The sequence below is a fragment of the Salvelinus alpinus genome, chromosome 2 (genome assembly GCF_045679555.1).
Source record: "Salvelinus alpinus chromosome 2, SLU_Salpinus.1, whole genome shotgun sequence".
Classification (NCBI taxonomy): Eukaryota; Metazoa; Chordata; class Actinopteri; order Salmoniformes; family Salmonidae; genus Salvelinus; species Salvelinus alpinus.
The window spans coordinates 43,397,757-43,469,640 of record NC_092087.1 but is presented as its reverse complement, the minus strand read 5'-3'; the positions used below and the strand labels follow the sequence as shown (position 1 = coordinate 43,469,640).

At 40.8% G+C, this 71,884-nt stretch overlaps 3 protein-coding genes, 1 long non-coding RNA gene and 1 pseudogene across 7 annotated transcripts; 2 read left to right on the top strand and 3 right to left on the bottom strand.

Moving 5' to 3' along the window:
• Positions 1-8,781: 8,781 nt before the first annotated feature.
• LOC139540841 (haloacid dehalogenase-like hydrolase domain-containing protein 3) lies at positions 8,782-9,490 on the bottom strand (annotated as a pseudogene).
• A 14,573-nt stretch (positions 9,491-24,063) lies between these two features.
• Positions 24,064-27,792, top strand: LOC139562395 (uncharacterized). The gene is made up of 3 exons (XR_011672347.1): positions 24,064-24,222; positions 26,271-26,439; positions 26,663-27,792. It is a non-coding gene; the product is annotated as an uncharacterized lncRNA (long non-coding RNA).
• A 10,671-nt stretch (positions 27,793-38,463) lies between these two features.
• LOC139562376 (ectonucleoside triphosphate diphosphohydrolase 8-like) lies at positions 38,464-48,874 on the top strand. Its single transcript, XM_071380069.1, has 10 exons — positions 38,464-38,603; positions 39,400-39,556; positions 41,599-41,716; positions 42,225-42,375; positions 43,309-43,468; positions 45,682-45,912; positions 46,471-46,737; positions 47,360-47,470; positions 47,720-47,851; positions 48,211-48,874. Exons 2-10 carry the CDS (start codon positions 39,428-39,430, stop codon positions 48,418-48,420), a joined length of 1,509 nt encoding a protein of 502 aa, XP_071236170.1. The 5' UTR covers positions 38,464-38,603; positions 39,400-39,427; the 3' UTR covers positions 48,421-48,874.
• LOC139562356 (uncharacterized) lies at positions 48,613-57,784 on the bottom strand. Of its 4 annotated transcripts, XM_071380060.1 has the most exons (10): positions 57,630-57,769; positions 55,071-56,901; positions 53,295-54,911; positions 50,571-50,721; positions 50,248-50,382; positions 50,029-50,110; positions 49,745-49,859; positions 49,510-49,614; positions 49,239-49,315; positions 48,613-49,083 (listed from the first exon to the last, which is right to left on the bottom strand). In XM_071380060.1, exons 2-10 carry the CDS (start codon positions 56,847-56,849, stop codon positions 48,990-48,992), a joined length of 4,155 nt encoding a protein of 1,384 aa, XP_071236161.1. In that variant the 5' UTR covers positions 56,850-56,901; positions 57,630-57,769; the 3' UTR covers positions 48,613-48,989. The 4 variants fall into 4 exon arrangements, with proteins under 4 accessions (XP_071236161.1, XP_071236151.1, XP_071236134.1 ...); XM_071380050.1 differs by having other exon boundaries at positions 53,295-56,857; positions 57,630-57,784; XM_071380033.1 differs by having other exon boundaries at positions 53,295-56,901.
• Positions 57,785-58,437: 653 nt separating this feature from the next.
• Positions 58,438-66,392, bottom strand: LOC139562385 (serine/arginine-rich splicing factor 3-like). Its single transcript, XM_071380081.1, has 7 exons — positions 66,299-66,392; positions 65,796-65,850; positions 65,339-65,549; positions 65,060-65,206; positions 63,330-63,368; positions 62,094-62,180; positions 58,438-58,917 (listed from the first exon to the last, which is right to left on the bottom strand). Exons 2-7 carry the CDS (start codon positions 65,800-65,802, stop codon positions 58,890-58,892), a joined length of 519 nt encoding a protein of 172 aa, XP_071236182.1. The 5' UTR covers positions 65,803-65,850; positions 66,299-66,392; the 3' UTR covers positions 58,438-58,889.
• Between the last annotated feature and the right edge of the window lie 5,492 nt (positions 66,393-71,884).

Sequence of the window (71,884 nt, the reverse complement as noted above, 5' to 3'; positions counted from 1 at the left end):
GTGGTGTGTGTGTGTGTGTGTGTGTGTGTGTGTGTGTGTGTGTGTGTGTGTGTGTGTGTGTGTGTGTGTGTGTGTGTGTGTGTGTGTGTGTGTGTGTGTGTGTGTGTGTGTGTGTGTGTGTGTGTGTCGGAAGTTTACATACACTTAGGTTGGAGTCATTAAAACTTGTTTTTCAACCACTCCACAAATTTCTTGTTAGCGAACTATAGTTTTGGCAAGGTATACTATAGTTTTGGCAAGGTGTGTGTCTATGTATGTATGTATATATATATATATATATATATATATATATATATATATACCTCACCTGCGACCCATAAGACAATTCAATTAATATGTTGACAGTCTATTAAATGAATTATCTGACTCCATAAAGATTATTTAGCAATATGCAAGAGACTATAGTTGAGTTACAGTAGTAGAAAGGTCAAGAAAGAACTAAGCAAATATTTAATTAACATTTTTAAATGAATGGATTCACATAAAAGGCATACGCTTAAGCTACATTAAAAAGCATTATAAAGCATTAGTCTAGGCATGATCGGAGAGTGAGAGAGAGAAAGAGAATACAATTAGACCCAACCAAATCATGAGAAAATAAAAAGATAATTACTTAACACATTGGAAAGAATTAACAAAAAGAACTAAGCAAACTAGAATGCTATTTGGCCCTAAACAGAGAGTAAACAACGACAGAATACCTGACCACTGTGACTGACCCAAACTTAAGGAAAGCTTTGACTATGTACAGACTCGGTGAGCATAGCCTTGCTATTGAGAAAGTCCGTCTTAGGCAGACCTGGCTCTCAAGAGAGGAGAGGACCACAAAATGAGGTGGAAACTAACCTCCTGCCAAATGTATGACCATATTAGAGACGCATATTTCCCTCAGATTACACAGATCCACAAAGAATTTGAAAACAAACCCAATTTTGATAAAATCCCATATCTACTGTGTGAAATACCAGTGTGCCATCACAGAAATATTTGTGACCTGTTGCCACAAGTAAAGGGCAACCAGTAAAGAACAAACACCATTGTAAATACAACTCATGTTTATTTATTTTCCCTTTTGTACTTTAACTATTTGCACATCGTTACAACACTGTATATAGACATAATGACATTTGAAATGTATTTTGGAACTTCTGTGAGTGTAATGTTTGCTGTTAATTTGTATTGTTTATTTCACTTTTGTTTATTATCTACTTCACTTGTAATGGCAATGTTAACATATGTTTCCCATGCCAATAAAGCCCTTGAAAGGGAGGGATAGGGCGAGAGGGAGGTCATAGCCTGAAATGCCATGCCCCAAGAGTCCCTGAGTGTAGGTATCCATACCCCAAGAGTGTAGGTATCTTACCAGCGCAGGTCAGGAACAAAAATAGAAAGAGACAATGAATCTAAGACCCTTTTAAACATCTGAGTTGTTTGGATTCAAAATCGACCAATAGCATTACTGTAAAGTTAACCTCCAATCAGACCTACAGTACAGGACGAAAAGACAACAACACTTACTCCTTTACAGAATGGGGGATGGTGAGATCAACACAGAGAAGGCTGAATTCCTGAGAAGACAATAAAACCTCTTGCATAGAGTGTTGATAAGTCACTTCGGGTGCTAGGCCGCCCTACAAAATCATCCCTTGAACAGATCTGATTCTGCATCAGATAAGTGTTCAAAACCGGCCGGCCAGCACTGTAGTCACTAGACAATCTTCAGACCAGCAGTTCATGGTTCTAGCAGCATCACTTCAGGGGTGTCCATTTGGCGGGTACCATTGGCTTCTGCTTTAGACATGCAAAAGTCCTTAGGTAACACCTTTCTGCAAGCAAGCTAGAGAAGGAATGCTCTGTTCTTCCCGTGAGATCAAAACACAGAACTGAAGGTACATCGCAAAATCACAGATTAATTCACATTTCACTGAACATAAAATAGTCTGTTTATCTGATTGGATTGATCAATAGCAACTTCAGATGTAGTTTAATCAAAACAGTCAGATTAATATAAAATACATCAAAGCTCACTGCATCATATAAGACAGAATATTTTTAATTAAAAACCTTTGAGAAATTTCTCCCTTTGAGAGAAAATGGAATAGCCTTGAAAATGAGAAAATAAACAAAAGAACCAGACTTTTGAAATAATCAAGAACAATTCCTGAAGTTAAATCATGACTTTAGGGCAACTGGTTTCACAAGCAAATTGAAAATGAAATGTATTAGCATCTCAGTATGCAGCACCCAACATTAGCATACCAGTGGTGAAGGTTCTACGGCCATTTTGTTAGAAACAAGGCAATGACTTGACTCATAGCACACGCACATCTATACATACAGATGGACTTAGCCATATGCACTACGCAAATATTATGTGAGTACAGGCGCCATTTCCTTTTGTCTAGCAGTCTGGATACATAAAAAAAGCACATTCTCAAAAGTAACCTACATCGCCATCACAAATGGATGTAGAAATGATTGAGTTGCAAGGGAAGAAATAAGTAACAAATCATCGTCACATAATCAACATCCTACATTTTAGGAGAACGCTCCTAATCTACCTTATGCTGCAAGTAGACTCGAGACGGTCGGCCCCTCTCTAAATCCCAACATCTCTGCATAGTAAAGAATGCTGAATTCCTGAGAAGAAAAATGATTTTGCATATAGCGTTGATGAGTCACTTCGGGGACTGGGCCGCCCTACAATAGCACACCAAAGACTGCAATAAACTGATAAAATAAAGACGGCCCTTCTACAAGCCTATTTCACACCATAGCCTGCGGAATTTGCATGACAACTTTTCTTTCATTTTGATTTCGGCACAAATGGAAATGTGGCATTGACTCGACCATTGATTGATGTTTCAGCATTGTCTCAATGAAGAGTTTGGCGTGTGACATGCATGTGCAGTTACAAGCCTGCTAGAGTTAACGGCAGGCGGACTAGCAATATTCACTGTTGTAATATAGATAATGCCTAAGCTGGAATGTGAAGCTAACTACAAGCTGGCTAGCATTAGAAAACCCTGAGTAGAACTAGCTTGCATTGTAGTATACCCCTCGGGACAGTCTGATTTCAATTGTCATACTTTGGACCCCCTCCTCTCTCATTTTTTGGCTTGCTCCCCTGTCCTCTCCTTTCTGATCCTAACCCAACATTCCCATTATCTGCCTCGGAGCAGATGGCTACGCTAGAAGTAAGAGTATTTGGGTATTAGGGTTAAGTGATCAAGCTCCTACTTCTCCACCTGGCTTTCCAGTCTCCTGGGCCCATGCTCTCTCTCTCTCCCCCTCGGACATCTTGGTTGATTGTGCTCAAACACATAATCATCATTAAATAAAACACCCAATGACATCTGCACTCAACATAAACATAGATGGTGTTTAATGGGATATTCTTTGTAATTAACAAAAAAAAAAGGATGTACTGTTCTCGCAGTAACGGCTTAGCTCTTCCATTGACGCAGTGCACGCTGAGTGTACAAAACATTAATGACACCTGCTCTTTCCATGACACAGACTGACCAGGTCAATCCAGGTGAAAGCTATGATCCCTTATTGATGTCACTTGTTAAATCCACTTCAATCAGTGAAGGGGAGGAGACTGGTTAAAGTCCACCACCCAAAGGACATCCAGCTAACTTGACACAACTGTGGGAAGCATCGGTGTCCATTTAGAGTCCATGCCCCAACGAATTGAGCCTGTTCTGAGGGCAAAAAGGGGGGTGCAACTCAATATTAGGAAAGCGTTCTTAGTGTTTTGTAAGCTCAGTGTATAGGGAAGAATCTCACACAATCTAATCTGGGAGAAGGGATTCCAGTCCACAGACTAACTACTTTCCCAGTAAGCGTTGACCAACGATGGTACTGTAGTTCACAGCAGATTCATTATAATGCATGTGCTCCAGTGGGCTGTGTAATGATCCACTCCCTCTTACAATGTCATAACGTCAAACTCCTCCCTCCTCTCGTCAGGCAGTTTGGCACACTTACATGCCAATTAACACACCCTGCAGGCACACATTTTGTGGTTGGATTTCAAGTCTGCATTGGAATGATAAGGAGCATGTCCATGGCATTGAATTAGAGGGTTTAGGGGGTCTGCCTGTTTTGTAAGTTCTGATCCATCCCATGTGTGACACATGGGCTGTAGCCAGGCCTGTAAGCATGATATGAGATGTCTTTCTTATTGTAAACACAAAAGTAATGGTGACTGTTGTTATTTTCCATAATGCAGTTGGGTTATATGATTGATGATGCATGTGATATGAGCTGAAGTGTGCCAGTTTGAGCTTCAGAGCACTAACAAAGGAGATCGACTATGATGAAATATTGTCAGTGGTAGATGAAAGCAGGACTGGCTGCAGAACAGACATTTGTATTTATTGAACATAATCCATTTATTAGAGGCTGTCACAACTTGACAGAAAGTGTATTCGGAAAATGTTAGATATATTATTCAGAATGTATTTGGACAGTGAAGCTAAACATTTTAATTGGTCTCTATACTCCAGCATTTTGGGTTTAAGATCAAATGTTCCATTTGAGGCGACACTACAGAATGTCATCTTTTATTTGATTAAAAAAAAATACATGTCTGTTTTACAGTTTAGAAGTCATGACTTCTTCAAACGTGAAATACTTAAGTATTTGGACAAATTCCCTTATAGCGTATTGAAGTAGTAAAACGTTTAGTATTTGGTCCCATGTTCCTAGCACACATTGACTACATAAAGCTTGTGACTTTACAAACATTTTGGATGCATTCACAGCTTGTTTTGGTTGTGTTTCAGATTCTGTTTTGCCCAATAGGAAGTGAATGGTGAACAACGTAGTGTGGCCTTTTGGAGTCACTTTTATTGTAAGTAAGAATAGAATGTTTTTGAACACGTCTAAATTCATGTGGAAGATACCATTTATTATGCATAATCATGAATTAATTGTGAATGATAAGTGAGAAAGAGGGAAAAATATCATAACAACCCCCCCCCCCCCCACTCTCCCCTGTTACTGTCAAGATGTGTATGAAGGCGAAGTCAGGTGCAGGAGAGCAGAGTAATATTAAATAAAACACACTTTATTATAGTTCCGAACCGTGAGCACAACAAAACAAACACGCAAAAAAAAAACGGAACAATAAAGTAAAGTGCTAAACAAACATCACTTGACATGAAGACAATTACACACAAAACATGATGGGAAACAGAGGGTTAAATACAAGTAGATTGATTGGGGAAATGAAAACCAGGTGTGTATGAAAACAAGACAAGACAAATGGATATATGAAAAATGGAGCGGCGATGGCTAGAAAGCCGGTGACGTCGATTGCCGAACGCTGCCCGAGCAAGGAGAGGAGCCGACTTCGGCGGAAGTCGTGACAGTTACTGGTATTGGTGAGAGGTTAGCATGTTTTGTTGTAACCTCTGTAACTTTATTCATGATGCATTGTTTTTCTTAATCATGGCATTATCAGCATCGTATCTACTCACTTAGAAAGAAAATTACTCCAGTCATCATTCACCAAAAAACAATAATTGCAAAGTTAAATAAACCATACCCCTGTATTCACAAGGACTTCTATTAACAAGGTGTATGGTTTGTTTAACTTTGCAATCATTGTTGTTTGACTTTTTTTATTTAACCAGGCAAGAACAAATTCTTATTTACAATAAAGGCCTACCCCAGCGACACTTGGCCAATTGTGCGCAGCCTTATGGAACACCCAATCATGGCCGGATGTGATACAACCTGGATTTGAACCAAGGAATGTAGTGATGCCTCGTGCACTGAGATGCAGTGCCTTAGACCGCTGTGCCACTTAGGAGCTCTAGACATTTAGTGCCTTCAGAAATTATTCACACCTGTTGACTTTTTCCACATTTTGTTGCGTTACAGCCTGGCCAACACACAATAACCCATAATGTTAAAGTGAAATTATGTTTTTCTAATGTTCTACAAATTAATTAAAAATGAAAAGCTGAAATGTCTTGAGTCATTAAGTATTCAACCAATTTGTTATGGCAAACCTAAATAAGTTCAGGAGTAAAACTTTGCTTAACAAGTCACATACGTTGAATGGACTCACTCTGTGTGCAATAATAGTGAATACAAAGGTTTATGTTTGGGGCAAATCCAATAGAACACATTACTGAGTACCACTCTTCATATTTTCAACCATACTGGTGGCTGCATCATGTTATGGGTATGCTTACTCCAGGTTAAGTTGATGGTAAGCTAAACCTCCTAAAAATTTCTGTACTGAATAAAATATGACCACCTTTTAAAAACCATGTCTATCTTTCTTTCCCAAACACAATTCAACACAATCACAACAGCTTTTTTGCATTTTAATCATATTAACCATCTTTTAGCACAGGCTTAACACATAACAAACACATTGTAAGTGTTAACATAGGCCAGGCCCTGTTCTTACCTCATATCACAGCGATAATGCCTTGCATTACACCTGGGAAGAAAACACTTACATTTGCTCAACTTGCCATTGGCTCAACTTACCCCAAGGCGAACATTTTGACTATATTTAGCCCATAAAGCTACAATGATGCACTTTCATGCTAGGTTTAGGACCTTATATTGAAGCTTATAGAGACCCCAATTGATGTATAGAACAATCTTAACAGTATCTACTTTGGTTTAGATTCAAGCATCATGAAACCTCTAATGCAATACATTTATATGACTTGGTGAAAATCCATTTTTGGACCTAACTTGCTTACCACACTTTCCATGTGGTTTCTTCCTTCACAGACTCCAAGAAATTAAGATTTTTTGGTCAAATTATAAACATTTTGTATGGTTTCCTAGAAACAAGGATGGCTCAATTTACCCCTTTGGCTCAGCTTACCCCACTGTACCCTACTGCCACCTCATGTAAAACATTTAATCTCAAATCCAAAATGCTGGAGTTTAGAGCCACATCTAAAAGTGGTCATATGTTAATAGTTTTTGGGCTGGTTTCACTAACATCGATAGTAAGCAAGGTTATTATAGAAAACAAAAACTGAAACAAAAATTAAAACTACAATTTTAAAATCTATTTAGTAAACTGAAATAAAAACAAAAAACATTTGGAAAACTAAAACTATACTGAAACTATTACCTTTTGCTGCAAAACGAACTCATAGATAGATTATGATTAGTTTGAGTTTTTTCTCCTAAACTTCTGGGGATTTAAGATTTTTTTTCTAATGCTGCCAGTAGATGGCGATGTTTCAAAGAGGCCTAGTTTGTGGATCACTATCACTAGCTATCACTAGCTAATAGGGAAGAAATCTGAGGGCGAGCACAGAGCGTGGCTGGGCCAAGCTAGAGCAGCATGTGAAGTTGCTGGAGCCATTCACAATTGACACTGACCACCTTCAAACTGACAGTCGCTGTCTGATGTGGTGCCGTGCCTTCTCAACCTTGAGGCACACTAGACAAAACAGTTGACACAGGTACTCCTGAAGTCACTGTGTGAGCACTTCTCACATGCAGCTTGCCTGAGGGACCCAAGTGTGTCTCTGGTACCTCGCTCAACAGAGATGGAGCCACTGATGAGGGAAGCAGAGTCTTTTGTACTTCAGCAAATCAGAGAGTACAGACGTGGAGCAGCAGGACCACAGGAAGATGCCAGGATGATGAATGCAGCAAGCATCTCGACCACAGTGTTTCAGAAATATAGCTTCCTCACATTGAAGATTGTGTCTGAGGTCACTGTCCAGTCGGAGGGTCAACCTGGCAGAGAGCATTAAGTGCTCCGTGTGAGGTGAGGAAATACCTAGAATAGGTCATGGGTGGCATGTTTACAGAGTCACCTCCAGTTCTGGCAGGCAAGGATGGCTGTTGATCAAATCAAATCAAACTTTATTTGTCACATGCGCCAAATACAACAAGTGTAGACCTTACCGTGAAACGCTTACTTACAAGCCATTAACCATTTGATTTGATCCAAAGATGTGCTGTGTGGCCTTAGATCTGGTTTCTGCCCCTGCATCCCAAGTGTTCTTGGAGAGAATATTCTCCGTCTGTGGACCACTTTCATCAGGCTTGAGAAACCGAAAGACCATCTTTCTTTAACGCCGTCTTCTTTAAGATAAACCAGAACACACACACACACACAAGCTGGCTGGCTGGGAACTGATATATGTTTTTGTTGTTGCAGCTGTTTTTATTAAACCTATTTGAAGGGGTTAGTCAGTGATACATAAGCATAACATGTCAGATGTGCCATGACTTCATTTGTAGTTTTTTCCTCTTTCTTTCTGTCAGATAAAGGTAAAGGTACTTGATTCTTCTTACGTCTACTACTGAAGTTAAAAAAACATTGGATTGGTGTAAACATGGGCAAGAGTTTCCTTCCACCCTATTTCTTGCACCAGTCTAGGTGCTGATTCTTTTAAATCCAAGTCACAATAGGATTGATTTATAATTTAAATCTAACCAAACCTATGTCCTGGCTCATCACCGTATATATTACAACTTCCCCAGTGGCAGGAAGTGACATCCCAAACAAACAAACTATATGCCTACAACACACAAATGGCTTCTAGCCTCCCACACATAGGTTACTTTCTGTGCCTAACACTAAACCTGAAACGAAATAATAAAAAAATGAAATAGAAACGTTTTTATCAAACTGAAACGAAATAAAAACTAGTAAATCAACTCTGAAAACGAACTGGGATTGAAACAAAATTACCTTTAAAAGTCAAGTGCAGGATGATGTTGGTGCGGTTTGTTTGAATCCCGGCCTGAGTTTACTTGGGTAATAAATAACATTTAGTCAATGTCTTTCTGGAGACGTGCAGGTAGCTCCTACGGGGTCTTTAATCGATGCTGTGGGGTGCATCAGGGTATTTATCCCTGTCCTGTCTGCCCAGCAAGTACCCATGGAGGCCTAGCGACTGAGAGGTCAGGTAGTCATAGACATAGTAGTCCCCAATGTGAGCTACGCTGGCGACTGGCACACCACTTTTCTCTAGTGCCTGGTGGAAGATGGCTGGGTCAGGTTTGGCTATCCCGGCCTCCTCTGAGGTGAACAGGAAGCTGAAGTGAAACAGCAGGCCACAGCCTCGTAGAATCCCCTCCAGACGATTGTCGAATTTGGACACCAAACCCTGCTTCAGACCCAGGGAGGAGATACTCTCCAGGGTCTTCCCTGAGTCTGGAAATGCCTGAGGACAAAACCATGCCAAACAGGTGTTCAATAGTAAGATATTGAGAATGGTTTAGAATAGAACATGTCTAATGCATATAGGTATACTTGATCATTTTGCGCAAATGATGTCACAGAATGTTTTTGGAGATGTTACATGAATTATGCAACATACTGTAAAGCTGATAAACTATTTCTGAATGAAAGTACAGTTATTATAATCCTTTCACCTCCCAGTTATCAGGGGCTGCAGAAGCTGTGATACAGGTTGGGTGCCAGTGTGTCCAGTAGGGGTACTCAACACGGGGAAAAGGTGTCCTGGACCACCCTCATCGATAAACGATGCCAAATTAAGCACAAAAATGGCCTGCTAATCAAATGTCCACCCTCTACCTACATGTACATATTACCTCAATTACCTCGTCTAACCTGTGCCCCCGCACATTGACTTGTAACTGTACACCCTGTATATAGCCTCGCTACTGATATTTTGTTGCTCTTTAATTATGTTATTTTTCAATGTTTTATTTATTTTTTACTTCAGTTTATTTTAGTAAATACTTTAACAATAATTTTTCTCTAAACTGCATTGTTGGTGAAGGCCTTGTAAGTAAGCATTTCACTGTAAGGTCTACACCTGTTGTATTCGGCACATGTGACAAATTAAAATGCATTTGATTTGTAATGTGCTGTGAAAATCAAGTGTTTTCATTCCCAGTTCTTCACTCTGAATGACCCACACAGAGATAAACTACTGATTAGGAAGTTAGCTGTCAATGATAACAGTAAATAGTCACGCATAGGGGAAGCGGGTTTATTACACATGCGTTTTAAGTTATAATATACTGAACAAAAATATAAACGTAACATGATGTATTTCAAGGCCTACCCTCAAACTCAGTGCCTCTCATCATGGGAAAATGAAAATAAATCAGCCAAGACCTCAGAAAGAAACTGTAGACCTCCACAAGTCTGGTTCATCCCTGTGAGCAATTTCCAAATGCCTGAAGGTACCACGTTCATCTGTACAAACAGTAGTACGCAACTATAAACACCATGGGACCACGCAGCCGTCATACCTCTCAGGAAGGAGACGCGTTTTGTCTCCTAGAGATGAACGTACTTTGGTGAGAAAAGTGCAAATCAATCCCAAAACAACAGCAAAGGACCTTGTGAAGATGCTGGAGGAAACAGGTACAAAAGTATCTATATCCACAGTAAAACGAGTCCTATATCGATGTAACCTGAAAGGCCGCTCAGCAAAGAAGAAGCCCCTACAGTTTGCAACTGCACATGGGGACAAAGATCTGTCACATTCGTCATAATAACTGGACCAAGATGCAGCGTGGTATGTTTCCATCCTTTTATTTGGAAGAGAAACTTAAAGAACAAAAACAATAAAACGAATAAACGAAACGTGAAGCTCAGGGTAGTGCTCGCAGGCAACTATACCTAGACAAGATCCCACAAAGCACAATGGGGAAATGGCTACCTAAATATGATCCCCAATCAGAGACAACGATAAACAGCTTCCTCTGATTGAGAACCATACTAGGCCAACATAGAAATATAATTCACCTAGATAACCCACCCTTAATCACACCCCGACCTAACCAACATAGAGAATAAAAGCTCTCTATGATCAGGGCGTGACAAGATCATACTTTTTGGAGAAATGTCCTCTGGTCTGATGAAAAAAAATAGAACTGTTTGGCCATAATGACCATCGTTATATTTGGAGGAAAAAGGGGGAGGCTTGCAAGCCGAAGAACACCATCCCAACTGTGAAGCACGGGGGTAGCAGCGTCATGTTGTGGGGGAGCTTTGCTGCAGGAGGGACTGGTGCGCTTCACAAAATAGATGGCATCATGTGGGAGGAAAATTATGTGGATATATTGAAGCAGCAAGTTACAGCTTGGTCGCAAATGGGTCTTCCAAATGGACAATGACCCAAAGCATACTTCCAAAGTTGTGGCAAAATGGCTTAAGGACAACAAAGTCAAGGTATTGGAGTGGCCATCACGAAGCCCTGACCTCAGTCCTATAGAAAATGCGTGGGCAGAACTGAAAAAGCGTGTGTGAGCAAGGAGGCCTACTAACCTGACTCAGTTACACCAGCTCTGTCAGGAGGAATGGGCCAAAATTCACCCAACTTATTGTGGGAAGCTTGTGGAAGGCAACCCAAAACGTTTGACCCAATTCAAACAATTTAAAGGCAATGCTATCAAATACTAATTGAGTGTATGTAAACTTCTGACCCACTGGGAATGTGATGAAAGAAATAAAAGCTGAAATAAATCATTCCCTCTACTATTATTCTGACATTTCACATTCTTAAAATAAAGTGGTGATCCTAACTGACCTAAGACAGGGAATTTTTACGAGGATTAAATGTCAGGAATTGTGAAAAACTGAGTTTAAATGTATTTGGCTAAGGTGTAGGAAAACTTCCGACTTCAACTGTACTCCTCAGCACGCCCCACCCCGCCTCAGACGATCCCACAGGTAAAGAAGCCGGATGTGGAGGTCCTGGGCTGGCGTGGTTACACGTGGTATGCGGTTGTGAGGCTGGTTGGACATACTGCCAAATTCTCTAAAATGACATTGGAGGCAGTTTATGGTAGAGAAATGAACATTCAATTCTCTGGCAATAACTCTGGTGGACATTCCTGCAGTCAGCGTGCCAATTACACACTCCCTCAAAACTTGAGACATCTGTGGCATTGTGTTGTGTGACAAAACTGCACATTTTAAAGTGGCCTTATATATTCCCCCAGCACAAGGTGCACCTGTGTAATGATCATACTGTTTGATCAACTTCTTGATATGCCACACCTGTCAGGTGATTATCTTGGCAAATGAGAAATGCTCACCAACAGGGATGTTAACAAATTTGTGCACACAGGGAGATCCCGGATAGCACGGGCCTTACTGACGGCGGTCATGTGCAGCAACTAAAATATGCGCACGGAATCTCTTGCTAAGGAAGGGTTCCATTTGAGAATGCATTACTATAATGAATGTATTGTTTTTGTGTGTTAATCCTTTGCATAAATGTTTTATAATCCGGAGTTTGGTTGCAAAATTACACAGATTGCTAAAACATGATTTCTGAAATGTGGCTAATCAAATTTGTCTTGTGCTGCCATCTAGTGTTGACTTGGAAGTAGTGTAGATCATTCTGGTATTTCTTGGTTGGTAAAGTGTATTTTGATGTCATATATCATCACAGTTGGAATATTATTTAATTTATAAAATGAATAAACACATTGATACACAAACATAAAGAAGTCACACATTTTACATTGTCAGAAAAAAAAGCAGAGACATTGCACATGAAAAATAGCTCAGTCTTTCCACATCTGCATTGATTGACTAAAACCAATCTATTTTGCAGCTCGTGTAGCTTTCTTTCAAGGATATCTAATCCCAAGGACATCAAGAGCCAAATGCTTTTGAGGTCAATACCAAGTGTAACCGGTGGGATTCACCAGTGCCTGCTGCTTCTTCCTAAATTTCCTGTCTTTGCCTGGCTGTTCCTGTATCCTCCCCTGGCTGTATGCTCTTGGATTTTCTAGCCTTCCTGGACTGTTGGATGGCCTGTATGACACCAGGGGCAGTCCAGTGTCGGCGGGTCAAAGCGTGCTGTACGGTGAAGGGTCCGTCTCGCGTGCATACTGCCGTGCTGCAGAGCTCCAAGCCCACCTCATGCAAGATTCTGCACAGGTATCGCTGGGTTTCATTCAAACACTGCACCTCTGATTAATGTAATGTGAAAAATGGAATTAGCAAACTATTACAGAATATCTAATACATATCGAATGCAACATTAAGGTGTCTGTTGCAGTTTATCAGTTAAAAAGAGACATGTGCCAAGTCCTATTGCATGTATGAGTGTTGCCCTGTGTCTCTGTAGCCATGTGTGTGAGCAAGTGTCTATCCAGGAGGGTATTGTACAGTACAGGTGAAATATTTACCCAAGGTAAAGTGGGGTGGTTGGAAGTGTAATAAACACAGGCCTATCATAATAGGGGGAGATTTCCCGTCGGGACGGAGTTTCCCCTTCGCAGCCAGCTCATAGGCCTCCTGGGTGTTCATGTCCACCTTAGAGTACCTGCCAGAACAAACACAGTTATCCTACACTGCTCTGCACACTAGGTATAGCAAAATTACAAATAAGACGAGCTGGCAATTCAACAATGAGTGGTTTGGAAGGAATCAGTGGCTAACTGCAAGCATTGCAAAGCAATCACTAGTCTGCTATTCAGTGGAGTGGTTGTGTGGTCCCAAGTCTGAGTTTAAGGGTCTCTTTTCCAAGCTTAAAATGATAAACATTCAACATTGGCCATGTCAATCCAGCATGACTTCTGCCACACTCAAAATAACTCGAAACTCGGAACTGGGAAATCTGTCTTCAGTGAGTTCAAGACAACTGGGATCTCGGGGAGAAAAAACGAGCTCTGACTGGGAAAATACGTTTTGAACGGTCATCCAACTCGGAATTGTAAGTCGGGAACTCTGGCCTCTTTCTAGAGCTCCGACCTGACAACACTTCGCATCAGTCGACGTCAACATATTCAACTAATGCGGACGCGTAGACGTGATTTACATATTCCAGAACGATACTGCAGAGTTTCTAAACCCAGAGGTGCAACATCGAAATCTAAAGTCGCAACCTAGATTCGAGCCAATGTCTTAAGTAGTTGAACATGTTATTACTACAACCTCGTATAAGTGACAAAGACACACGATTTAATTTTCGTCAAAAACAACTTTGACGAAAATGAGTGCCTCAAGATTTGATTTCATGCACACGCGCAGTTCGGCGTGAGCTAACTTAAGAACCTATGACGCGTTGTCAGTGGTGTAAAGTACTTCAGTAAAAATACTTGAAAGTGCTACTTAAAAGTAGTTTTTGGGGGGAATCTGTACTTTACTTTACTATTTATATTTTGACTACTTTTACTTTTACTCCACTACATTCCCAAAGAAAATAATGTAATTTCGAAATTTTCCGTGACACCCAAAAGTACTTGTTACATTTTGAACGTTTAGCAGGACAGGAAAATGGTCTATTTCAAGCACTTAAAGGCAAAATCCCTCATCATCCATACTGCATCTGATCTGGCGGACTGACTAAACACAAAAAGTTGTAATTATTTTTTATGTATACAGTAACTAAGATACAGTTTTAAAGGGCATACAGGTCTGCTCGGCCTATACACGGTTATTGTTCTATTTAGTTATTAATACTTATTTCCAAGTGAAAAAGGTCTTAGGAACATGTATATGTAAAACATTTTTTATTCCGTTTTTTTATGATCAGTTTTCATATGCACTTAAAATAGTAGGTACCTAAAATAGTAGGTACCCTTTTATTGAAATTATTATTTTGTATTTTATTTCTCAGAATAGTTCCTGATTACACTAAAGAGGGTTTTCAGTCTCTCTTACTACAGAGAACCCTTGGTTTGGTCTTGAACATAATTTTCAGTTGAGTTGAATTCCAAAAGCCGGATAACATCTAGCTCAGAGTTTATGGAATAAGCTATTTTCACTTTAAATTGACTTAAATGGTGCAGATCTCGGTTCCTTATCGCTTATGTTCACCGCTCCTATGTTTTTTCACTCATCCTACTACAGTTTATACTTTATATCATCTTTGTTGTCTTGTCTTTGTCTATAGTTTCACTTTATGCTAGGAGGTTACGAAACAATGTGAAGCACAAGGCCTTGTTTTTATTTGCTAAACAATTTTGAACAGATTCTTGCTTTTTTCAAGAGTCTCACTCAATTTTGGCTGATGCCAACTTCTGGAGGTCACAGTGGGGCAACGATATTTGGCTTTCCCATGGATCTGAATGCTCCGCTGGTGTCACTACAATGAAAAATACCTTTGGTGGTAATATTCTACACTCGGAATGTGACCCCTTTGGTAACTTTATTTGTCTTGTGATCAGTTACAATGACATTACGCTCACTACTGTAAACTTCTACGGGTACAACACCAAACATGAGAATGATGAGTTGCTTGAATCTGTAGAGAAACATATACTTCATTGGTTATCTAAATTTCCAAATTCGTTATTATTGATATGAGGGGACTTTAACATTACTATAGATAATTCAACTGATAGATGGCCCCCAGGTAGGCCAACCAAAAAGAATTTGGGTTTAATACTTTTTATGGAAAAGTTTGATCTTACTGATATATGGAGAGAGAGGTTTCCGGCCAACAGATCATTCACTCGGAGTAACAAAACAGGTTCCAGACAATCCAGAATAGATTTTTGGCTTATATCCAAATGTATTGATAGTGAGTGTGTTACTACAAATATTTGTACTACTCCCCTCACAGACCAAAGGGCCATTTACATTGATATCAAAATATGTACCCCTGAAACTAACTTTGGTAGAGCATCCTACTGGAAGCTAAATAGCTCATTATTAAATAATGATATAGTTAAGTTTGAGGTTAAAGATCTGCTTTCACACTTTTGGGAAAGGGCTTGTGAAGAAAAATCTTATTGCAAGAACTGGGAGCTCTTTAAATTTGAGGTGTCTAAATACCTTAGAAAATATGGTAGTAATCTTGTTAAGACCAGAAGAGCTGAGGAGGAAAAGGTGATCATTAAGATAACTTCCCTTTCTCAGAGGTCCCCAGCCGGCCTCTCGGGGGAGGAGAAGATGGAACGATTGAGTTACAAAATAAACTGGATAATATAAATAGATTAAAAGCAGATGGAGCCTTTATTAGATCCAGGAATACATGGATTGAGGAGGGAGAACAGAATTCATCCTATTTCTTTAGACTTGAGAAATTTCACTCTACAAATAACACTATCCATAAGTTAAACATTGATGGTGTTATTACAGATGACCAAAAATGAATCGCTAAATACTGTAGCAATTTTTACAGAAAATTCTATAGCTCTACGTACTGTCAGGAATCCACAGATATGTTTCTTGACTCACTGAATAATGTTCACTCTATCAGTGATATAGAATCTAAACAGTGTGATGAACCAATCAAAGTCGAAGAGATTATAGAGTCTATCAAACATCTAAAGAACAATAAATCACCAGGTGTTGATGGAATTACATCAGAATGTTACAAATTATTTTCTGAACAAGTAGCTCCCATCCTATTTGAAGTCTTTTTAGAGAGTATTAAAAACAATGTTCCCCCTCCTACAATGAATCAAGGTTTAATAACACTGATACCTAAGCCTAAAAAATAAGTGCTGCTCATCGATAACTGGCGTCCAATTTGTCTTCTTAATAATGACTATAAGATATTAGCCTTTAATTAAAAATAATTAAAGAAGTCCTGGATGCAATAATTGATGAAACACAGTCTGGCTTCATGAGGAACAGACATATTTCTAACAATATCAGACTAGTATTAGACATACTTGACTACTTGACACACCTAATAACCGAGGATAGCTTCATATTATTTTTAGATTTTTATAAAGCATTTGACACAGTAGAGCATCAGTTCCTCTTCCACTCCCCTGAGAGACTTGGCTTTGTTTTTTTTTTCTGTAATGCTATTAAGACTCTATACAAATGGTAACAGCTCTATCAAATTGAAATATGGCACCTCACCTAGATTTGAGTTAAAGAGAGGAATTAGGCAAGGTTGTCCTATCTCTCCGTACCTGTTTTTATTGATCACCCAACTTCTTACAAATTCTTTAAATAATAGTTCTGCACAAGGTATTTCCATAGCTGGTAAAGAAATGATTGTAAGCCAGCAGGTTGACGATAATACAGTCGTGGCCAAAAGTTATGAGAATGACACAAATATTAATTTCCACAAAGTTTGCGGCTTCAGTGTCTTTAGATATTTTTGTCAGATGTTACTATGGAATATTGAAGTATAATTACAAGCATTTCATAAGTGTCAAAGGCTTTTATTGTCAATTACATGAAGTTGATGCAAAGAGTCAATATTTGCAGTGTTGACCCTTCTTTTTCCAGATCTCTGCAATCCGCCCTGGCATGCTGTCAATTAACTTCTGGGCCACATCCTGACTGATGGCAGCCAATTCTTGCATAATCAATGCTTGGAGTTTGTCAGAATTTGTGTGTTTTTGTTTGTCCACCTGCCTCTTGAGGATTGACCACAAGTTCTCAATGGGATTAAGGTCTGGGGAGTTTCCTGGCCATGGACCCAAAATATCGATGTTTTGTTCCCTGGGCCACTTAGTTATCACTTTTGCCTTATGCTCCATCATGCTGGAAAAGGCATTGTTCGTCACCAAACTGTTCCTGGATGGTTGGGAGAACTTGCTCTCGGAGGATGTGTTGGTACCATTCTTTATTCATGGCTGTGTTCTTAGGCAAAATTGTGAGTGAGCCCACTCCCTTGGCTGAGAAGCAACCCCACACATGAATGGTCTCAGGATGCTTTACTGTTGGCATGACACAGGACTGATGGAAGCGCTCACCTTGTCTTCTCCGAACAAGATTTTTTCCGGATGTTTAAAACAATCGGAAAGGGGATTCATCAGAGAAAATGACTTTATCCCAGTCCTCAGCAGTCCAATCCCTGTACCTTTTGCAGAATATCAGTCTGTCCCGGATGTTTTTCCACTTCTCTAGTGGCTAATTTGCTGCACTTCTTGACACCAGGCCATCCGCCAAAAGTTTTCGCCTCACTGTGCGTGCAGATGCACTCACACCTGCCTGCTGCCATTCCTGATTAAGCTCTGTACTGGTGGTGCCCCGATCCCGCAGCTGAATCAACTTTAGGAGACGGTCCTGGCGCTTGCTGGACTTTCTTGGGCCCCTTGAAGCCTTCTTCACAACAATTGAACCGCTCTCCTTGAAGTTCTTGATGATCCGATAAATGGTTGATTTAGGTGCAATCTTACTGGCAGCAATATCCTTGCCTGTGAAGCCCTTTTTGTGCAAAGCAATGATGACGGCACGTGTTTCCTTGCAGGTAACCATGATTGCAGAGGAAGAACAATGATTCCAAGCACCACCCTCCTTTTGAAGCTTCCAGTCTGTTATTCGAACTCAATCAGCATGACAGAGTGATCTCCAGCCTTGTCCTCGTCAACACTCACACCTGTGTTAACGAGAGAATCACTGACATGATGTCAGCTGGTCATTTTGTGGCAGGGCTGAAATGCAGTGGTAAAGTTTTTGGGGGATTCAGTTAATTTGTATGGCAAAGAGGGAATTTGCAGTTAATTGCAATTCATCTGATCACTTTTCATAACATTCTGGAGTATATGCAAATTGCCATCATACAAACGGAGGCAGCAGACTGTGAAAATTTATATTTGTGTCATTCTAAAAACTTTTGGCCACGACTGTACTTTTTCTGAAAGATGCTAACCAAATTCCCATGTCGATCAATGTGATACAATCCTTTTCCAAAGCGTCTGGTCTATATCTTAACGTTAATAAATGTGAACTCATGGCTGTCAAAGATTGTGTGACACCTTCATATTATGGTATTCCAGTAAAAGAAGAACCATTAGAAAGGATCAGAAGTCTAGAGGCTTACTCAATTTTAACCCTCTTATTAAAAAAACGCAGAAGAAGCTAAATCAATGGCTACAGAGGGACTTATCTTTAAAAGGAAGAGTCCTAATAACCAAGGCTGAAGGTATCTCTAGACTAACATATGGCGCTCTATCTTTATATCTTGACAGTAAAATAATCAAGGAGATAGACCAGATGCTTTTCAACTTTCTGTGGAGAAACCGTACCCATTACATTAGGAAAACTGTTGTAATGGTGGGCTGAATTTTCTGGATTTTACTACCTTAAATAATACTTTTAAGATCAATTGGATAAAATAATTCCTAAGAAGACCCACTTCTATGTTGAATTTTATTCCTCATGTCTTCTCTACTTTTGGTGGCCTTAACTTCATGTTGGTTTGCAATTATAATATTGACAAAGTTCCAGTGAAACGTTCTGCTTTTCCTTGGCAGGTTTTCTTGTCATGGTCCTTAATTTATAAGCATAATTCTTCTCCACACAGATATTATATATGGAATAATTGGGATAAATTGTATAAAAATACTTCTTTGTTTTTAGAATATTGGTTCCGAAATGATATCCTATTGGTGAGCCAACTGGTAAATTCTTATCACTTTACAAGGTCCCTGTAACACCTACAGATTTTGCAATTGTTTTAGATGCCATTCCCTCAGGTGTTGCTTTATTAATCAGGAACGTATCAAGACCTGGCCATCAGAGCCTACTTTCCGTTGACCCTGTTGAATCATTAGTAGGAAATATTTGTTTCTATTTTGGTCCATTTAACAACAGAGCGATACGAACCTTGTTTCAGCAGGATGTTGTATCTATACCCCATGTCATGCCTTAATGGAATGGATTTATTGATAATATCTGTTGGGAAAAAGTTTGGATGTTGCCACACACATACCTACTTGATAACAAAATTATGGAAGTTTCCTTTAAAATGATTCATAAATATTATCCTGCCAACCACTATATGAAGAAGTTTAAGGAAAACATCAACTCAAATTGCTCCTTTTGTAATGACCACCCAGAAACAGTTTTGCATCTTTTTTGGCATTGTATTATTGTAAGAAAACTGTGGCAAGACATCAGTAGATTTATAATTGAATACATTTATGAAGATCTTACACTATTGTGGAGAGATGTACTGCTTGGATTCTTTACCTACGATAGAAATAAGCTGAAACATTTTTATGTAATTAATTTCATTATTCTTTTTGCCAAATTTCATATTCACAAATGTAAATTTACAAACAAAAAACACATTTTCTTACCTTACAAAAAGAAATTGAACTGTATTTTATTAAGACAATTAAATACTCTACTAACAAAAAAGCTGTTAGAATTATAAGTGTATGTATGTCCCTTAAGGTCCTTGTGTAATATGATATTGTACACCCTAGCCCAATTGTCCATTGTATATTAATCATATATACTTGTGTTCCCACATGTACTTCCTGTATTGATTTGTTGTTAATAATAAAAAATAAAAAGATAGGGTTGTTTTCTTGATCTCGCCAAAAAATATATATATAATATCAAAGGCGCAACATCGCGAGACATCCGGGAACGCTTGCTTAGCAGACAAAGCAGACCATTCTTCCTTAGTTGTTAATTTTCTCGAAATCTAAAGGCACAACCTAGATTCGAGCACAAGTCTTAAGTAGTTGAACATGTTATTACTGCAACCTCGGTAAAGTGACATACTGAAACGACTTTATATTGGAGTGCCTTTGATTTGACGGCATGCACATACGCAGTTTGGCACGTGACGACCGGTAGACCCGAAAATATGTTTATGCGCATGAGCTAAGCTTAGCTAACGTCTCCACGAAATCGCATACAAGCGTGATCGGGGATTTATATTGGAGAAGCAGTTTCTGCCTATCTTCATATTGTAATGTCTTTGACTACTGTCTTTGCTGCCACCTAAATTGTGGGCCAATCCTGAAAATACAGATTTTTGTATATGAAAATGAAAGGTTTTTATGATTACTGTAAAATGTTATTGTACTTTCAATCAATTCTTGCACATTTTCTCAGAAAATGTATATTTTAACAATGTCTGCTCAGGCAAATTTGCGAACTGCTAAACTTGGAACCAATCACAACTTCCGTACATATCCCTCGTGATGAAGGCAGCCAATGGCCTGCTTCGAATATTAAATACGTCCTCTGCTGTCAGTGAGGGGGTTCGATTAATGCCGCCCGGGCGCCAGTGTAGGCGTATTTAGCATCGGCTGAGTTGACTGCATTCGATTTGGAACCGGGCTGCCTCCCGGGCGTGAGCCAGTTGCCCGGTTCAAAGCCCACGGCAAAGTCGGCTCAAAACAAAAGTGACGTAGTTAGCACGTGTAGTAATTAGTAGGATTATTGACATGTTTATGTACTAGTCAGGAACTAGGATACTTGGAAATGTCCGACTTTCTGATTAGTTTAATGCAGCATAACTACACCAGTGGAGGCTGCTGAGGGGAGGACAGAACAGAGCAAATGGAATGACATCAAATCATGTTTTTAATGTATTTGATGCCATTCCACTGATTCTGCTCCAGCCATGACCATGACCCGGGAATCCCCAATTAAGGTGCCACCATCGTCCTGTGAACTACAGTGAACAAAAATATAAATGCAACATGTAAAGTGTTGGTTCCATGTTTCATAGTTGAAATAAAAAATCCCAGAAATGTTCCATACTCACAAAAATCTTATTTCTTTTAAATGTTGGGCACAAATATTTTTTACATCCCTGTTAGTGAGCATTTCTCCTTTGCCAAGATAATCCATCAACCTGCCAGGTGTGGCATATCAAGATGCTGACTAAACAGCATGATCATTACACAGGTGCACCTTATGCTGGGGACAATAACATGTGCAGTTTTCTCACACAACACAATGCCACAGATGTCTCAGATTTTGAGGGAGTGTGAAATTGGCATGCTGACTGCAGGAATGTCCACCAGAGCTGTTGCCAATTTGGCAGTACATCCAACTGGCCTCAAATCAAATCAAAGTTTATTTGTCACGTGCGCCAAATACAACCTTACAGTGAAATGCTTACTTACAGGCTCTGGATGGCCTGGTGTAGAGGTCCTGGATGGCAGGCAGCTTTGCCCCAGTGATGTACTGGGCCGTACGCCCTACCCTCTGAAGTGCCTTGCGGTCGGAGGCCGAGCAATTGCCGTACCAGGCAGTGATGCAACCAGTCAGAATGCACTCGATGTTGCAGCTGTAGAACCTTTTGAGGACAACAACTCTATCCTCCTGATTCCTGCTTACAAGCAAAAATTAAAGCAGGAAGCACCAGTGACTCGGTCTATAAAAAAGTGGTCAGATGAAGCAGATGCTAAACTACAGGACTGTCTTGCTATCACAGACTGGAACATGTTCTGGGATTCTTCCGATGACATTGAGGAATACACCACATCAGTCACTGGCTTTATCAATAAGTGCATCGAGGACGTCGTCCCCACAGTGACTGTACGTACATACCCCATCCAGAAGCCATGGATTACAGGCAACATTCGCACTGAGCTAAAGGGTAGAGCTGCCGCTTTCAAGGTGCGGGACTCTAACCCGGAAGCTTACAAGAAATCCTGCTATGCCCTGCGACGAACCATCAAACAGGCAAAGCGTAAATACAGGGCAAAGATCGAATCATACTACACCGGCTCCGACGCTCATCGGATGTGGCAGGGCTTGCAAACTATTACAGACTACAAAGGGAAGCACAGCCGTGAGCTGCCCAGTGACACGAGCCTACCAGACGAGCTAAATCACTTCTATGCTCGCTTCGAGGCAAGCAACACTGAGGCATGCATGAGAGCATCAGCTGTTCCGGACGACTGTGTGATCACGCTCTCTGTAGCCGACGTGAATAAGACCTTTAAACAGGTAAACACACAAGGCTGCGGGGCCAGACCGATTACCAGGACGTGTGCTCTGGGCATGTGCTGACCAACTTCAACATGTCCCTAATTGAGTCTATAATACCAACATGTTTCAAACAGACCACCATAGTCCCTGTCCCCAAGAACACAAAGGCAACCTGCCTAAATGACTACAGACCCGTAGCACTCACGTTCGTAGCCATGAAGTGCTTTGAAAGGCTGGTAATGGCTCACACCACACCATTATCCCAGAAACCCTAGACCCACTCCAATTTGCATACCGCCCAAACAGATCCACAGATGATGCAATCTCTATTGCACTCCACACTGCCCTTTCCCACCTGGACAAAAGGAACACCTATGTGAGAATGCTATTCATTGACTACAGCTCAGCGTTCAACACCATAGTACCCTCAAAGCTCATCACTAAACTAAGGAACCTGGGCCTAAACACCTCCCTCTGCAACTGGATCCTGGACTTCCTGACGGGCCGCCCCCAGGTGGTGAGGGTAGGTAGCAACACATCTGCCACACTGATCCTCAACACTGGAGCTCCCCAGGGGTGCGTGCTCAGTCCCCTCCTGTACTCCCTGTTCACCCACGACTGCATGGCCAGGCACGACTCCAACACCATCATTAAGTTTGCAGACGACACAACAGTGGTAGGCCTGATCATCGACAACGACGAGACAGCCTATAGGGAGGAGGTCAGAGACCTGGCCGGGTGGTGCCAGAATAACCACCTATCCCTCAACGTAACCAAGACTAAGGAGATGATTGTGGACTACAGGAAAAGGAGGACTGAGCACGCCCCCATTCTCATCGACGGGGCTGTAGTGGAGCAAGTGTCTGAGCTTCAAGTTCCTTGGGTTCACAACCGCAGACCATGTGTATGGCATTGTGTGGGCGAGCGGGTTTGCTGATATCAACGTTGTGAACAGAGTGCCCCATGGTGGCGGTGGGGTTATGCTATGGGCAGGCATAAGCTACGGACAACGAACATAATTGCATTTTATCGACGGCAATTTGAATACAGTGACGAGATCCTAAGACCCATTGTGTTTTAAGGCATTTGTGACAAACAGATGCATATCTATATTCCCAGTCATGTGAAATCCATAGGTTAGGGTCTAATTAATTATTTCAATTGACTGATTTCCTCATATGAACTGTAACTCAGTAAAATCTTTGAAATTGTTGCGTTTATATTTTTGTTCACTATACAACCAGTTAGCAAGTCGAAAATGCCAGAGTTTCCTATAGTTCCGACAGGAACTTGAAAGCAGCATCTCTGTTTTCTCATGCAAAAGGAATTGCTATTGATAAAAAACGCTTTATCTGCCTTCCCAATGAAAACCAGTTAGAACATTCAAACATTTATTTATGGAAAAAGGATGTGTTTTTCTGGACGATGCACCATACTGCTTTGTTGACAAAATGACCGAGCAGCGCAGATTACTGGTCGATTTGAGAAGGGCGCTCCTCCCTCTCCGATTCGCCCTATCGTAACAGGCCAATGCCCGATGCCCAGCGGTTTAGCATAATCTTATTCGCTCAGTGTAACTAAGTTAGTTCCAAAAACTAAAATAAGATAAATATCTCGTTTCGAGTGCACTTGAAATATGTAGCATGCAATATGAATGGTCTTGATCGTATGAAGAGGTAACTCCGTTGACCATTTATCTAATGTATTGAGAGATAGCCAATGTTACAGTTGACTAGCCTAGCCAGCTAGTGTTTATTAGGTTTCAGTGAATTCAATTTCGAGTCATGTTTTGGCACGATTGGCTCATTTCAAGTAACTAGCTGCAGGTTTAAAGAAACATTTAATCATATAATTTTCATAGAAACCCAAATAAAAGCATGCAGATAGTAAGATGTGTGTGTCATAGTTTATGCTACAATGGAGGTTTAAAGGTCCTGAACAGTGAAAATCATGTTTTTCATCAAATTGGATGACATTTGGATGGAACCAGTTCAAAGTAGGGTGACCCAAGTCTGAAAAATGACTGTAGCTGGTACATTGATAAAGCTTGATCATAAAGTTACTGGTCCCCTCCTCCCAGTGTCAAACACTTGGATTCAGGAAGCTGGCATTACCAAGGATTTACTTCCGGTATTATGCAACATCACATAAAGCCAGACATTTTATACACCAATGGTAGCATCTTATCATCTTAACTAAGTTAAATATGTACCACCTTAAAACTGTCATCACATGTGCGCCTATGCCTTGCTTTGGCTTTGTTTACATCTGCTCAAGCAGAATGTATGACCAAACATACTGGTAAACTTACATCCAGTGGTGTAGTGGAGGGTATACGCAGGTATACATTGTATACCCACTTTTTTTTGTGGGCATTGTGTATACTCACTTTTTAATTCCCAGGATGCGTATCAAAGTAGTATAGTGGAGGTACCAAGTATTAATTAATAAGGCTGATGGAACAGATCAGAATGTTTAGCTTAAAATGTTGATAAACTATTATTTCTTCACATTTTAAGCACCTCAATGTGCACACGGCGGTAGGTCTACGCACAAATGTTCCAAAATGCAATTTCCAGGAAAACAATGTTCTAAAATGGGCACCAAACATGCAAGCGGTTTCATGGACAGAGATGGAAATATCAGTTAGAAATGTTGAAGTCATGGGAGATCTAAAGATCCAACAACTGTCACGGGTTGCCAATATGACTCGGATAATGTCTTTGGATGCTATACAATGAAATAAAGTTGATTTGAAAACCAATAGAACATATGAGGAAGTCTATAAAATATAAACGGTTCTATGGTGGGATTTTGGCTATAGGTTACTTTGAAACAAGGTAAGACATGCCTCATAATATGAAGTAAAACGTCCAGGTTTCATGTAATTCAGGAACATGAAAAAATATAGTGATGCTAATGATAGGCCTAACCATTTTCTGGTAGATGGAAAAACTTTTCCCCAAACCTTCTAAATTAAATAACTAGCTACAAGTAGCCTAAGCCTACCTGGCAGAATGATACTGTATTATGATTATTTGCATCAATTCAGTGGCTATTTGTTTTGAAAACTCCATCTCATGTGCACTACAGAAACACCACTACCAAACAACAGTGCTAGGTGCCTGACCAGTTGAATTTAAGGCCAACTAGACAAAAAGTTTTACTTAGTTTTCCCAGACCTCAAAAGTTGTATCCTGATGTGGTTATTAAGGTAATGTTTGTAGACTTAAAACATCACATTTATTTATTTTTTAATTTTTTAAAAGCGTGACTTTGAGAGTGAAAACCTGGAAAAAATTTAAAATCTGAACCTGTGAATTTATTACAAGATTTACGTTGACATTTTAGTCATTTAGCAGACACTGTTATGGGCTCCTGAGTGGTGCAGCGGTCTAACGCACTGAATCTCAGTGCTAGAGGCGTCACTACAGACCCTGGTTTGATTCCAGGCTGTATCGCAACCGGCCGTGATTGGGAGTCCCATAGGGCGGCGCACAATTGGTCGAGCGTTGTTAGGGTTTGGCTGTGGTAGGCTGTCATTGTAAATAAGAATTTGTTGTTAACTGACTTGCCTAGTTAAATAAATACAAATATCCAGTGACTTGCAGGTAATACATTCATCTTAACATAGCCAGGTGGGACAACCACATCATAGTAAGTACATTTTTCCTCAATAAAGTAGCAAAGTAAAAACTTACTGTTTTTATTTTACTCTTTGAAGAGGTAGGATTTCACAAGTTTTCTGAAGATGGGCAGGGACTCTGCTGTCCTAGCTTCAGGGGGAAGCTGGTTCCACCATTGTGGTGCCAGGACAGAGAAGAGCTTGGACTGAGCTGAGCGGGAGGGCCAAGAGACCAGAGGTGGCAGAACGGTTTGAGCAGAGTCTGAAGGTAGGGAGGGGCAGTTCCTCTTGCTGCTCCTTGGGGGGGAAACATTAGACAACTTGCACAGTACAGCTTCGGTTGGCCTGACTGTGAAAGACACCAGAAAACACATTGTAGAATGAGATCCCTACATCATCGAATTGATAGCGTCATAATCAGAACAGTAAATAAAAGGAAATTAAATTCACTACCCATTTAACAAACATTTCCCTTTTCAAAAACATTACAGGCTACGTAGACAGGCTCCTTGATCACCTCTTCAACGAGGTCACCCTTGATCCAACGTCGTATGTGGGGAAGCTGTGCGAGCTGACCATCCCAGGACCCCTGTCTGCCCAGTGTGAGAGGACCCCTGTCTGCCCAGTGTGAGAGGCCTGAGTTGTCCATCCCAGGACCCCTGTCTGCTCAGTGTGAGAGGCCTGAGTTGTCCATCCCAGGACCCCTGTCTGCTCAGTGTGAGAGGCCTGAGTTGTCCATCCCAGGACCCCTGTCTGCTCAGTGTGAGAGGCCTGAGTTGTCCATCCCAGGACCCCTGTCTGCTCAGTGTGAGAGGCCTGAGTTGTCCATCCCAGGACCCCTGTCTGCCCAGTGTGAGAGGCCTGAGTTGTCCATCCCAGGACCCCTGTCTGCTCAGTGTGAGAGGCCTGAGTTGTCCATCCCAGGACCCCTGTCTGCTCAGTGTGAGAGGCCTGAGTTGTCCATCCCAGGACCCCTGTCTGCTCAGTGTGAGAGGCCTGGCAAGAAGGAGGCCACATCTGGATTTGTTTCCCGCGTCAATCTTGAGGGTGACTGAAACCAAGTGGACGACTGAATCCTGCTTGATTGAAGCGGGGTACATGGGTCCTCCTCCTCTCCTGCTCCCCTCCCCATCAATCTCTGTAGTTGGTTGCATTCCCTAAAGCCTAAGTAATTCACTTTTACGTGATATGACATCACAGTTTGTTACTTTGTATTGTTATTCATCTAGCATTCCGATGGGAGATGAGTGTTACAAATTGTACAAATCAATGGGTCCTGCACACTGTAGGGCGGCCAGGTGCCTATATTATGCTTATGGCTCTAATTCTTAAAAAATCTAATCAAATCACCACAGAAGGTTGGTGGCACCTTAATTGGGGAGGACAGGCTCGTGGTAATTGCTGGAGAGGAATAAGTGGAATAGTATCAAATACATCCAACACATGGTTTCCATGTGTTTGATACCATTCCATTCGTTCCATTTCAGCCATTATTATGAGCTGTCCTCAGCAGCCTCCTGTGTGTCTCACCATTATTTCTCATGAGTGTTCATGTTGATCAATATTTTGGCTTTGCTGGTCTATTGTAAATTATAAAATAAATGTCTAATCAATACATACAGTACAATTCTGAACATATTGTCATTTATAATGCTAATGAAGAGGCACCAAGAAATTGTCCAGACACTTATTGTATGCTGTTTTCATTTACATTCCCTTAAGTAATAATAATACATTTAATTTGTATAGCTTTTCATTACAGAGCTATCTCAAAGCTCTACTGAGGAAAAAATAAAACATATACAATAAAAATAACATAGTATATGTTATGATTTCCTAATTGTTGTGGCTAATGTTAGATAAGTGGCTAGGTGGCTAATGCTAACATTAGCTAGGCTAGGGGTTGGGCTTAGGGATTAAGGTTAGGGTTGAGGATAGGAGTTAGGTTAAAGGGTTAGGTTTAATGGAAGGGTTAGCTAACATGCTAAGTCATCACAAAGTAGCTAAAAAGTAGTAAGTAGTTGCAAATTAGCTATAATGCCAAAATTGTTCATGACAAGATTTGAACACACAACCTTTGGGTTGCTAGACATTCGTGTTATACACCTACCCATCCATCCACCCCAACCAATCATCATACTTTTGTTGCCTTAAGTAACCTTCTGTTTTATGTAACCATACCAAACTTAACATATCATACTAATTTGGATGTCCTGGATTTACGTTTACTATGTCCCGGATTTACTATGTTTACGATGACACCAGGCTGGTCATTCCAAGCCTAAATAGTATGCCTCAAACCATTTTCTCTGCAAAATTCTGTTGGATATAAGAAAAACAGCAGCAAGACACAATTGCAGTTCTATTGTTTTGTAACTATATACAGTTGAAGTTGGAAGTTTACATACACTTATGTTTGAGTTGTTAAAACTCGTTTTTCAACCACTCCACAAATTTCTTATCTGGTAGAGTCTCTCTGCCTGTACTGTGTGATATCTGGTAGAGTCTCTGTCTGTAATTTAACAAACTATAGTTTTGGCAAGTCGGTTAGGACATCTACTTTGAGCATGACACAATACATTTTTCCAACAATTGTTCACAGACAGATTATTTCACTTATAATTCACTGTATCACAATTCAAGTGGGTCAGAAGTTTACATACACTAAGTTGACTGTGCCTTTAAACAGCTTGGAAAATTCCAGAAAATTATGTAATGGATTTAGAAGCTTCTGATAGGCTTATTGACATCATTTGAGTCAATTGGAGGTGTACCTGTGGATGTATTTCAAAGCCTACCTTCAAACTCAGTGCCTCTTTGCTTGACATCATGGGAAAATCAAAAGAAATCAGCCAAGACCTCAGATTTTTTTTTTGACCTCCACAAGTCTGGTTCATCCTTGGGAGCAATTTCCAAACCCCTGAAGGTACCACGTTCATCTGTACAAACAATAGTACGCAAGTATAAACACCATGGGACCACGCAGCCGCCATACCGCTCAGGAAGGAGACGTGTTCTGTCTCCTAGAGATGAACGTACTTTGGTGCGAAAGTGCAAATCAACTGAAAGGGCGTGTGCGAGCAAGGAGGCCTACAAACCTGACTCAGTTTCACCAGCTCTGTCAGGAGGAATGGGCCAAAATTCACCCAACTTATTGTGGGAAGCTTGTGGAAGGCTACCCAAAATGTTTGACACAAGTTAAACAATTTAAAGGCAATGCTGCCAAATAGTAATTGAGTGTATGTAAACTTTTGACCCATGGGAATGTGATGAAAGAAGTATAAGCTGAAATAAATCATTCTCTCTACTATTATTCTGACATTTCACATTCTTAAAATAAAGTGGTCATCCTAACTGACCTAAGACAGTGAATTCTTACTAGGATTAAATGTCAGGAATTGTGAAAAACTGAGTTTAAATGTATTTGGCTAAGGTGTATGTAAACTTCCGACTGTACGTTTTACAAATTCTTAACATACTGTACGAATTGCAATTCGTAGCATATCATACGACATGGATGATGGACATCCACAAATGAACACATACCATACGGAATGTAACATATCATACCAATTGGAGTGTCCCGGATTTACATTTACTATGTTACCCCTGAATCCAGGTTGGAATGACATGAGACCCATTGTTTACCTTATCGTCAATGACATGTGGCCCATTGGTTACCTTGTTACCTGGCAACGACCACAAGGTCGTTTCAAAGAGCTGTCAGTCAAGGCGAGCTCATGAATATAAGCTCCCCAACCACTCAGCCTGTTCTTTTAGGCTGCCTGATAATTAACGATGAAATGGTAAACATCACCCATAGTATAGCGTACAAATATTATGGGGGATGTTTTGGTCAGTCAAAGGCTATTTTTACTTAGGAAATAGGATGACTGTGCGGGACCTTTAAAAATGACTACTGCGTATGCATATTAGCAAATACATATGGCATAACCTACACATATAGCATACCTCACAATGCAATATTCTCTAAAAACAGTTGTACAATGTGCTCTGCAATAAGATAACCAGAGTTTGATTTCTAAACCAGATACTTTCTCAAAAAGCAGCTGCCCAATACCATGGAGGGCATGCATAATCTTGGATGTGTTGGAATATAAAGTATGGAGAATGATAAAGAGCCTGTAAGATCATAGAAAAAGCAGTTGGGAAATACATGTTTGAGTTTCAAATACTAAATGTTCAGTGAGTGTGAGTATATTTAGGTGGTTTAAATTCTCAACTTTCCTACTAACCTTCTAAAAATTGATGGTGCCAAAATCTTGCCAATCCATTTATTATTCTATTATGACTGAGTGTGAGACATCCCAGGCGAAAAATGCATATATTTAAATATGCTTAAATCATACTTCATTAATATATTTAAGTAAGTCTGTGATAAATATACTTAAGTAAATTTAAAATGATAAAAATTGTTTAAATACACTTAATGCATTTAATGTCAATTTTATATATATTTTATTAGCATTTAAGTATATTAAATCAATTTTAAATTATATAAATGGGGACACTTTTTTTTGTACTTAAGTATATTCTTAGTATATTAGATAAAGAGCTAAATAAATATACTTTGAAAACACCTTAAGTGCAATTTATGTACAGTGGCAAGAAAAAGTATGTGAATCCTTTGGAATTACCTGGATTTCTGCATAAATTAGATATACAATTTGATCTGATATTCATCTTAGTCACAACAATAGACAAACACAGTGTGCTTAAATTAATAACACACAAATTATTGTATTTTTCTTTTCTATATCGAATACATCATTTAAGCATTCACAGTGTAGGTTGTAAAAAATAGTACCCGCAAAACACCAGTCTCACCGTCAACAGTGAAGAGGCGACTCCGGGATGCTGGCCTTCTAGGCAGAGTTGCAAAGAAAAAGCCATATCTCAGACTGGCCAATAAAAATAAAAAATTAAGATGGGCAAAAGAACACAGACACTGGACAGAGGAACTCTGCCTAGAAGGCCAGCATCGCGGAGTCGCCTCTTCACTGTTGACGTTGAGACTGGTGTTTTGCTGGTACTATTTAATGAAGCTGCCAGTTGAGGACTTGTGAGGTGTCTGTTTCTCAAACTAGACACTCTAATGTACTTGTCCTCTTGCTCAGTTGTGCACCGGGGCCTCCCACTCCTCTTTCTATTCTGGCTAGAGACAATTTGCGCTGGTCTGTACTGTTCTCTTCTGTTCTGTAGTACACAGCGTTGTACGATATCTTCAGTTTCTTGGCAATTGCTCGCATGGAATAGCCTTAATTTCTCAGAACAAGAATAGACTGACGAGTTTCAGAAGAAAGCTCTTTGTTTCTGGTCATTTTGAGCCTGTAATCGACCCCACAAATGCTGATGCTCCAGATACTCAACTAGTCTAAAGAAGGCCAGTTTTATTGCTTCTTTAATCAGCAAAACAGTTTTCAGCTGTGCTAACATAATTGCAAAAGGGTTTTCTGATAAACTGGTTGCTGATAATGGGCCTAGATTTCCAAGCAGATTTCAAAACTGTAACTTGGCCACTCAGGAACATTCATTGTCTTCTTGGTAAGCAACCAGTGTAGATGGATAGTAATTAAAAAATCATGCCATAAATCATAAAAAAATCATGCCAATCCGTATTGTTTCACACAGAGTGAGCATCTAACATATTATGTGATTTGTTAAGCCAAATTTTACTTATGAACTCATTTAGGCTTGCCTAACCAAAGGGGCCGAAAATGTATGCAATGACTATATTTTAGTTATCTAATTTTTATTGATCCCCCAAAAATAAAAAAGTATTCCACTTTGACATTATAGTATTTTGAGTAAATTGTTGACATTGTTTGAAATTACACTGAAATTCATTTTAACCCCACTTTGTAACACAATAAAATGTGAAGAAATCCAAGGGGTATGAATACCTTTGCAAGGCACTGTATACTTATAGTGTACTTAATCACCCACAGAGTTTCATAAAAAAATAAACAGTACCAGTCAAAAGTTTGGACACACCTACTCATCCAATGTTTTTTCTGTATTTGTACTATTTTCTACATTGTAGAATAATAGTGAAGACATCAAAACTATGAAATAACACATATGGAATCATGTAGTCATGAAGCTTGCTTAGAGAATGCCAAGAGTGTGCAAAGCTGTCATCAAGGCAAAGGGTGGCTACTTTGAAGAATCTCAAATATAAAATATATTTAGATTTGTTTAACACTTTTTTGGTTACGACATGATTCCATATGTGTTATTTCATAGTTTTGATGTCTTCACAATTATTCTACAATGTAGAAAATAGTAAAAATAAAATAAAGAAAAACCCTTGAATGAGTAGGTGTGTCCAAACGTTTGACTGGTACTGTATGAATTATTTAACTATTAAAACAAACTCCATGTGTATTTTGAATGAAAATACTAAAATACAATTAAAGCATTTGAAATTGAGGTACAATTTTAATGTTTGTTTAAGTTCAATGATAATGAACATATAGGATACTTAAAGACGGGAAAACAATTAATTTAAAGTACACTTTTAATAAATGTATTGAAGGTTGATGATAGTATATTTATAATATACTGAAAAACTGAAAATCAATTAATTAAAGTACACTTTTAACAAGTGTATTAAATGTTGATGATAGTATATGTATAGTATACTAAAATACTGAAAAACTATACATTTAAAGTACACTTTTAATAAGTGTGTTGAATGTTGATGATAGCATATTTACAGTATACTAAAAGACTGAAAAAATATTAATTTAAAGCACACTGCTAATAAGTGTGTTGAAGGTTGATTATAGTATATTTATAGTATAATAAAAGACTGAAAAAAATAGGAATTTAAAGTACACTGTTAATAAGTGTATTGAAGTGTGATGACAGCATATTTATAGTATACTAAAAGACTGAATAAAAATATTGGCTTGGCATGTTTTGCACAACGTACGATCCATGCATATGTATTTGAGCAAAGAACACCATCTCTAACAGTGTTTCACCATTTGTTGAGTACGGCAACAAATAGCAAAGGTGTCTCTCTCAGGCAGTCTTCTTTTCTCAGGCAGTATTTGAAGTATCTAAATATATTGTAACCTACAAATCAATGTATATCAAGTTCCGTGGAGGGGACAATCTTACAATGTTGCAGTTCAGAAATTAGAACTTTACCGTCTATGCCAAAAGCCTGGGCCTCTGATGGAGACTGTAGAACTATCATCAACACATGCTTCAGTATTCCCCCATTTGTGTGCCAAGCCCCCATAGGCATATCGAAAGGATCCCATCCTGGTCAACAACGTAGCTGGCCGATGTAGAGAGACAAGTGCCTTATCAGAATGCAATCTAAAGCTTGTGTGGTCCAGAGACGAGAACTCTACCATCTATGGCAAAGGTCTGGGCTTTTGACGGGGACAATAGAATGTTACAATAGTAAAATAATATGTTGGTCACCTGTAAAATGATTATACATTGAATTTAGTCTTCAAGCTGCTCAAACAAGCACGTATATCTGCAGTTGGTGTTCATCGACTCTAAAATGCACTAGATTGTGTGAGACAAAACTCACAAAGAAAAGACAACAGGCAAATGCATATGTGGTCTCAATGTCTAAATAGTGATGGCAGGACTAATTCAAACTGCAGGACTTCTTGGTGAATAGATCATGGGAGACAAAAGTGAGAGACAATAATGAATAAAGATGCTCAAACAAGCACGTGTATCTGTAATAGGTGTTCTTCAACACTAAAATGCACTATACTGTATAAGACAAAATCCAAAACCCACAAAGAAAGACAACAGGCAAAGACACACAGTATGTGGTCCCAATGTCTACAATGTCTAAATAGTGACGGCGGGGCTAGTTCAAACTGCAGTAGGATGGTTCTCCTCACAGGTGAATGAATCAGCTCATGCTTGGCGAATAACACTTGGTTGATCTCTGGGAGCAGGACACAGGAGAGCTGAATAGACCCTGTAAGACAAAAGTGAGAGACAAGAATGAATAAAATAAATCATCACAGCGAAGGGATGTAGTTTGTATGCTCGAAAATGAACATCCTGACAGTCTGAGGCAGGGTGCTCCGTGATCATCCTACTTGACAGGGATAATGTGGCACCTCTTATTTGTCAGGATAAAATACATTAGTGTGTCCTGCCTTTACACTACTTGTCCTATATATTTTTGTAGTCTTAAATTATTGCTTGGAATAAACTAATAACTAAAACACTCCTTGTCCAGGAATGACACGCTAGCTAGTGATTAAAAGCCATCTGCTCCTGCTGGCTAGCAGTATATGTACTTGTTGTAACTTGCTAGCTAACTAGCAAGCTAGCTACATTACTAAGGTTGCTGCTATCTACAGTATGTTGAGAGTCATTTTACAGCTTGCATTGATGGTAAATATAACTAAATAGTTATAGAACTAAATATGACTAAATAGATAGTTATATTTACCATCAATGCAAGCTGTAAACTATAACTTTTCTATAACTAAATAGATAGATTACAAAAAAAGAAAAAATACTTTACCTGATAGCAGTTTGTCGGACGGAGATCTCTCTCGAGCTGTAACCAGCTTTCTACTACCTTAGGTATGGATAACGTAATTGGCAGAGGTGATCAGCAGAGATAGTACCATGGACAGTACACAAGTTTTGAATGCTTTACAGTTCAGTACTTGGCAGGTTTTGCATGTCCAGCTAGCGAACATAAAAGTAAGTATATTGAAAAAGAAATGGAAAGAATTGTCATTGCCAACAGACAGAAATGTACTCCGAAGAAATAAATATACACAACATGTAAAAACCAGTTCCTCTCTCGACAGAGATCCATCATCTCAAAAGCTAAATCAGATAGATTGCTACGGCCCACCACCTGAACGTGCTAGAGTATTTAATGCAACATAAACCCAAGTAAAGCAATTTTCTATTAGAGCTATCAAGAATGAAACACAAGAATCAATCAATTAATAGTTCATGCAAAACTATTAAGATGATACAGAGACATAAGCCTACCCTGAATCCAGTGCTATATGTGACATTTTATCCACAAATATCAAACAGTATGCTTGTGTCTTTATTCATGTTAAACACAATGTTTGGTCAACTTGACGAACATGTGATGCACGTGGACGTGGCAATTTCTCTTTTTTCTTAGTTTCAGCAAAGCCGTGTCCCATTGAGCTTCCGTGGAACCAAAGACTGGAAGCGTTGCTCAATGCTTTCTTCAAAAAGAGAGGAAAATCATTGCTCTATCCTACTTCAGTTGTATTAGTCTGTCATCATGAATCTGGTAATATTCTGTGGTACTTCAGTGGTAGAATGGAATGAATTATTTTGGAGTCGACATCACTAGCCTCCAGTAGCCTAGTAATGTTCTGTCATGTAAGGTTGCAAAAATCTGGTAACTTTCCCAACCCTAGTTCTGTGGAACTTTAGTGGTAATGTTCCATGCAGCTTCAGGTAATGTCCTGAGATTTGGTGATTGATAAAGATTAAGTGCAAATAGTTAAGTATTTAAATGGTTATCTAATGAAAAAAGGAATCACAACAACAAAAAGATGTGTAACCGATCGCTCCATCTATAAAGCAACTTGGCGTGTTTGACTGTGTGTTTGTGTGTGTGTACATGTGCATGAATGCCTGTGTGCATGCGTGTGCAATTACCATGTTTTTGTGATTCTGAACAATTGAATGAAGCACCGGTATTCTGTAAACAGAGACTGATCTGTAATTATTGGTCGTTTTTATTCACACCTAACCGTTATCAATGCAGAACGTAAATTCATAATTGACTGTGACGGGCTGCAGTCTTTGTGTGGGAGGCACAGGACAGAGGTAAGCCTTTGTAGGGGACTAGTCATGGTGCCATAGTGAGTGTGGAGAAAAGACATATGAGAGGTTGCTCACACAGGTGCTCGGAGTCCAGAGGGTCATTGCCATGGAGATGTGGAAAAATGCAGCAACTGCTAGAGGAAGTTATCTAACGTTGATACACTACATAACCAAAAGTATGTGGACATCTGCTCGTTGAACATCTCATTCCAAAATCATGGGCATTAATACAGAGTTGGTCCCCACTTTGCTAATATAACAGTCTCCACTCTTCTGGGAAGGCTTTCCACTAGATGTTGGAACATTGCTGCGGGGACTTGCTTCCATTCAGCCACAAGAGCATTAGTGAGGTCGAGCACTGATGTTGGGCGGTTAGGCCTTGCTCGAATTCGGCATTCCAATTCATTCCAAAGGTGTTCGATGGGGGTTGATGTCATGGCTCTGTGCATGCAGGTCAAGTTCTTCCACACCGATCTCGACAAACCATTTCTGTATGGACCTCACTTTGTGCACGGGGACATTGTCATGCTGAAACCGGAAAGGGCTTTCCCCAAACTGTTGCCACAAAGTTGGAAGCACAGAATCGTCTAGAATGTCATTGTATGCTGTAGCGTTAAGTGCAACCAAGGACAAATTGTATGCTGTAGCGTTAAGTGCAACCAAGGACAAATGATTTTTACTCACTACAGGCTTCAGCCCTTAGCGGTCCTGTTCTGTGAGCTTGTGTGGCCTACCACTTTGCGGCTGAGCCATTGTTGCTCCTAAATGTTTCCACTTCACAATAACAGCACTTACAGTTGACCGGGGTAGCTCTAGCAGGGCAGAAATCTGACGAACTGACTTGTTGGAAATGTGGCATCCTATGACTGTGCCATGTTGAAAGTCACTGAGCTCTTCAGTAAGGCCATTCTACTGCCAATGTTTGTCTATGGAGATTGCATGGCTGTGTGCTCGGTTTTATACACTTGTTGGCAACGGGTGTTGGTGAAATAGCCAAATCCACTAATTTGAAGGGTTGTCCACATACTTTTGTTTAGATAGTGTATATCTCTATATCACTTACAGTATAGGAGTGTTTATCAATGTAAATTGAATGACACATTTTAACATTGGTATGGGAACTGAAGGGCCCTGTCTGTGACACATCAAATTCTCAGTAGAAGTATATATGTCTTAGAGTACCTCCTTGAATAATACTTATATAAGTATTATCAGTGTACAGGAGCTAGTGGCTACAAATAACTCATTCTGTCATTGCACACAACAGTGTGCTGTCTGTGCTTCTTCTATCACAGTTTGTTGTGTGATCCATGAAGGCTGTCAATGTCCTTGGCTCAGAAACACTTTCATTCGTTACACTCACTCCTGAAACAAAACATGCAATGCTCTGGAAAGCACACGATCAACAAATAATATAATGTGATGAACCTTTCCCATGGAACCCCACTCTATTGAGTAACTGCACAAACTATGGTACTACAGTAAATTAATTGAGTCTATTTAAAGTTACATACAAATATTGTGTGTGTATTTATAAACTTACAAATTGAATTTAGTTATTGAGTTATTTAGGAATGTAGTGATCCTGAGGGTAGGGCCTGGTTTCAGTGGGATAGTGAAGATAAGATACCGTTTTTGGAACCACTGTCCTTCCCTGTATTTATTTTATTTTACTGAACCTTTGTTTCATCAGGGAGTCATACTGAGACCAAGATCTCTTTTACAGCCTTGAATTACATCAATTACATACAATTCAGAAATCACAATACAAAATGCAAGCAGAAAGAAAAACACGGTCATAGAAAACAAACACAGTCATCCGTAATAAGGTCCTCAATCAGCTTTCTGAATTGCCCTTAGAGGCACCAAAACATACACTTTAAGAAAGTGTTGAAGATTGTTCCAAAAATAAGGCGCAATAAATTAAAAGCTGATTTACTGTACCTAACTCAGTAGAGACCAAAGGAATTTCCAGAGTTAGCTATCCCTGTGACCGGTTGTGGTAACTCATACAGTATGTCTACAGTTTAGTAATGATGTCAGGTACAGTGGGACTTTTGTAAATGGGCTTTATAAATTAAAACATAGCAATGTATTAACTTACGCGACATCAAAGAGGCCCAACCAACTTTGCAACTTTGCATGCAAATGTAATTTCAATACGTGTTGAATGGCCAAACATGAGACATCACACCCTTCAAAGGTCCACATGATCAATGTAATATCATTTGTGAGTAGTTGTGAGAGCTTTAACATTACAGTTCAGCCTACCACGTGAGGAATAAAGATGACGAATTGAACTTTACATCAGAGCTTGGGAGGAGGGAGAATGTGAGTTTATTAAGGAGAGGTGAGAGAGACGGAAACAGAGACCGAGAGAGAGAGAGAGAGAGAGAGAGCAAGTGAATGGGAGAGATAGAGTGTGTGAGTGAGAGCACAAGAGAAAGGTGGAACGCCTATGCTCTGGTCAGTGTAAGATCTTACCAGACTGTACATTTAATCAAATTAGAACATTTCTAAGATAACACATATGGTTCTAGTTTGACCTTGGGGTCAGGGAGAAGAGATCACAAAGAAACTTCCTTGTCGGTAAGTCCAGTTGTTTTGACCATGTTGAACCATGGAGGATTAAGTGGAAAACATCTATCGTCATCGCTTGTTTTAATAGAGTTCAAGTATTTTCTCTGTTAATGGTTGACTACTAGTCAGCCACTGCTCCTATTTGTCTTTCATGATTATTTTAAAGGCAGCATTATCTGTTCAGTACGCAAGGCATCATTTTAACATCTATATCTATAAAAGCAATATGCAGTAAACCAAGACAAATACTGTACTGTTATGTGATATGAGGTTTGCATGTGCAGACAGCATTTTAAGACGAGATATTGTGCGGCAGGCTTTGTCATTTCTTTACCCCTTGAAGAAGAGGATACAGTGGCAGAGGAGACAAGTAGCATAAAGAAAATAAACTCACAATTCCTGTGGTAACATATATGTCCGTGACCCTCTGATGAGAATCAGAAAAGACAAAGCAGACATGTAAGATTAGATAGGAATGCTTTTATGATTCACTATGTATCCATCTTGTCTATTAACGAAGAAATACATGAACTCTACAATGTTCACATTGATGGCATGAAACAACTCTGGTGTAATTTGTTTTTGATAATCAAAGGTTGATTGGCAATAAACAAATTGTCTATTAGGGTGACATTGGCTCTCTCTGTGTGTATGTGTGTAAGGGAGAGTAGGCTTACAGGTGTGTTCGAAGATGTCAATGGTGAAATGGATGTTATCTGTTATCTTCTGCATTGGTGGCAATAAAAATAACACCAACGTGTAATTTGCTTTGTTGTGTGTGCGTGCTTGTGTGTGCGTGTGTCAGGAAGAGTTGGTTTACAGGTGTATTTGGAATGAAGATGTCAATGGTGAAACAGGCAGCAATGGCTGTGATGGTGGTAGCGATGGGATGCATGGCCGTCATCGCTCTAATCCTCACATTAGTTCAGCACCACTCAGTGGATCTCCCCCATCGCATGCAGGTGATGAGAAATTACAACTGTTTTCTGTGATGTGACTACTGTAATTTACTTCACTTGACAACCCTTATCAGGGGCAGAATTGAGGGAAATTCACTATGGGAAATCACCCATGTAAAATTCCGGAATTCACCTTAAAAAGCTTTTACAAAAACGTTTTACATGTCGAAATCCTTTAACTTTGGGAACTCCGTTCCAACATTTTCCCTCCCAATTCCACCCTTGTCCCTTCTAGATATCACATTGCTTTCATCATATCTCAGATTTCAATGTTATTTTATAAAGTACATACACTACCGTTCAAAAGTTTGGGGTCACTTAGAAATGTCTTTGAAAGATTTTATTTTTTTTGTCCATTAAAATAACATCAAATTGATCAGAAATACAGTGTAGACATTGTTAATGTTGTAAATGACTATTGTAGCTGGAAACGGCAGATTCTTTATGGAATATCTACATAGGCGTACAGAGGCCCATTATCAGCAACTATCACTTCTGTGTTCCAATGGCACGTTGTGTTAGCTAATCCAAGTTTAGCATTTTAAAAGGCTAATTGATTATTAGCAAACCCTTTTGCAATTATGTTAGCACAGCTGAAAACTGTTTTGCTGATTATAGAAGCAATACATCTGGCCTTCTTTAGACTAGTTGAGTATCTGGAGCATCAGCATTTGTAGGTTCGATTACAGGCTCAAAATGGCCAGAAACAAATAACTTTCTTCTGAAACTCGTCAGTCTATTCTTGTGCTGAGAAATGAAGGCTATTCCATTCGAGAAATTGCCAAGAAACTGAAGATCTTGTACAACGCTGTTTACGACTCCCTTCACTGAATAGCGCAAACTGGCTCTAACCAGAATAGAAAGAGTGGGATGCCCTGGTGCACAACTGAGCAAGAGGACAAGTACATTAGAGTGTCTAGTTTGAGAAACAGACGCCTCACAAGTCCTCAACTGGCAGCTTCATTAAATAGTACCAGTAAAACACCAGTCTCAACATCAACAGTGAAGAGGCGACTCCGGGATGCTGGCCTTCTAGGCAGAGTTGCAAAGAAAAAGCCATATCTCAGACTGGCCAATAAAAATAAAAGATTAAGATGGACAAAAGAACACAGACACTGGACAGAGGAACTCTGCATAGAAGGCCAGCATCCTGTCGTCACCTCTTCACTGTTGACGTTGAGACTGGTGTTTTGCTGAGGACTTGTGAGGCATCTGTTTCTCAAACTAGACACTAATGTACTTGTGCTCTTGCTCAGTTGTGCACCGGGGCCTCCCACTCCTCTTTCTATTCTGGTTAGAGCCAGTTTGCGCTGTTCTGTGAAGGGAGTAGTAAATGGCGCTGTACCAGATTTTCAGTTTCTTGGCAATTGCTCGCATGGAATAGCCTTCCTTTTTCAGAACAAGAATAGGCTGACGAGTTTCAGAAGAAAGTTATTTGTTTCTGGTCATTTTGAGCCTGTAATCTAACACACAAATGCTGATGCTCCAGATACTCAACTAGTCTAAAGAAGGCCAGTTTTATTGCTTCTATAATCAGAAAAACAGTTTTCAGCTGTGCTAACATAATTGCAAAAGGGTTTTCTAATGAACAATTAGCCTTTTAAAATGATAAACTTGGATTAGGTAACACAACGTGCCATTGGAACACAGGAGTGATGGTTGCTGATAATGGGCCTCTGTACGCCTATGTAGATATTCCATTAAAAATATGCTTTTCTTTCAATAACAAGGACATTTCTAAGTGGCCCCAAACTTCTGAACGGTAGTGTACCTCATGGGATACGACAGGGCCCCTGTAAAGCTACCAATATGGGACGGTATTCAACATCAAAAGGGGAGTGTACAAATACAATTCCTATCATCACTAAGGGTCTGAACTCAAAAATGTTTAAAAAAACCACAATTCTCCCAGTAAGGACAATGTTAATCATAGTTTAGCTCTCTCCCTCTATGTATCCCTCTCTGTATCAAACACACAGGCTCTCCCATAGAACAGGATTCCCCAATATGGAATGGTATTTGACTTCTCTGTCTGTGTCCTTCAGTATGGGATGGTGTTTGACGCTGGATCCACACACACTTCTCTCTACATGTACCGTTGGCCTGGCAACAAAGAAAACAACACTGGGGTGGTGTCACAGATGCTGGTCTGTGATGTTGATGGTCAGTGCCAAGGGCTGTCTGTCAACCATTACTACTACTCTATTATTTTACTCATTCTTAGGGGTAAATCCTAACCTCCACAAAACTCAAATTTTCACTTTGTCATGTATTGACGTTAGTGTTGCACAATTCCAGTGATCCCCCAACCTGGAGTTACTCATCTGGGATTTCTAGAGAATTTGGCAACAATAGTTGATGTCAATGGAAGAATAGTTAGGATTCGCCCCTAGAAAGGGAAAGGAAATACCTAGTCAGTTGAATGCATTCAATTGAAATGTGAATCAGAGAGGTGCGGGAGGCTGCCATAATCGACATCCACGTCTTCGGCGCCTGGGGAACAGTACTTTAGAAGTTAGAATATGCCCCTCAGCCATCTTATACCTATTTTGATGGCAGCTTGATCTCAAGGCCAAGACAAATCATAATGTATCACTCAGTAATGGTTGTCATATCAAAACATACAGTATATGCCTTTAGTGTCTCACACCTGTCCCCTGCTCTTCCATAGGAAATGGTATCTCTAGCTATGCCCAGGACCCCCCTGCTGCAGGGCTCAGTCTGAGGAAGTGCCTGGACAGTGCACTGGCAGTCATCCCTGCCAACCAGCTGAGGGAAACTCCTGTGTACCTTGGTGCTACCGCTGGCATGCGACTCTTGCAGTAAGTCAAGACTGCACTGTTTTATCTTGATAGATGTAATAATTTCCATTTACCACATCCCAATAATCATACTTTATGAATGAATACTCTAGTAAAACAACCTGGTCTCAGAGCATTTCGTATTATTCTGTGCGTAATTCCAGAACACTCCATTTAGTATGATATGTTACATTTCGTATGGTATGTATTAATTTGTGGATGTCCATCACCCATTTGTATGATATGTTACAAATTTGCAGAACCTACAATACGTTATGAATTTGCAAAACGTAATATATTTTACGAATTCTAGCTAGGTGGTCAACGTTTGCAGGGCTAGGGGTTAGGGTTAAGGTTAGGGTTACGTTTAGGAGTTAGGTTAACGGTTTAAGTTTAGAGTTAGGGGAAGGCTTAGCTAAAATGGTAAAGGTTAGGGTTAGGTGAAGGGTTAGCTAAAATGGTTAGGGTTAGGTGAAGGGTTAGCTAAAAGGGTTAATGTTAGGGTTAGGAGAAGTGTTAGCTAACATGCTAAATAGTCGCAAATTAGCTAAAAAGTATTAAGTAGTTGAAATGTTGCTAAAAATGCTAAAGTTGTCTGATGAGATTTGAATTCTCAACATTTGGATTGCTATCCAGGGTTGGTAGATATTCAAGTTATACACCCACCCATCCACCACCCCGACCAACCACCCCGACCAACCACCCCGAAGCTTAACATATGGTACTAAATAGTGTGTCTTGGATTTACGTACAGAATAATATGAAATGCTCTGAGACCAGGTTGAGGAAAACATCCCACTTATCTATGTGGTGACTATTTAACCTCATGTACAGTATGACTGGGTACTGTGTGCTCTTTCAGGCTGCAAAACGTGTTTTTTTATAACAAAGAAGCATTTCTGAAATTGACTTCCAGTGTCCTGCAAGAGTGACTAAATATTGTCCTCTCCTCAGGCTACAGAATCAACCCCAGTCTGATCAGGTTTTGGAGCAGGTAACCAAGGTGATCCAGGGGTATCCCTTTGACTTTCGGGGGGCACGGATTCTCTCTGGGATGGAGGAAGGGGCTTACGGATGGATCACCACCAACTATCTACAAGAGGGCTTCATCAAGGTGTGTATAGGGCCTATAGAATAGGCAGTGGTGTAAAGTACTTAAACACTGTTTCCCATGCTTGTTCAATTAACCATAAACAATTAATGAACATGCACCTGTGGAACAGTCGTTAAGACACTAACAGCTTACAGAAGGTAGGCAATTAAGGTCACAGTTATGAAAACTAAGGACACTAAAAAGAGGCCTTTCTACTGAATCTGAAAAACACCAAAAGAAAGATGCCCAGGGTCCCTGCTCATCTGCGTGAACGTGCCTTAGGCATGCTGCAAGAAGGCATGAGGACTGCAGATGTGGCCAGGGCAATAAATTGCCATGTCCGTACTGTGAGACGCCTAAGACAGAGATACAGAAAGACAGGACGGACAGCTGATCGTCCTCGCTGTGGCAGACCACGTGTAACAACACCTGCACAGGATCAGTACATCTGAACATCACACCTGCGGGACAGGATGGCAACAACAACTGCCCGAGTTACACCAGGAACGCACAATCCCTCCATCAGTGCTCAGACTGTCCGCAATAGGCTTAGCGAGGCTGGACTGAGGGCTTGTAGGCCTGTTGTAAGGCAGGTCCTCACCAGACATTACCGGCAACAACATCGCCTATGGGCACAAATCCACCGTCGCTGGACCAGACAGGACTGACAAAAAGTGCCCTTCACAGACGAGTTGCGGTTTTGTCTCACCAGGGGTGATGGTTGGATTCGCTTTTATCGTCGAAGGAATGAGCGTTACACTGAGGCCTGTACTCTGGAGTGGGATTGATTTGGAGGTGGAGGGTCCGTCATGGTCTGGGGCGGTGTGTTACAGCATCATCGGACAGAACTTGTTGTCATTGCAGGCAATCTCAACGCTGTGCGTTACAGGGAAGACATCCTCCTCCCTCATGTGGTACCCTTCCTGCAGGCTCATCCTGACATGACCCTCCAGCATGACAATGCCACCAGCCATACTGCTCGTTCTGTGCGTGATTTCCTGCAAGACAGGAATGTCAGTGTTCTGCCATGGCCAGCGAAGAGCCCGGGTCTCAATCCCATTGAGCACGTCTGGGACCTGTTGGATCGGAGGGTGAGGGCTAGGGCCATTCTCCCCAGAAATGTCTGGGAATTTGCAGGTGCCTTGGTGGAAGAGGGGGGTAACGTCTCACAGCAAGAACTGGCAAATCTGGTGCAGTCCAAGAGGAGGAGATGCACTGCAGTACTTAATGCAGCTGGTGGCCACACCAGATACTGACTGTTACTTTTGATTTTGACCCCCCTTTGTTCAGGGACACATGATTCCATTTCTGTTAGTCACATGTCTGTGGAACTTGTTCAGTTTATGTCTCAGTTGTTGAATCGTGTTATGTTCATACAAATATTTACACATGTTAAGTTTGCTGAAAATAAACACTTGACAGTGAGAGGACATTTCTTTTTTTGCTGAGTTTATATGATTCTGAGGGAGTGGTACTGAAACATTGGATATGAGGGCATTGCACTCATTCATATTGTAGATATAGAGTGAGCTATCTCAAGAATCCAGTAGATAAATAAATATGCATTGTGTATAAACAGTGCAGCAAAAAATGCAATAGTAGTAGAAATATTAGAATGAGATGTTGAGAATACAGTATTTAAATACACAGTACAAAACCCCACCCCAATACAGCCACAGTGTGGTTTCAACAGTTTGTTGGCAAACGAATTAATTATTGTATTTAATTTAAAATGATGTAACATTCCAACTTTGTTTAGCGTTATTCTAGCCTACACTTTCAATTAAGGACTTATTTTAAAGGCGAACCGCAAATTCCATTATTGTGGCAAATTGTTATTGTGGTTAGCGTTCAGCAGAAGGACAGACATTGGCCAACGTACAGAAAGAAATTATGTAGAACAAAAACATGCCTCTGATTCTAAGGAATCATGTAATTTCTATTCATGGCATTTCTGTCTGCAATGTTGACCCCCAAACCATTCCTTGGGCAGCGGCTTCTCCATCTATGAGGTTGAGTCAAAGTGTTAACCTTGACTGACGTATTCCAACTACAGAGGCTCTGTCTACTCAGACAATGGTATCAAGCTTGTTTGGGACAAATTAACAGATGTTTGTGGATATACAGTAGGAGTACCATTTGTTACCACTGTAATAACCTGTTATATTGGTGAATTGCAGGTCTGCAGTTTAAAACTATTGCTAACACACAGTATTTGTACTTCTCCTAAGCAGCACGGCTTTGAGGGAGGATGGGTGCGTCCTAAAGGAAGGAAGATCTGGGGTGCCCTAGATATGGGAGGCTCTTCCACCCAGATAGCCTTTACCCCCAGCCAGCCTGTACGGGACCCTGCCTCCGCCCTGGGACCCAAGCTCTATGGTTACCAATATGAGGTGTACACACACAGCTACCTGTGCTATGGCAAGGAGCAGACCATGAGACAGCTACAGGTTCATCTTCTCAAGGTAAGTAGCCGTCTGGTCACCAGTTCGATGAAACTTGAATAAATTGCAGAATGGTTTCGGGTAAATCAAATCACATTTTATTGTTCACATACACATGTTTAGCAGATGTTATTGCAAGTGTAGCGAAATGCTGATACTAATACCAGATAAACTCCCCATTCATGTAGATATTGTATAAAACCAGTTTTCAGGAAGAAAAAGCAAACAGGCGGTAGTGTTCTAAAGAAAGATAATGAACAAACAAAGATATGATGTTTTGGATCTTCCTGAAATTAAATCCAAAGAAAGGTAATTTGGGAAAAGGATGTTTGGCATACCTTTGAAATATGGATCCAAAATAATTTAATAATAATAATTAATTAAAGTTGGGATATACAGTATGTGACATTTCGGCCTTACCCAGGCCTTCTTTAAGACAGATCATACATTTATTTTGGCCAATTCAGTGAAGAATTGCCCTAAAGCAGTTTGACTGACTGTCTCAGTTGAGTCAGAAGCATTTCATGGCTGCCATAGGTAAGTTCTTGTACGAATCAAGAAAACTTCCTCCTCTACCAGATGAGTGGGTCTACCCGCCCAGTCAACCACCCCTGCTACCACCTGGGTGACAACCTAACCCTGACTCTGGGTGACCTCTATGACTCCCCCTGTGTGGCCAGACCTGTGACCTTTGACCCAGCCTCAGTGGTCACCTTCACAGGGACCAGTGAGCCACGTCAGTGTCTCAACCAGATAAAGAACATCACGAACCTGGATGCCTGCTCCCTGGCCCCTGACTGTGGCTTCAACGGGGTCTACCAGCCCCCTGTCAGTGGAAACTTCTTTGTGAGTATTCATCCCATATCTATGCAAACCCCACTCAACTGGCACTCCAGGCAGGCTCAATCGAACACTCCAAGTATTTGAAAGATGTCTAACAGTATATACAGTGTACAAAATATTAGGAACGCCTGCACTTTCCACAACAGACCAGGTGAATCGAGGTGAAAGCTATGATCCCTTATTGATGTCACTTGTTAAATCCACTTCAAATCAGTGCAAATGAAGGGGAAGAGACAGCTTAAAGAAGGATTTAAGACAGCTGTGTATGTGTGTCATTCAGAGGGTGAATAGACAACACAAAAAATATTTAAGTGCCTTTAAAAAGGGGTATGCTAGTACGTACCAGGCACACCGGTTTGACTGTGTCAAGAACTGTAACCCTGCTGGGTTGTTTACCGAGTGTATCAAGAATAGTCTATCACCCAAAGGACATGCAGCCAACTTGACAACTGTGGGAGCCATTGGAGCGCTGTGGAATGCCTTCGACGCCTTGTCGAGTCCATGCCCTGACGAATTGACGCTGTTCTGAGGGCAAAAGGGGGTGCCACTCATTATTAGGAAGGTGTTCCTAATGTTTTGTACACTCAGTGTGTATCGCCACCATCATTCTGTTTCCTTTCCCCAGGCTTTCTCAGCATACTATTACACCTTTGACTTCCTTGGTCTGGCTCCTCAGTCCTCTCTGTCTCAGGCTACCACCACTATAGACACTTTCTGCAAAAGGACCTGGAACTCGGTGAGATATTGAGACCTCTGCTGACCTTTCCCATTGCCAGTACACTTCCTTAAAACTGTATACCAGTACACAGACTCATCGAATCATACTCAACCACATGCTAAACAGGTGATTGTGAATGGACATTGAGTATGAGCATACATAACATGTCATTCTTTTTAGCACAGACATCAATCCACAGTAGCCTATTACCTCGTAATGATCTAATTCCCAATATTGCTGCAACCTGCTTAATACCTTTTTTGGCAGCTCAAGAAAGAGTATGCTGTAAAAGACAAGTACCTTCGTGATTACTGTGCCTCAGCCAACTACATAATGACAGTACTACTAGACGGCTACAAGTTCAACCAGACCTGGGGAAACATATACTTCCAGAGACAGGTGTGTTCAACTATACAGCATATGTAAAAACGTCAACATCCTATTGAAAGATTTAACTTCAGGACACAAAATGAATGAAGTTACACCACAGAATACTCAATATTCTTGTGCGGCAGTCAATATTAATAGATGTGCTGCCCTAATGAAGCTGTGTGTCTATCATATACATACACACAGGACAGTGGAGGCTGCTGAGGGGAGGACGGCTCAAAATAAATGGCTGGAACGGAGTAAATAGAATGGCATCAATACCATTCCACCCCAGCCATTACCACGAGCCCGTCCTCCCCAATGAAGGTGGCACCAACCTCTTGTGATACAGTATATGTTTATATATACACATCATCTGTGTCTATCAGGTGGCAGACACAGACATTGGCTGGACGCTGGGCTACATGTTGAACCTGACCAACATGATCCCCTCAGAGCTCCCCCTGGTGGTGACAGGTGTGCAGCGCAGCCAGTGGGCAGCAGAGGTCTTCTTCATTGTGTTTGCTGTGTTCCTCAGCCTGATGGTACTGGTCCTAATGTGGCTCTGGAACCCACAGGACGGACAAGGCAACAAATGACAATCGATGAAATCACACTCTGAACGTCTCTGTCTTCTAGTCTATATAGTGATGAGATACAATGTGATACTGTGATGTAACAGCAGCTATCAGTAAGATCGGAACGGATCAGAAGAGTGTGGCAGCTCCTGGAACTCACAGTAATAGTTCAATAGTAATATTTTCTGTCAATATGACTAACTACGGAGGCAGTTGAATGTATTATGAATTTATTAGGCATTTATAAGCTGCATAGCTTGATATTTTTCATGCAAATAGAAACCCTACAATTATGATATATAAGTATCTAATATAAATGAATAGTGTTGGTATGAACGTATACCTCAAAGATTTTATATTTCCCCCGCCATAAACAGTAATTAAAGGAAGTACCAAAGGGAGGATCATTTCAAGTGTCACATCACTATTACTACATGATTTGTTCAACGCATTTGATATATTACATTTAGAAATATTACATTTAGAAATAAAATACAATCACAAGGGCGTATGAGGCACAAATGTGTGTGCGCGCGTGTGCGTGCGACTGTGCTGCAGATTGGTACATCTCACAGTCTTCTCCACCTTGATCAGCAGCAGCCTGATTTCTTCTTCGGGGGTTCTTTCTGCAACACCAAGCTTCCCTCTTCTTGTCGTGTCTCCTCTCCCAACTGCTTTAGCGTCCTTGAAGCAACGCACACCAAATCAATGCTCGACTATTCACAGAGAGTCATTTCCCACAAGCAGAAGATGACAACACGCAAAAGAGACAACAGCCAAATCCACACTACACATACCAACAACAGCTTCTACGTTAAAGACCAGTCTGCATGTCTTACCTTGCCAGCGTTTCCATAGACAGAGTCACATTGTCACCTGTGGCAGCACTACACTCCATAAAGAGCATGCCGTACCCCTGTAAGAGTGACATCAATAATAGTATTGTACTTATGATGAATTATTTAAATCCTGCTTTAGTACACACCTCAATTTCAGCACCAGCTACAAAACTGTAAAATACCCATTTAGAACACATCCCTTACCACATGTTAATTCTACAGCCCAGTTGCCCAAATTCTGTCTGTTCAAGTTACAGTAACATTAACATACCGTTGCCAGGTTTTCCCCTTCATGAGTCTGAACCTCTCGTTCTAGATTAGCACAATCGGCCTTGTTCCCAAGGAGTATAACAATGACGTCATCTGGGGCCCCCTCCTACAAATTACAAAGTTAATGACAGTACAATAGATACCAATGGAAAAACAGTGAATCCTGCAAACAATTGTGTTGTTACATAGTTGTTCTTTGGTTATAAAATGAAAGGCATGATTTAAATGCCCCCTACCTGAACACAGTTGACCCAGTAGCGGATGTCACAGAAGCTCTGAGAGGAAGTGATGTCATACATCAGCACTAGACCCTGGGCTCTGTGGAACACCTGCCTGGTGATACTGTGATACCTGGGGAAGACAGTAAATCATAAGATGTTACAATAGCCTAATATGAATGTAATTATATACTGACAAATAAAACACACACGATGGGTTCAAATAAGAAGAGGAACAGATTCTGTATCGATGCATGATGTACAATGACCAACTGTGATGAACTTAGGGCTAAGAGAGTCACCTTTCTTGACCTGCAGTATCCCATAACTGTAAAGTCACTGGGCTGCCATCCACTGTCACAGGCTGTATACAGGTATCAATACCTGCTCAGAACAGATACAAACAAACATGAAACCAGACATGAATGAGCAGCACAGTAACATTGTACCAGGGTGTTTGTTTCTTCACACGATCTGGAAGGGCATGGTGCCAAACATACAAATAGGATAACGATACTCACCAATGGTAGCATAGTGGTCCATACAGAACTCGCCACTTTGGAAGCGCTTCATGAAGGAGGTTTTGCCCACACTGCTGTTTCCAACCATCACCACGTTGTAGGGGTTTGATCTAGAGCCATTGCTTCCTAAGGTACCTGGAGGCGGAGGATCAGAGAGACTGGTCTATTACAGTCACGATCACTTCTCTGATCTCACTCAAAGTCAAGTGGAGCAAAGCGCCTCAACAATGCATCTCCAGTAAATGACTACCAGGTCAATTCACGTCCTCAAGACTAACCTTATAACCCTGTGTACCCCCTCACTGCTGCCATTCAATTCTTACCAGATGTCTGTTTCTTCTTCTCTCTGGTGACCGGGCTCTTCTCCACACGCTCTGCCTTTTCTTGACCTCTTTTATTCCCATGGCCTGGCAGTGGAGCTGCAGCCACTTGTTCAGACCCCCCTCCACTCAAAGCAGTGCTTGAGGGAAGAACCTTAGACAAGTAGAAAACGTTATCTCTCAGAAATACAAGGATATGCTCATCTCTTCAACATGAAATGTGTGATACTGTTGTGTGTTCAATATCCTACATACTCTCTGGTACACACAGTTTGTAAAACATTTAAATGCAACAAATTAGACGTTTAACATACGTGCCTTCAGAAAGTATTCGCAGCCCTCAACTTTTTCCAGACTTTGTGTTACACCCTGAATTTAAAATAGAGCAGGTTGAAGTTTCTCTTCACCTTGGAGGACTATTGTGTTATTGAATGACTCAAAATCCTCTGTGATAGTTGAAGCATCTGACTCAAAGAATTGATCTGACAAACACCCAGAGCTGGGAAATGTGAAGGACTCAGCATGCTCATTTTACTGCCTCCTCTCTTCCTGTTTCTTCCACTCCTGTGCTATTGTGTCACTGGCTTAGACACAATACTCCATAATGTGAAAGTTGAATTATGTTTTTTTAGAAATGTTCACTGATTAATAAAAAATGAAAAGCTGAAGTGTCTTGAATCATTAACTATTCAACCCCTTTGTTATGGAAAGCATTTTTCTTGACCCATCGCTGCAACTCCCGTACGGACTCAGAAGATGCGAAGTTCGACATTGTAGTTACTGCACAATACTAACCTATATGACAGAGTGAAAAGAAGGAAGACTGTACAGAATAAAAAATATTCCAATAAGGCACTAAAGTAAAACTGTGATAAAATCATTTCTTTATGTCCTGAATACAAAGCGGAATGTTTGGGACAAATCAAACACAACATCACTGACTACTACTCTTCATATTTTCAAGCATGGTGGTGGTTGCATCATGTTATGGGTATACTTGTCATCGGAAAGGACTAAGGAGGTTTCTTTAGGATAAAAATAAATGGAATAGAGCTAAGCACAAGCAAAACCCTAGAGGGAAAACCTGGTTCAGTCTGCTTTCCAACAGACACTTGGAGACAAATTCACTTTTCAGCCGGACAATAACCTAAAACACAAGGCCAAACATACACTGGAGTTTCTTACCGAGACGACATTGAAATGTTACTGAGTGGCGTAGTTAAAGTTGACTTAAATTGGCTTGAAAATCTAATGGCAAGACTTGAAAATGGCTGTCTTGCAATGATCAACAACCAACTTGACAGAGCATGAAGAATTTTTAAAAGAATAATGTGCAAATATTGTACAATCCAGGTGTGCAAAGCTCATGCTGACCAGAACGTCTGCGTGTGCCATCGCACACATGTTGATTTGTCCACCCACACCAAACGCGATCAGGACACGCAGGTTGAAATATCAAAACGAACTCTGAACCAACTATATTAATTTGGGGACCGGTCAAAAAGCATTAAACATTTATTGCAATTTAGCTAGCTAGCTTGCTGTTGCTAGCTAATTTGTCCTGGGATAAACATTGGGTTGTTATTTTACCTGAAATGCAAAAGGTTCTCTACTCCGACAATTATTCTACAGATAAAATGGTAAGCAGAGTTCGTTTCTAGTAATCTCTCCTCCTTTAGGCTTCTTCAGAGGGGTTGTGTTAAATGTGGAAGACACATTTCAGTGGACTTTATATGATGGTTGGCGACCAACTTTAAGGTGCATTACCACCACCAACTGGCCTGTGGACCTCAGTTCATATTTCAATCACCCAGGTGGGTAAATGCTCCTAAAAATCGATGAGGAGATGGGAGAGGCAGGACTTTCAGCGCGTCAAGCCTCGCAAATAGAACCAAGTTCTATATTAGCGCCTGGCTACGCAGACGCGCGCGAGCAGTGTGGGTGCGGTGATTGAATAACAAGTATGTGTACATTTATTTTGCAACGTGTGCACTGCAATATAAATGTACACATGTTATTCAATCACCACACTGCTCATGCGCGTCTTCGTAGCCAGGCGCTAATATAGAACTTGGTTCTATTTGTGAGGCTTGACGCGCTGCAAGTCCTGCGAGCGGTCTGGTCAGTAACCAGAAAGAATCACAGCTGTAATCATTGCCAAAAGTGATTCTAAAATGTATTGACTCAGGGGTGTGAATACTTATGTAAATTAGATATTTCTGTATTTCATTTTCTATTTTCCCCCCCAAAAATCCTAAAACATGTTTTCACTTTGTCATTATGGTGTCTAGCCTGTAGATGGAGGAAAAAAAATACCTATTTAATCAATTTTTAATTCAGGCTTTAACAACATGTGGAAAAAGTCAAGGGGTATAAATGCTTTCTGAAGGCACTGTATTTTGAAAGGTTAGTGCCAAGGTCAGACTTACAGCCTATGAACAATTTCCTAGTATATAAAAAAAAAAAAAACATTAGCAACCGAAACGTTGCTGGATAGAATCCCCGAGCGGACAAGGTAAAAATCTGTCATTCTGCCCCTAAACCAGGCAGTTAACCCACTATAGGCCGTCATTGTAAATAAGAATTTGTTCTTAACCAGGTTAAAAAATAAATCCAATGAGCCTACCAATAAACACATCAAATTCCTAGTTGTGACAATTATCTTTTCTTTATTATAACATTTTTCAAGCATGCTATGAGAATCATTTGTAAGGAATGCCACAGTACCTCTATGAATATTGTCTCCTTCTCTGTGCTCTTCCTCTCCTGTTGGTCCTCCAGACTGACAGCTTTAGCCCTGCACACGTCCGGATCTCCAATGGCTTCCTCTCTAACCTCTTCCCCTGTTACCTTTTCTCCTGTCTCCTGCTTTTCTTCCTCTGAGTGGAGTCCACCTGGTGTCCGACGGGTAGAGCCCATCTTTCTTCTCTTCCCTGTAGCTTTGGATTGATTAACATCCTTGTGAGATTGGGAACTCAGAGAGAGAGATAATTTCGAAGGAAGACTGGGGCTTGGTGTTGAAAGACGTTGTTCCATGTAAGCAGTTTGGGTGAGTCGATGAGAATCTATACAAACCATATCACCTGACTCTTGGGCTGCTAAACCACAGGGAGTTTGGTTGCTTTCGCTCTCAGCGGCTATTTTCACTTCTACCTCCTCCGCCTCTCTAACTTTAACTTCTACAAGCTCAGTCCTTTCTAAGGCAGATTCTCCTTCTACTACTATGGTCTCTGTCACCTGCTCCACTGTCACCGTTTCTAGAATTTCCTCAAGCTCAGGCTTTATGCTAGACTCAATTTCTACTGCTATCATGACCGCGCCTACATCTTCTAGAACCTCTGTGTCTTTTTCTTTCTCATCCTCCTTTCCCTCTGTTCTCTCCTCTCCTTGTCTATCTCGAGGAGTCCTGCGAGTGGAACCCATCTTCCTTTTCCTCCGTGGGGCGCCTGCCGTTTCTTTCGGACCAAGAGAACTCTGCAGCGAGGGGGGATCTGGAGGGGAGTCGGTGCTTTCTCTTGATTCACAGAGTGTTACCTCCAATGATGTTTCTTCGTGTTGCAAACCAGAGACATAAGGATTTGAGTTCATTGTGTCATTGGACGGGTAGGACTCTACAGTGGGAAAATCAGGGTTGTGAAGAGTTTGGCTACTATCAGTCAACTCGGATTCACTTTGAAGAATGAGTTGTGTTGCCATGGATTCATCATTTATGATTGACTGTCTCTTACTTTCTATTTCGTTACCATCCATTCTTCCCTTTTGATTTAAAGTACTGACAGAACAGCTGAGGTCAGTCAGGACATACTCATCTCTTTTGTCTCCTTCGTTCTTCTCTTTACCAGCTCCATCCTTTGATTTCATCAACATTTCAAACTCCATGTCCTCTCCCTTGTCTTCTAACACCTCAGCTTTTTTTATTTCTTCTTGTTTTTCCTCTGTGCCCTCTTCTCTTTGTGCAGGATGCCTGCGAGTCGACCCCATCTTTCTCCTCCTGCTTGGAGAGGAACTCTGATTGGAGTCTGTGTTTGCTGCATTATCACCTTGGTCCTGAACCCTCTGCAGTAAGGGTGGTTTGAGAAAGGAGTTGGTGCTTTCATCCGAGTATGAAGCTTGGACGAGTTGACTAGCAGAGATATTAGGATCAGTGCTCAAAGGCTCATCTATTTGGCAGGGCTCTGTTGTGAGAGTTGCTCCATCATACGTCACTTGGCTGCCAACACCCACTTCATTTACAAGCAGCACGTGATCACTAACTTCCCCCTTGCTGAGTAAAATGACTGATGTGTCCAGTCCGTTTGTGGTATTGGAGTCAGTGTTTGCATCCTCCTCATTCCCTTGAATACTCTGCAGTAATAGTGGGTTGAGAATGAGAAAGGGGTTAGTGATTTCCACACATGGAGTATGGATGAGTTGACTAGGAGAGATATTGGGCTCAGTGCTCAAGATGACATCTGAATCTATTGTAAGAGCATGATTATATACTATTTGGCTGCTGTCACTCACTTCAGAATCATTCCCAAGCAACGTATAAACTTCCTCCTCGCTGAGAAAAGGGTCTCCTGATTGGAGGTCTTCAGTGTTGGACTGGAACAATGGGTCAACTATGTGGGCCATGCTTGCTTCACTGTTGCTCTCAGTTTCTATAAATACAGTGGCTCTGTTGTCTTTGTTATACAATTGATCCTCAATACCAAATGAATAGATGACATGGTCAAAAGGGGTTGGTTCAATCAGAACATCTTCTCCTTTCTCATCATCTGCTCTATGCTCCGGTTCCAATAACAGAGACTTTTCCAATGTTTTAACACCGAATCCTTCCACTGTTCCCATGTCCCACTCTAACTGCTCTCCTATCTCTTCTATGTTTTCTGTGTCTTCCTCTGTTTGTAAATTCTCCTTTCCCATCAGCTCGCCTTCCTTCTCGTCTCCACTGGCGCTGCCTTTAGGCTCCATAGACATTTCACACTCAGTCTCTTCGATGCCACACACTTGTTCTTTTCCCATGATGACCTCTTCACCCTCACCATAAAGATACCGATATTTACGTATCTTACTCTCTCCATGTTCTTCCACCCTGCGCGAGGAACCCATCTTTCTTCTCCCTGGAAAGTTGGATCCTGTGTGAGCACGTTCGTCATGACCCAAAAAGCTGTCTGAGGGGGTTGATTTTAAAAAGGAGATAATATCCTCACGTCGCTCAGGTTGATAGCTTTCTACATTGTCTAGTTGTCTAAAATGAGGTCTATATGCCAGTACTATATTTTCTTCAACTATCAGATCAACAAGGTCCTCTGCTTCATCTCTTTGGTGCAATGCTTCCTGATTGCCTGGTCCAATAGAGTTAAAATCATCTTGGACTTTGGACTCATTTAGAGCAGGTTGAAGTTCCTCTTCACCTTCTCCACTTTGGAGGACTATTGTGTTATTGAATGACTCAAAATCTTCTGTGATGGTTGAAGCATCTGACTCAAGGAATTGATCTGATGAATGCCTAGAGCTGTTTAATGTGGAGGGCTCCGCCTCAGCATGCTCACGTTCCTGCCTCTCCTCTTCCTGTTTCTTCCAGTCCTCTGCTTTGGGTTCAGCAGTGAATCCGTGAACAGCTTGCAATGCAAGGTCAAAAGACAGATGGGGGAGTGAGTCGGGTCGAGGAGTATCTTGAAGCATTTCACTGCTATAACTAGCCACAGCTTCACTACTAGGTTCAGTAACCTCCACAACTTCCTCTTTACATCGGTCATCTGATTGGTCGGGTGTGTTAGAAGCAAACAAAAACTCACGTTGACTTCTGCTCTCAGTGTCCATTTCAATCTTGTTTGGTCCCAGGAGCCCTTCAGTGTTGCTGTGGGACTCAAATTCCACAACGGATGCCTGAAGTTCTAAGGATGTTTCGGTGTCTCCAGTTTCGTCATGTTGTTTCTCCCCAAAGTATGTCTCTTCTCGGTTGCCTTTATTCCTACGAGTAGACCCCATTTTCTTCCTCTTCCCTGCGGTGTCAGGTGATTGCAGAAGATCTGGGTTTCCAGGTTGAGACAGCTGTGACTCTGCGAGGTCATTTAGTGATGGATTAACATCTTCCATGAATTGTGGTGTTTTTGAATATAAGCCTTTCGATGAGAAAAGGTCTGTTTGTATGGTTAATGAAACCGAATCAGCCCCATCTCCTTTCCTTTGCCCTGACGACATTTCGGACTCATCGTTCTTAGTCTCATTTTCATCTTGATTCCGAGGGCGTCTTCGTGATGACCCCATTTTCACTTTTCTTGATTTCTTGTCAGACATGGTTCTTCCTAGATCACCACACAGACGGTAGGTTGTTAATCCTTAAACCTTGCTGGAATTAAAAGGCTTCCAGTTACCATATGCTCTTTGCATCTTTTACACAACACAATTACTTATTGTGAAGGCACCACACATGTTTAGGCACTAAGATGTTTAAGCCGACAGTCCCAGTTATGTAACTAATGCATAACTAAACGCACAAATGTTATCTGAAAAATAATTTAACTCAAGGCCAAGATTAGACACGATATTCACAAAAGCTAAGGTGAATACACATTTACATTAAATGCACCAACTAATAAACAGTGGGGTTTTCAATTACATGTAAGTTATGCAAACAATAGGTTTGCAAATACCCCCCCCCATTTTAAACACTGTATGATGAATAATTTCCTGTTTCCAGTGTCAACAACACCCCAGAGAGTGTCACACAGAACAGTCTCTCTAGACATCCGCATTGCCTCACGACTTTCAACTGCTCCGGCTTAATGCCCAGGATCTGGTTTGAGGTTACACATTACACTAATCAGAATACATTTTAAAAATGCAGATCAAACTAACTACTCACAATTCAAATGTCCATTTTAAAAAAGTGGAGATTTGCAGACATCAGTAAAAGTAGATGCTGGTGTTTTCATTGCTGAAACCATGTCATCACAAATGTGTTTAAAGAATTGTAGTCATTAGTGTAATACCTAACCTTTTGAAGAAATTCCAATGCAAATTAACCCGACATGACATACGCCTTCCTCCAACAACCATAATACTTTATGTACTCACCTCCAGAATCCACGTGTGACTTCTACCTTCAGATGAGATGTTCAGGAAATCCTTTAAAACTCCTCCAAAAACAGTGTATGATGTCAAGTCCTAGCTAGTATAGCATGCCAGGTTTAACTCTTCTGTTGAAACCGTTTCCGATTTCAGCAACTGTGACCAAAGACTTCCTGTGCAATTGAGACTAGCTCTTATGTCGAAACAAACTGAACTGCGCAAACATCCTTGTACAAAAAGGATCCTTCCGGAAACTGCTAAACTAATAGCTTTGAGGCAGTTCTGGTCATGAGAACTTCACTGTGAATACGTTATGGCGAAGTAAAAAAACAAAACATGAAAATTTCTTACTGTTACCAACCAATAGTGATGTATTTACACAACATCACACACATGGGCCTATTACCCTTCATGGTTTAACTGGCGTTATGATTACAGTAAATCCTGGATGGGTGAAAGGGAATATCAGTCCGATTTTCTTTTAACCAAATACAGCTCTGAATTAGCAGTGGTCATTGTTTCCCAGCCCTATTTCATTATGACTTAAGGGTTAAGGGATTGCAAGTTATCCAACTTTGAATAAATCAAAAAGATACATTTGCAATGCAGACGGAATTACCCAAATCATTCAATCGGTGACTCAGATTTTCAACCTGAGTCACACAAATTTCCATCTTAAGAACAATTTAATGACTAAGCTTCGATTTACACATCAATCCTTCCATCTCCCATCCAAGAATGTAGCATTCAGTGAGTCACAATCAAAAGTGAATGAAACATAACTCAAAAAAATCCAAAAAGTTATGCCCAGGGAAACCTGTTACCAAATGTTTAATTCAATCACTTCAAACAGTTTAACAGAAACAAGTACAAAGTAGTTGAGTTACCACATTCTATTCAACATGCAGTGTGACAGCTACTTCCTGTATGAAGTATTTACTTCAGAATTTATGGGGGAAATAATTGCCAAGTGGACTGAAAACATTTTCTAAATCAATCCTTTAACTCATTTGACTATGCGTCATGTAAATTTAAACAAATTAAAACAGGACACATTTGGTACAATAAAGACAGTAATTTGTGAATGATACAGTTTGCAAAGACGGAATTGTTTCAAAGATGGACAGACACGGCCGTTTCACTTCATACAAAGGAAGAAAGAAAAAACAAATCTAAAAGATTCTTTAAAAATGAAACGCACTCATCCAAAACCTGATTCAATACAAGAGACATCCTCGGGGTTGGACTTAGACTTCAGACTGTCACTCACTTTCTCTCCGCGGTCCTAGAGCGGCTGGGGGAAAAACGAGGATCTGTCAGAAACAATAATAACTTGCACTACAATCTAATGCCGACAGCCCTACAAATACAGTGGGGCCCGAAATTATTGACACCCTTGATAAAGACAAGCAAAAATGACTGCGTAAAGACATTTTACATTTAGAAGATGCTCTTATCCAGAGCGACGTCCAGTAGTGTGCATACTAGGGCTGACCCAATTTAGTCGACTTCGCGATTGTTTGGTCAAAAACTGTTGGTCGACCGAGATTTCTGTAGTCGAGCAGTCAAATAGATTTTTTGTTGCTATGTGCATAACAGCGAGGTTAACCAGCATATTGGTGTTGAACTATTTTATTATTTTACTAGGCAAATCAGTTAAGAACAATGACGGCCTAGGAACGGTGGGTTAACTGCCTTGTTCAGGGGCAGAACGACAGATTTGTACCTTGTCAGCTCGGGGATTTGATCTTTCGGTTACAAGTCCAATGCTCTAACCACTAGGCTACCTGCCGCCTAACAATGTGGCGGAGGCAGCAGTGGAGTAAAAAGACGAGGAAACAGCCCTTGCCTTAATTGTCTAAGAAAATTGAGGAGAGAAGACACCAACTTAATTATGTCCATAATCAATAGCCTCTTATAGTAGTGGCCCTGTATAACCACCATCGAGTTGTAGGCCTAAGAGCGCTTCCTGTTTAGTCTTAATACCGTAACTTACATAGGCCTATATATCAAAATATAGGCCTATATAGCAATCATTTATTCGTTAATTTCATCACATAGCATACGAGCCATTCATGCATTTGCTTTAAAATGAAATAAAAAGGGAGCTTTGGATAATTAGCCTAAACAATAAATAAACCGCAATTCACGCAACTGTTTTTAGTCGCTGCTGTAATAAAGGCTTAAAAAAAATATATATATATATATTTTTTTTAATTAAATTTTCTTGTTCGAACAGACTGGAACATTTATAATTTATTTAATGTTGTTTACACGGTTCCAAATGGTCTGAAGAAATAGATTAATCTAACAGCACCTGTTTGGCAAACAAAACACACGCAGCACTTGCTCCTACACCGTAATTTTTCTTGATTTCCAGTAGTTTCTACAACTACGTCAAATGTCTTTCATACCTCAACTTCCTCTTTCCCTCCTGAGCAACCAGTAAACATTTGCGCTTCAAGTTCCCCCCCCCCGCGTCCTCCGCATCCATTTTGCTATTACATGTTACGGTGTTCGGACTTTGTTATAACTAATTTATTGATGATATGCTATAGGCAAGGCCCTATTGGTGACATGCATGCAATGCATACATGTTTCACGTAAAGAGAGCAAGAGTTAAGGGAATATGGAATATTTTTCCTAAACAAATTAGCTATTTGGGTAACAGAACTTTTCAGTCAGAAACAAGAAACGAACTTGCTCTAATTATGTTGCAGCTTCAGCATGGACAACACTGCTTGTTGAGTGCCTGTTACCTGTTTGAGTGCCTGTGACGTTCGCCAGTCACAGGCACTCACTGCTATTTCATTATTTTTTTTACACAGCGTGGCCATTCTAACACATTGGGTTTTTGGCTAAAATGTCCCGGTACTGGGTAAAGTTCATGATGCTCTTGAATGGCCATCTTAGTCTCCGGACTTGAAACTAGAGGTCGACCGATTAATCGGAATGACTACCTGTTACGCGAGGGCAGCAAGAAGCCAAGGTAAGTTGCTAGCTAGCATTAAACTTACCTTAAAAAACAATCAATCTTAACTACACATGGTTGATGATATTACTAGTTTATCTAGCGTGTCCTGCGTTGCATATAATCGATGCGGTGCCTGTTAATTTCTCATTGAATCACAGCCTACTTCGACAAACGGGTGATGATTGAACAAGCACAGGCTCGTATTTCTGTGTGTTATTATGTTATAATTAAGTATATGATTTGATAGAGCAGTCTGACTGAGCGATGGTAGGCGCCAGCAGGCTCGTAGGCATTCATTCAAAAAGCACTTTCGTGCGTTTCCCAGCAGCTCTTCGCAATGCTTCAAGCCTATCAACTCCCGAGATTAGGGTGTAACCGATGTGAAATGGCTAGCTAGTTAGCAGGGTGCGCGCTAATAGCGTTTCAAACGTCACTCGCTCTGAGACTTGGAGTAGTTGTTCCCCTTGCTCTGCATGGGTAACGCTGCTTCGAGGGTGGCTGTTGTCGATGTGTTCCTGGTTCGAGCCCAGGTAGGAGCGAGGAGAGGGACGGAAGCTATACTGTTACACTGGCAATACTAAAGTGCCTATAAGAACATCCAATAGTCAAAGGTTAATGAAATACAAAATGGTATAGAGAGAAATAGTCCTATAATAACTACAACCTAAAACTTCTTACCTGGGAATATTGAAGACTCATGTTAAAAGGAACCACCAGCTTTCATATGTTCTCATGTTCTGAGCAAGGAACTTAAACGTTAGCTTTCTTACATGGCACATATTGCACTTTTACTTTCTTCTCCAACACTTTGTTTTTGCATTATTTAAACCAAATTGAACATGTTTCATTATTTATTTGAGGCTAAATTGATTTTATTGATGTATTATATTAAAATAAGTGTTCATTCAGTATTGTTGTAATTGTCATTATTACAAATACATGTTTTAATTTCGATTTTAAAATCGACCGATTAATCGGTATCGGCCTTTTTTGGGCCCTCCAATAATCGGTATCGGCGTTTAAAAATCATAATCGGTCGACCTCTACTTGAAACCCATTGAAAACCTGTAGTTTGAATTGCAGAGTGCAGTCCATAAGAGCAAACAAAGGCTCTGGAAGGACTCTGTATGTAGGAACGGTCTAAGATTCCTTCTAACGTGTTAACCAACTCATAAAACATTTCTGAAAAAGGCTCAGTGGCATCATCCTCACTAGGTGAGGTATTGAAAAGAAATTAAAACAGGGGTGTCGATAATAGGCAAATGTTTTATTACTTGTTAAACAAAATGTATTTATGCGCAATTTTATTAATATAATTTACAACAATGTTAGAGCATAGTGCTTCAAAATTATTGTAGTCATTTTTGTGCATCGTCATCAAGGGTGTCAATAACTACACTACACACACTATAACTACCACTACACATATAGGAAGACGCCTGTGGATACACAAAGACAAGAAACAGATGCCATTAACGTCATGAACACACACTTACCTCCGGGACCTTGAGAAGGATCTTGAAGGTTTATGGTTCCTGTCTCTGGAGATAGACCTATCTCTTCTTCGGTCTCGAGACAGAGACCTAGAGAAGAACAAGTCAATTAGAGTGTGTTTCCGATGTACCGGTACTCGCATGTAATATCAGAAATATTACATTTGAACAATGGTCACTTAAAGCTATAGAGCATCAATTAGTATCGACAACGTCTGAACCATGTATAAACATTTTATAACAGTCGGAAGTGGGTTCTTTAGATTGGTAGGGCCGAACATTTTTGTAGTAACATATGAAAAGGTACTACGGTATTCTAAAATGTTGGTATCATAAGTACCATGTTTTGGGACCGTGATATAACCGGTATACTGTGCAACACTATTAGACAGGAAATAATTCCTTTGTCTAGATAGGCTCAGAAATGTGACAAGTCACTCAGCAAATGTAGCATCTGAAACCTGACACTTCAGGTCAGCCCCGCTGGTAGAGCAGGAGTGGAGAGATTGGGCTTTTTTTTGCACTATAAGACACGGGACCCGACAATATATATAAAGCGCTTTGTACACCAAAACACCCAGCCCAGAACCACTCAAAGTCCCCCAAACAGGGAACTTAATGTTAAGATGTAAAAATGTTTTTAACCAAAACTATTGCTGATGGTGAACTTGAACAATCAAAATCAGATCTATAGTAAGCCCTGTTCAGGAGGTATAGCCAGATAAGTGTTGATTCCAGTAAAACACCATTTAACATTCGCAGAGACGACAACCTAGCAAAGCACAGGTTCTCACTCAACTAATAAAGCCTAATATCACGCAAGACATTTTAGCATTTGAATGCTGAAGGTGCCGAGCAGATGTGCACGACCAGGAACAGGCCGACTAACTCACGTTGGCCAGCACGCAAAGTTGGGCACAGTGCAGTTCGACTAGGCTACTGATATTGCCCGGGGTTGTTCGGCATGCAAAATGACTTGTAGATCAATGACTGGCAACAGTTACATGCAGTTTGCCACTAAAGGAGAGGACGTGCTAGTGGTCAGTCACAAAAGATGAGGTATTTTCAGAAGGTAGAAAGAATGTAATATGAACTTGTATTTTAAAAATCAGGGACCGGTGCAGATTGGTGAATCTTTACATCCCTACTAGTTAGATAGCTACCACAGAACTGTTAAGACGTGGAGGCTGGGCAAAGAGGGCACACTAAGGAGAATGTAGTAGAGGCATTTAGGCTCACCTGCTGCGACTGCGGCTAATGCTCCTCCTCCTAGGAGAGCTGGACGGAGAAGGGAAAACAGTTTCAATACAGGGTATTATTGCATCAATAACACCTGTCAAACATGACATTCCTTACTCCTGAAGAAGCATCATTACACAATACCACACACAGCCCTCCTCTTTCTGCAGACGGGACAGATCAGGGGATCCCTCTGCACCCCTGCTAGAGGACAGAAAGCCTGGACAACCAACTGAGGTCAAAATGAGACCTCTTATAAAACTCAGGAGAACGGGGAAGTTTAAATGAACACAAGCATATAAACAAAGTGAGACAATGAATTAGAAGCTATAAAATACAAGTATGCAGACTTAAAAGCTACATACCTGTACTATTTGTTGTACAAACGTACAAAGGGCACATTTCTTAAATCACTACCAATATTGGACCTCATAAATGGTAATACACAGTTAATGCTAACCAGGGCAGCTCCAAGACCCCACAACTTTTGAGTTTCAGGACAAAAGCTTTTTATTTGTAATCTATGAGAGGGAGATTCTAAATGATAATAATCGTACTCAAAAGTTGTTTGAAACTAAATTCAAGCCACAATTTCTATGACTGCCAATTGCATATTGTCAAGCAGCTGTTAAACCAAACCTGTGGTAAGCATGACACTACAAAAAGCAGGAGAAAAGCAACTTACTATTTTTGGGGGTTTGGACACAAGATAGAAATGACGCAAGGAAGCCACACTGATGGCGAGGGAGGTAGAATTTGCAGAGAGGATTTGCCACATGTTGCAAATGTTGGAGTTATGGAGTTGGTTGGCTGGAGGGGGTACAGTAGTTGTAGATTTTCCCTGTCTTTGTGTGGTTAGCCGGGGCCTGCTGTGCTGCTTGTAGGTAGTTGTGTTGATAATTGGGGAAAGTAGTTAAATCGCTGACTGGTCAGAATTGTGAGGTGGGCTGCGACGCTGACGATTGGGTTAAGGTTGGAGGAGGAGGAAGCTGAGAGCTGCATGCTCAGGAACCAATAGGCTGGAGCGGAACATGACGACTGGCCATGCCTGGGTCAAGTGACACGGCACCAGCGAAGCTGATTGGGTGGGGCACAGTGCTGGCGCTGGTCAGTGGTCACATGATGCTGTAAGAGGACTAGTTGACTGACTGTCTCAGAGGGTGGTGAGAAGAGGCATGGTGATGACTCTGCAACGGGGTTCATTTTTATTAATATAGATCGATGGCAAAAAACGAAACTGAGAAAATGAAACAAAACTGACATCCAGATAGCAATTAAATGATCAAACAAGTGCCCCCTTTTTCCGAAATTTGATGGGTGATAAATGTTTATCTTAAAGAATTTACCTTAAAAAATGTATTGCCCAGATCAACAAATGATGCCTGAAATAAACCTTTCAAAATCACCTAAATTTTGACCTGAAAAAAAGACCCAATCCCTCAGATGAGTAAATGATCCTTTTCCAACTCTGATTGTGTCCATAGTAAAAATGTTATAATGTATCACAGCACTAACCAACCTACAGACAGTGCAGGTGTGTGTGTGTGTGTGTGTGTCTACCTGCCAAATCCAGCCCACTAAATTGAAATGATAGGACATATGATACAATTGGAAGGGATGGAAGGGAGGGTGTGGGGTTGACTGGCAAGGTAGGTAGGTTATAAACACTTGTTGGCCTACACGTTAAAGATAAGTGAGAATAAATCTAGGTGAAAGGTGATGTATCATACCGGCGTCTGACAGGCGGGCTCCCACGGCGCCTGCTGCTGTAGTCATCACGTCCAGGACGACGGCTCCAGGAGGGTGGAGGTCCGCGGCTCCTCGAGCGTTTCTCACCATTGGACAACTCAACTCTCACTCTGCAGCCAGACAGAGTCCTGTTCACATACATTAATTGCAGAAGAATACTAGTTAGACTGGAATATGGCATATGACTCACTGTTTTGCTCAAGTGATTAACTGAATTTCACATTCTTGGTGGACAAGAATGTATTTAAGTAGTGGCTTACCTCCCATCCAATTCTCTCACAGCATCAGTTGCATCTCTTGGGTCCTCAAACTCGACAAAGGCAAAGCCTGGTGGGTTCCTCGCCACCCACACACTACGCAGAGGGCCATAGTACCCAAACGCCCTCTCCAACTCAGTCTTGTTTCCACTGTTGCCCAAGTTCCCAACATATACCTTACAATCAAGAGGACAATCTCTGAGATGAGCAGGTTCTAAGAGTGAAAGGAAAGAGGAAAATAAGATACCACAAGTACTACATCCAGTCATTCACAATTACATTCATTAGAATTGTTCTAATTCACATCACTCCCATCGACATAATTTGTGACAACGCTGTGTTAAGTGGCCAAACGCCCCTAATTAAGCTAATAGTTTTTACTTTTTTTTTTTTTTTTTTTTTTACATATAAGAAATGAGACCGGAATACACGCTGGGTGCATATCACGTTCGGTAATTACCTCCCATCTCGAAGGATCCTTGTTTCCGTTGAAGGGTTGACAAAAAAATATAAATCTGGAAGAAAGGAGGGAGACTTGATTAGCATTGATTAGTTAACTATATTGTTAGCTATCAAGTTAACGTGCTTAGCTAGCTACCAACAACGCGATTGTTTAAATGGAACTTAATACGATCGCTAGTTATTTACATCTTTAAGTAACAAGTGCATGGATAAATACATTCATAAATTAGACAGCAAAAACATGTATTGTATTAATCTAGCAGTGCTGCTCATTGTTAGCTTCCATTAGCTAATATTAGCAGTGGAGGAGCATCGCGGTTAGCTTAGCAAGATGCTGGCTTTTGTTGACGGTTCAAACGAACTATTCGACTAAAGCAAAACAATTTTACAGTGAATGATGTTGTTAAATCGTAAACGGTTTTCATTCCCACATCCATTAATCACAATTGTACTCGTTATATCTGCGCCAAAGTCTCCCAACACGGATCAGACTAATCTTACCTGCGAACAGCAGTCTCCACACGGTGTTCGAAAATGGCGTTGAAATGAAAGAAATAATCTAGACAGCTCGGGGTCAGTAAAGTGCTTTACCGGTGGCCTATCGCCGTCTACTGGAGTGGAGTATTATGACTACCTGACCAAGTATATTTTTCTTTAAAAAAAAAAGCTGTGTCGAGACCAGATACCTAAATAACATGTATTTATTTATACAATGGTTCTTCTTAAGCATACATTGCAGGGTACGTAATATATAGTTTATCCAGCATGGTGTATAATTAAGCAAAACGGCAAGAGGAGGTGTGGTATATGGCCAATATACTGTACCACGGCTAAGGGCTGTTCTTATGTACCACGCAACGCGGAGTGCCTGGACACAGCACTTAGCCATGGTATATTGTCCATATATCACAAAACCCCGAGGTGCCTTATTGCTATAATAAATTGTTTACCAACATTGCCAGCCAATCAGCATTCAGGACTCAAACCACCAAGTCTATAATTAATCAATAAGGCCCGAGGGGGTGTGCTATTAGATAGAACGTCGCTAACCACCTCCGTGTCACCGGCTTCATTACCAAATACATTGCAGACATTATCCCCACAGAGAAGATTCGCTGCTTTCCCAATCAAAAGCCCTGGATTAAAATTGAGGATTAGTGCTAAACTAAAGGACAGGGCTACCACTCACAGGGCTATCGTAGTCAACCCTGAAGTAACGGCTGAGGACACGAACCTACACGTCCTGCTACGACGTCCTCAGAGCCATCAAACAAGTAAAGGGACAATATAGGAACAAGGTGGAATCCTATTAAGCAGGCTCTGACGCCTGCTGATTGTGGCAGGGGCTACAGTCCATTATAGATTACTAAGGAAGACCCAGCCATGATCTGCCCAACGATGCCTCTCTACCAGACAAACTCAATGCATTTTATGTAGGCTTTGACAAAAAGAACACCTAGCTGTGCATGAGCGACCCTGCTGACCCAGGGGACTGCGTGATCTTGCTCTCTGAGGCCGACGTGACTAAGGTTTTTAATCAGGTCAACACTCGTAACGCTGCGGGCTGGACGGAATTCTGCGTTCTCAGAGCAGGTGCAGAACAGCTGGCAGGCATATTCACGGTCATTTGCATCCTCTCCTTTTCCCAGTCTGTAATCCCCACATGTTTCAAGATGACCACCATCCTTCCTAAGGCCACCTGCCACAATGACTACTGCCCTGTAGCACTCACATCTGTAATCATCAAGTAAGATGGAGCCGACAGATATGGCAGCTCTGCTTCTAACTCCTAAGCAACCTTTACAAGCATTTTGCTACACCCGCAATAACATCTGCTAAATATGTGTATGTGACCAATAAAAATGAATTTGATTAGATTTGCATTGAAAGGCGGGTTATGGCACACACCAACTCCATCATCCCAGACACGCTCGACCCATTACAATTTGCATACCACCCCAACAGATCCATAGACGACACAATCTCAATTGCACACTACTCTGTCCTCACCCACCTAGATAAGAGGAATACCTATTTGAGAATGCTGTTCATTGACAGCTCAGTGTTCAACACGTCAACAAGCTTGGGACCCTGGACTGAACACCTCCCTCTGCGACTGGATCCTGGTGAGGGTAGGCAGCATCATCTCTGCCATGCTGACCCTTAACATGGGGGCCCCACAGGGGTATGTGCTTAGTCCCCTCCTGCACTCGATGTTCACCCACGACTGCGTGGCCACGCACGACTCCAGCACCATCTTCAAGTTTGCTGACGACGCAACGGTGGTAGGCCTGATCACCGGTGACGATGGCACCGCCTACAGGGAAGATGTCAGTGACCTGGCACTGTGGTGGACTGTGGACAACAACTTCTCCCTCAGACCAAGGAGCTGACTGTGGACTACTGCAGCCCTGTCCATCGACAGGGCTCTTGGATCAAGAGCCTCATGTTCCTCGGCGTCCAAATCACTAAGGACATAAAATGGTCCACACACACGCAAACATTTGTGAAGAAGGCGCAACATCTTCCCCTCAAGAGGTTGAAAAGAGTTCTACAGCTGCACCATTGAGAGCATTTTGACTGGCTGCATCACTGCTTGGTATGGCAACTGCATTGCCCTCAATTGCATGGCGCTACAGAGGGTGGTGCGGACAGCCCAGTACATCACTTGTGCCGAGCTCCCTGCCATCCAGGGCCTCTATATCAGGCCCGGAAAATTGTTGAAGACTCTAGCCACCCAAGCCATTGACTGTTCTCTCTGTTTCTGCACGGCAAGCGGAACCGGAGCGCCAAGTCTGACACCAACATGTTCTTGAACAGCTTGTTCCCAAGCCATAAGACTGTTAAATAGCCAACAAAATGGCTACACAGACAATCTGCACCTATCCTTCTATAAAAAATAGTTTTTTTTGCACTGTCTCTATGCACACTCTACACACTCAATTAGACTCACTCGTACTGACACTCCAACACATTCACACTCACACACACACACTTAATTTGCTCACACACACATAACACGCACACACATTCATACTGACTCTACACACATGCACACACACTCACATACAATCATCATATACTCTGCTGCTACTCTGTTTATCATATACAATATCCTAATGCTTAGTCAGCTTACCCCTATACATATCTAAACCTACCACTCCAGTTTCCCTGCACATTATAAATATGGTATTGGCACTTATTTTTTTTTCTCGTGTGTTTTTGTTCTACTTGACTTTTGTATACATTTTTTTATAGGTCCACTGATATTGATTACTGCATTGTTGGGAAAGAGCAAGCAAGAAAGGCATTGTACTTGTATGTGCACGTGACAATAAAAACTTGAAACTTGAAACACCATGGTAGACCTACACTGTTAAAATTGAAAGACTCAAAACACCATCAAAAGTAGTGCACTTTTGCTGAGATCTGGTGTTTGGAGTGTGTTTGAATGTAAAACCAATGTAAGTGTTATAATACACTGAATGTATTTCAAAACAGAATGGAAGTATTCTGAGCCACCCAAAGTGGTTCTTCAATCTGAATAGTTGTGTTTCTAACAGAGTGTTGTGAAAACACTTTTTGGTGTTTCAGTGCATGTAAAAGGTAGCATCCAAACACAAAATGTTTTGGCAGACTGTGTCTCTCATATAATCAAATGTTTCTAAATTGCAAAGGGTTTACAGCATAAATATTGATTATACATATAAACTGAATTTTCTGGTAAGATTTTAATTAACATTTAAAGAAGACACTGGGAAATTAATACTTTTCCTATGGTAGACTTTGGCACTAATTATAGACCTGCTGTTGCCAGGCAACTTTGTGAGATTATAAATAATGTTACAATCAAAATGTTTAGGGTTGTGTAAATTATAGCAGAGGTAACATGTATAAGGTGACTGGTATTCATGTGAGAAGGTGGATGTGAACCCAGGTCTGTTGCTTGTCAAAACACTGCCAGTCTTCAGGAGTAAACCATTGTGCAGAACCACCCTTGTTACACTGATCACATTGGGCCCGATTCAGACTTAAGATGAGTAGGCTTTATTGTTTATTTTTGAAACCCCTTTTTCTCCCCAATTTCGTGCTATCCAATTGGTAGTTACAGTCTTGTCTCATCGCTGCAACTCCCGTACGGACTCGGGAGAGGCAAAGGTCGAGAGCCGTGCATCCTCTGAAACACAACCCAACCACTCGATTTCGTCTCTGCGTTATATTGGCATCGAACATGTCACCCTCCCTAGGAGAGGGGGTGACCTTGATAATTTATTGTTGAAACGAGAAGCTGCCTGGATCTTTCATTAAAAGACACTTGCTCCCTTCGGTCTCAACGTAGACTTTGATCTGAAGCCATTCTTGTGATTATTGTGACTTTGCCATTGTAATTGTTTGTAAGCTTGTGTAGTCTAAAATGAATCTATGATCGTATGCTATCCATTTGTTTATTTGTATGCTGTTCTTTGTATGCCATTTTAATATTTGATAATTAACCAATGATATTAGGCCATACTTGGCCATGATTACAGACACCTGTGTCTTTTGACACTATATAAACGAGTCATACCGCAGTGTTTGATCACACCCTGATGAAGACAGCTTGGCTGTCGAAACGTTGGACATTACATTTTTGCATCTGAGCTCTTAGAGTGTGCGGCTCACCTTTATTTTCAAGTTTTCCACTCCGCTAGCCAGTACCTCGCCTAATAGGTGTGCGTTTATTTTTCTTCTAGAGGAGTTTATAAACATCATATAAGAGCAGGGAATACACAATAAGACAAGAGACTCTCATTTACAGTATTTGAAAACTCCAGAAGAAGGGATTTAATTATACACTAGATGGGATTTCAAGCTTTAGAGCGGGGAAACAACACCAAAAGAGAAGGGATCTAATTCTGCACTACACAGGAATCCAAACACAAGGGTTTTCAACCTTTTCTGGGTCAGGGTTCCCAGCTTCTGGCAAGGTGTTGCACAACTCTTATGTGATGTTACCACACACCATGACATGTTTCAGAACACCTCAGGATGAATGTTTCAGTACACCTTAAATCTGTCACAATGCCCTCACAACCATGTATTTCAATACTCCAGCAAAGTTAAGGTTTCGTCTCCTTTAAGGTATACAGCTCAGTTGCCACTAGTTTTAGTGTTACAAAACACTTCATTTTTACAGTGTAGCATGAAGTGCTAACCAGTGGTGGATAGGTAGGTACCAAAATCAATATCTACAGTGCTTTTGGAAAGTATTCAGACCCCTTGACTTTTTCCACATTTTGTTACGTTACAGCCTTATTCTAAAAGGGATGTAAAAAAAATCCTCATCAATCTACACTCAATACCCCATAATAAAAAAGCAAAATCATAAAAAAAAAAAAAAAATGCAAATGTATTGCAAAAAAAATATATATATATCATGTTGACACAAGTATTCAGACTGTCACGTTCTGACCATAGTTCTTGTGTGTTTTACTTGTTTTAGTGTTGGTCAGGACGTGAGCTGGGTGGGCATTCTATGTTGTTTGTCTAGTTTGTCTGTTTCTATGTTTGGCCTAATATGGTTCTCAATCAGAGGCAGGTGTTTTGTGTTGTCTCTGATTGGGAATCATATTTAGGTGGCTTGTTTTGTGTTGGGGTTTGTGGGTGGTTGTTTCCTGTCTTTGTGTTCGTTTCACCAGAGAGGACTGTTTCGGTTTGCCACGTTTGTTATTTTTATATTTTGTAAGTGTTCACGTTATTCGTCTTGATTAAATCATGTTGAGCACAAACTACGCTGCGTCTTGGTCCGATCCCTGCTACACCTCCTCTTCAAACGAAGAGGAGGAAGGCTGCCGTTACACAGACCTTTTACCCAGTACTTTGTTGAAGCACCTTTGCCAGTGATTACATCCTCGAGTCTTCTTGGGTATGACGCTACAAGCATGGCACACATGTATTTGGAGACTTTCTCACATTCTTCTCTGCAGATCCTCTCAAGCTCTGTCAGGTTGGATGGGGAACGTTGCTGCATAGCTATTTTCAGGTCTCTCCAGAGATGTTGGATCGGTTTCTAGTCTGGGCTCTGGCTGGGCCACTCAAGGACATTCA

What these genes read in the sequence shown, in the direction of transcription:
- LOC139562376 (XM_071380069.1), top strand. Translation starts at nt 39,428, where the DNA reads ATGAAGATGTCAATGGTGAAACAGGCAGCAATGGCTGTGATGGTGGTA. An exon ending in TACAGGTTCATCTTCTCAAG is followed by an intron (nt 45,913 to 46,470) that starts GTAAGTAGCCGT and finishes CTCCTCTACCAG; the next exon opens with ATGAGTGGGTCTACCCGCCC. An exon ending in CTGTCAGTGGAAACTTCTTT is followed by an intron (nt 46,738 to 47,359) that starts GTGAGTATTCAT and finishes TCCTTTCCCCAG; the next exon opens with GCTTTCTCAGCATACTATTA.
- LOC139562356 (XM_071380050.1), bottom strand. Translation starts at nt 56,849, where the DNA reads ATGTCTGACAAGAAATCAAGAAAAGTGAAAATGGGGTCATCACGAAGA. An exon ending in GATACTGCAGGTCAAGAAAG is followed by an intron (nt 49,860 to 50,028) that starts GTGACTCTCTTA and finishes TGTCTTCCCCAG; the next exon opens with GTATCACAGTATCACCAGGC. An exon ending in ACTGGGTCAACTGTGTTCAG is followed by an intron (nt 49,615 to 49,744) that starts GTAGGGGGCATT and finishes TGTAATTTGTAG; the next exon opens with GAGGGGGCCCCAGATGACGT.
- LOC139562385 (XM_071380081.1), bottom strand. An exon ending in AGCCCGCCTGTCAGACGCCG is followed by an intron (nt 63,369 to 65,059) that starts GTATGATACATC and finishes TTCTCCGTCCAG; the next exon opens with CTCTCCTAGGAGGAGGAGCA. An exon ending in ATTAGCCGCAGTCGCAGCAG is followed by an intron (nt 62,181 to 63,329) that starts GTGAGCCTAAAT and finishes GTTCTTCTCTAG; the next exon opens with GTCTCTGTCTCGAGACCGAA.